Consider the following 70214-nt stretch of genomic DNA (forward strand, 5'->3'; position numbering starts at 1 on the left):
AGCCGTGTCTGTCAGTGCCATCTGGTCTTGGAAGGGGGTTTGTAACTCCACTTGACTCAGGGAACACACAGCAGTGGGAGCCAAGGCTGTCAGCGATCGAGGACAACAGGTGAACAACTCTGCGCCGCCGTGGTATCACCTCTAGGTGGATGTTCTGCCTTCAGGAAGGAGACAAAAGAGTGCAGAACCCTGGGTCAGATCAGCTCAGGATTGACCCCTCCATGATCTCTCAGGACTCAGATCCCACCTCTCTCTCAGGGAGAGATCAGCCGCTATTGTTCACATCCTGCCTCTCTGTCATCTAGTTTATGATTGTTCACTTTCCGTTACTTCATCATTAGTTAGACCCAGACCCCAGCAGAGATTTTAGGGGTTCAGAGCCGAGGAAGGCAAAGTATCAGTGGGAACACAGTGGGAAAGCCCACAGCAGGGGCAAGAGTCTTCCAGCTGTGGGCAAGGGTATCCCCGCGGCAGGTCCAGAGCACTGAGGGTGGGGCTTGGCACGACGCCATTTGCCAGGATTCCTGTGTCAGGGGTGAACCAGAAACCCAGGTGTCAAAGGAATCCCACCTTCTAGTCCTTGCTGTCCTCACAGAGTGTCTAGGGTTCCCTTTCAGCCTTCCCTTCTGCTCACAATCCCCTCTCCCACGGTCTGTGTGGCCCGGCCTCCAGCCTGCTTTGTTGGAGCCCAGGCAGCCTTCTTAATTATGTCCTCCTAGGAATTAAACCTAGAGACCCCTCAACCTTTGGCATGTGATATACTTTCCCATGGTCAGATGGTCAGATCATCAAGCTGCTGCCCCACCCAAAATTGTGTCTTGCCCACCCTCTGTGTTTCTGTCCATCAGACCACCCATCACATAGGCAACCCCTGGAGAGTGACCCTGGTTTAAGGCCTGACTTTGCCAAACTGCTGTGGATGCATTAATTTGGAAAGGTCCCTGTTCACCTCAGGGCCCACTTGCAAAGCAGAGACAGTCCCCGAGACTCATTCAGCCTTTGCCTTTCTCCTGTTGGCCAGGGACAGAGAGGGCTCAACTTGACCCAGAGCTAAGCCTCTCAGGTCATGAATGCCCAGGCGATAAATGAAATTCACCTCATCTTATGTCTATGGTGAGATTTGGCAGGGGTCTTGGGGAGACTTAGCAACCTCATTTCTCCCTGTCCTCATACAGGACAAGCCCTGCCCCTAATCCAGAGGCCAGTTGGCCCCATCTCATACTCTGTTTTGCTCACGGTATACCTGATGCCCTCCCTCCTGACCTGTGATTGGGATTGAGCTGAAGATAGTCACTGACGTGATTCAAGGGATTAGCACTTGGTACAGGTAGGATGGTGGAGATGTGGTTGGGGACATGGATGGTTGAGGTGAAATGGAACAGAAGAGTGCAGGTTCTTGTCCAAGCTCCATACCCAGGAGATGACCCTTACCTCTGCTGCCACTCAAGTCCTCACATGTCCTGAGCTTCTACTATATAGCAGCCACGATAGATTCTCAGGTTACAAAAGTAATGTCCTCAAGTAACCGCATCAGTTTACTGACATACACCCAATCATAAAACAATGTGATAATTTTTCTGTGGTCAGAGTTTCTGAGCTACGAGTGGGGGTAGTTAATACTATCCAGGAAGAATGGTGACTTCTTAGAGGAGGTGACAGTTAAACTGGACTTGGATAGCTGTCTGGAATTCAGTCAGGTAGGAAAGAAAATTTCAGGCAGAGATATGAGCGTGAGCAAAAAATTTGGCAGCAATGATGCACGGTGATTTAGAGATCAGAAAGTTCAGTGTGGATGCCTCTAGACATTTTCTTATCTGTGTCTGATAGATTTTGATATTTTGTATTATCATTTTCATTCATTTCAAAATACTTTCTAGTTTTCCTTGTACTTTTTAATTTGATATATAGTTATTTGGAAGCATATTATTTGATATCCAAACATTTGAGGATTTTTCCAGATAGCTTCCTGCTGTTGATTTCTAGTTTATTTCCATTGTGCTTGGACAAGATGCTTCGCATGATTTTAACCCTTTACATATGTTGAGATTTATTTATTTATTTATTTATTTATTGAGATGGAATCTCACTCTGTCACCCAGGCTGGAGTGCAATGGTGCAATATCAGCTCACTGCAAACTCCGCCTCCTGAGTTCAAGCGATTCTCCTGTCTCAGCCTCCCGAGTAGCTGGGATTACAGGCCCATGCCACCACACCCGGCTAATTTTTGTATTTTTAGTAGAGACAGGGTTTCGCCATGTTGGCCAGGCTGGTCTCGAACTCCTGACCTCAAATGATCCACCCAACTTGGCCTCCCAAAGTGCTGGGATTACAGGAGTGAGCTATCACGCCCTGATGAGATTTATTTTATGATCCAAAAATGGCCCTTCTTGGTGAATGTCCCTGTGTATTTGAAAAGACACTCCCTATCAACCCCTTTGCTCTGTCATTTAGTTTTGATCAGCTTTTTCTCTCTTCTGTCACTTCAGCAGAAACAATGCCCAGAAATGCCAGAGACAACAAAATAGTAATGTGTCATGGGCACACAAAGCTCTTTTTCCCTGGGTGCTGCTCCTCCCCGTGACAGAGAAATCCATGCGACACAATGGGGAGGCCCTCCCCAAAGGGTGGCAGATACATTTTTTTCCCCTTGATTTGTAACACACCTTTCCCCAGGCCCACTCTGCCTCCCACTTTTGTTCAGCTCAGCTGTGGGCACTGACCTCCACCGGCGCTTGATCCCTGCCTTCTCCTGCCCAGACAGGAAGCCCTTCGGCAGCCGACTCGGTTGCCAGGATGAGGCTGGAGGCCAGGAACTCCCAGGTGTCTATGGAGGTCCCACCTCCTTTAAATCCGTACTGTTCAGACCCAGCTTCTAAAACTGTTCTTTTGCCTCCCTTCCTACTCACCAATCCCCTTCACTATTGTCAATGGCACTGAAGTCCCAGCATGCCTGGTTGGGGCAGTTAAGTCCTTCTCAGTCACCTTCCACCAGGGATTAAGGTGGGACCGCTTTGCCTGCAGCTCTGTGGGTGGGACCCCTTCCCATCTCAGCATATTCACTCCCTGGGTTCCTGCTGCCATCACACCACCCACCACACAAGCCCCTTCTGGACCAGTGGCCCTTATCTGACTCAAGCCATATCTTGCCAAGCCTGTTGTGACACCGATCTTGGCAAACTCACTTTTCATGTCAGGGCCCCTGCAAAACAGACACATATCTGAGTCATGGTATTCGTTTAAGCAATGAAAAGGGTAGAATCATTTCTTACATCAGAAACATTGATCCTCAGTGAGTCAGATGGAGTAGCCTATTTTTCTCGTTAGAGGGAATCCTAACTTTGAACTCCACAGAGAGAGCCCCAGGAACTGTGACTTGAACCCTAGAGCTCTACTTAACTTTTCCAAATTGCTGTACTTGAAAATGTTGAGGTCTGCCTGGGTCAATTTAGAGAAGACACTATGAGGACAAAGACAGCAATGGAAGAAAGAAATGAATTCTTCATGTCAGAGCAGTGGCGGAGAAACAGGACCAAAGAGCAGAAGATGTCTGGCAATGTGTCTGGCATTTAATAGTTCTCTCAGCCAGGTGTGTTGGCTCCCCCTGTAATCCCAGCGCTTTGGGAGGCCGAGGCGGGAGCATCACCTGAGGTCGGGAGTTCAAGACGAGCCTGACCAACATGGAGAAACCCCATCTCTACTAAAAATGTAGGATGTAGCTCGGCACTGTAATGTTTAGAGGGTGGTGAAAGGATTTCTTATACCACATCTTGTATGTTATCTGGGAGTAAATGCTGCAGCCACAAGCGCCACCAGCAAGTCTTCTCAGGGTGAACGGGAAAAGGGGATGGGACCTGCTGAGCTAAATCACGGTAAACGCAGACAGCAAACAAACTTTCCGTCAAAGAGCTGGATGAAACCTGGGCCGGATGGCAAGGAGACAACACCCCAGGCAGGCGTTCCAGATCTTAGACCTTGCCCCTCCTCGAGAGGAGATGATTGCTTCATCCCTCCTCTCACTGCACATTGTGCTCCCAGCCCTGCTGTGTAGTGTGGGGGCTCAAGACTAAGGCAGTGCACCATTTCTGTGGAGAGAGATGGATCAGGGAGCGGGGGCTTGGATGAGACCCATGATTCACCTCTCTTGAGTCCTTACCAGACTAAGACGTCCTCAAGGGCCAGAGACCAGCCTGCCACTCACCATTTTGCCACCAGACACAGATGAGAACAATTCCCATTAAAACTAACAGGATGAATGCCCCCAGGATGGTCCATCTATCTGGTACACTAGAAGAAGACCAGTGGATATCTGAAGCATTTACTGGTGACACTAAAAAAAAAAAAAAAAAAAAAGAAAGAAAGCACAAGCCCTGTCACATAAAAAAAAAAAAAGCATAAAAATATGCTTTCCTTAGCCCCTGCTTTCCCCAGGAACACATGGTGCCCCACATAATCACTGGCTCATGTGACAGCCACTCTACCAGGCCCTGGGCCATGAAGATGAATAGGGGTTGTGCCTTGTCCTTATGGAGCTCAGATTTCTACTGAGAGAGGTAGCAAATATCCATCTGATTACCACACAGTTTCACATGATTACTGTGGTTAGAACTGTTTGGAGGATGACACAATGGGTGGTGCTTAATTCTGTGTGGGGAAGGTGGGGAAGGCTTCCTAAGAAGTGGCATTAGAGCTGGTGGAAGGGTAATTATAATAGAGGAAGAGAAGGCCTGGATGTTTGCAATGACACAGATAGACTTGGGACCATTTAGCAGTGGGTCATTGTGACTGGATCATTGGTTAATGGGAAGGGGTTTCTACACTGAGGAAGAAAGAGTGGGAGGTGGGATGGGAAAGGGAGGATGGTGGGAAATCCTTATGGCCATCACTGACTCTCCAGACAGGAAGCCCACGGAGAAGTCAATCAAATTTTCTGTCGCACACACACACTGACACCCACACAGGGAAGGCTTTTGACCTTTAAAGGGAGCTGCCACATTCTCCCACCCAGCTCAGTTACCTGTCGGTTCTGGCATTGCCTCCCAGTGCCCTAAGAATTCCCTGAGCCAGTGATCGCAGTCTCCCTTTGAGAGCTTCCTGAAATACTTTTCCAGCCCTCTGTCTTTCTTCCATGTCTCCTTGATCTTACTGGCTTCATGATTAATTACTGTCCAGGTCATGTTCATTGCGTCAAAGAGGAGGGATTTCTCTCCATTGATGGCGAACTGCCAGGATGCACCAGTGCATTGTTCTGCTTCACGTTGACAAAACATCTCGACTTGCAGAGTGGAAGGACTTGCAATCCAAACACAAAGCCATCATCCTCCACTCTTTGAGAGGTCCATCATCTTCCAATAGGTCAAGTGTTTCTCTGCACATTTAGGGGTCTGTATTCTTTCTGCCCAGACTTGTCCTTTCCTGCCCATTGGGTCCCATGTGCCTCTATGGTTGGGCCAATGATCAATACACAAATATACCTAAAGCCCTCCCCATCTGTGTTCTTCCCTCCCCTCTCTTACTGCCTGCCTCCGTTTCCCCACCCCATTCCACACTTACCACTGGTCTTTATCTGGGGTTTGATGTCAAGAAGGAGCATCCTGAGGTCTCGCCCCACTTCTCCCAGCGTTTGGGTCAATTCTCCCCAAGTGCTGGTGGCATTTACCTTCTTCCCCAGGAGGCCCAGAGGTTTGACCATGTTGTTGTCACTGTTGTACTGAAGGAAAAGATTTTTATTCAAGAAGACCTGCGCTTCACACCAGGGCTGTCCAGGTCTGGACAATAATTTTATAGTGAAGTTGAAGCAAAGAGAGTGACCACCTGTGAGAGAAAGATGCAGGTGAGGTCCAGGACAGGGGAAGAGGACCATTAGAACCTGCACTTCTGTGACCCAAGACTCCCTGGACTGGGCCAGGCTAGCAGAGGCGGGGCAGCTCCATCCCAGACTCCCTCAACCTTCTGGATCCCTGCTCCCATCTCCCCCTGACTGTCTGGGGTGAGATACTTGATGGTACCAGGGACCCCTGGGGTGCACTTAGTGTTAATGGTGTTAACAGGAGGATTCATGTCACAAGTACTTTTAGCAACATCTACCAAGTTCTGAGGCACAAAACAGACAAGCCAGTGTATGACCTCCTGACACTTAAACTCTAGCTGAACACACATGACATTCAGTAGAAAGGAAAAAGAGGCATTTATCACAGGACACACGCTGAATTCCTGCGGGGTCCCAGATGTTCAGGAAAGTGTCCTGGAGTAGAAGGTGGGGGGTAGCATTGTAGAACTGCCCTCTGTGAGCCAGTGCCTGGCCTAGGGCCTCAGGCTGTGGTCTCCCATGAACTGGGTGTAACATCCCAGGGATCCTCTCCCTCACCTCATCCTTAAGAGCAGGCACCCACTTGTCTGAAGCCTGCATGAAGCCCCATTCGCCTACCCCCTACCTTTCTCCCTCCTCCTTGTCCTCAGCCAGTTCTTGTGATCTCAGGACACTCACCAACCATGATCTCCAAGGCTATTAGTAGCAACAGTAGAAGCAAAAGAAGGCGCACAGGGCTAGAAGTCAGGGATATTCTTCGCATACTGTGGAGAGTAACAGGCAGGAAGCTGGGCGTGTACACATTCACCCTCACTGGTATGGTGAAGAAATGTTATCCAACAGCGTGGGTGTGGGCACTGCCCAAATTCTTTACCCTGGAACAACTGAGGTCAGGCCTGTAGAGACTCAATTAAAGAACAGTTTTGTGAAGAGAGTGTTTTCCAAGTATTCAGAATATAATTATTTATTGAAAAATAAAATAAGACATTTAAAAACAAAATTAACTTTGAATAAACTCTCTCTCCTCTCCTGTCCCTGCTGCCTCTGCAAAAAAAAAAACCCCTCTGGTGTGAGCGGGATGGTTGGAGGTTATGTGAGCTCCTTCTCCTTTCCTCCAGTTTCCTCTTCCCTCCTCCTCCCTGCCTCTTTTGCTTTTCCCTTTCTTCCTGGTACCCCCTCCCCATTCCTGTATTTTCTCCCATCTCCATTCTCCCCTCTCCCACTATCCCTAACCCGTTCAAACTCTTTCCTCTTAAATGGTTGAGATTTTCTCTCACCAAGCACACCCCAATATTAATTAAACTAGCTGCAAACAGGCAGCAACTGGTCTACCATGACAGATGGGTTTTGTGTGTGTGTGTGTGTGTAATTGTAATAAAACATATTGAGTCACTCAATAAACACTTACAGAGTGTCTACTACATGTATCAGGCACTATCATAGATGCTAATTAACGAAACTGAAATGGCCAGGCCCTCACAGTGGCTCATGCCTATAATCCCAGCACTTTGGGAGGATGAGGCCGGAGGATCACTTGAGGCCGGGAGTTCAAGACCAGCCTGGGAAACATAGTAAGACTCCATCTGTACAAAAAAAAAATTTTTTTTAAATTATACTTTAAGTTTTGGGTTACATGTGCAGAACGTGTAGTTTTGTTACATAGGTATATACGTGCCCTGGTAGTTTGCTGCACCCATCAACCCATCACCTACATTAGGTATTTCTCCTAATGTTACCCCTCTCCTAGCCCCCCACCCCGTGACAGGCCCTGGTGTGTGATGTTCCCCTCCCTGTGTCCATGTGTTCTCATTGGTCAACTCTCACCTATGAGTGAGAACATGTGGTGTTTGGTTTTCTGATCTTGTGATAGCTTGCTGAGAATGATGGTTTCCAGCTTTATCCACGTCCCTGCAAAGGGCATAAACTCATCCCTTTTTATGGCTGCATAGTATTCCATGGTGTATACATGCCACATTTTCTTAATCTATCATTGATGGACAAGTTTTGCTATTGTGAATAGTGCCACAATAAACATACGTGTGCGTGTGTCTTTATAGCAGCATGATTTATAATCCTCTGGGTATATACCCAGTAATGGGATCACTGAGTCAAATGGTATTTCTCATTCTAGATCCGTGAGGAATTGCCACACTGTCTTCCACAATGTTTGAACTAATCTACACTCCCACCAACAGTGTAAAAGCGTTTCTATTTTTCCACAACCTCTCCAGAATCTGTTGTTTCCTGACTTTTTAATGAACGTCATTCTAACTGGCGTGAGATTGTATCTCATTGTGGTTTTGATTTGCATTTCTCTAATGACCAGTGATGATGAGTATTTTTTCATATGTTTGTTGGCTGCATAAATATCTTCTTTGGAGAAGGGTCTGTTCATATACTTTGCCCATTTTTTGATGGGGTTGTTTTTTTTCTAGTAAATTTGTTTAAGTTCTTTGTAGATTCTGGATATTAGCCCCTTGTCAGATGCATAGATTGCAAAAATCTTCTCCCATTCTGTAGGTGGCCTGTTCACTCTGATGATAGTTTCTTTTGCTGTGCAGAAGCTCTTTAGTTTAGTTAGATCCCATTTGCCAATTTTGGCTTTTGTTGCCAGTGCTTTTGGTGTTTTAGAAAGGAAGTCTTTGCCCATGCCTATATCCCGAATGGTATTGCCCAGGTTTTCTTCTAGGATTTTTATGGTCCTAGGTCTTATAAGTCTTTGATCCATCTTGAGTTGATTTTTGTATAAGGTGTAAGGAAGGAGTCCAGTTTCAGTTTTCTGCATATGGCTAGCCAGTTTTCCCAACACCATTTATTAAACAGGGAATCTTTTCCCCATTGCTTGTGTGTGTCAGGTTTGTCAAAGATCAGATGGTTGTAGCTGCGTGGTGTTATTTCTGAGGCCTCCATTCTGTTCCATTGGTCTATATATTTGGTACCAGCACCATGCTATTTTGGTTACTGTAGACTTGTAGTATAGCTTGAAGTCAGGTAGCGCGATGCCTCCAACTTTGCTCTTCTTGCCCAGCCAGGATTGTCTTGGATATGCGGCCTCCTTTTTGGTTCCATATGAAGTTTAAAGTAGTTTTTTCCAGTTCTGTGAAGAAAGTCAGTGGTAGCTTGATGGGGATAGCATTGAATCTATAAATTACTTTGGGCAGTATGGCCATTTTCGTGATATTAGTGCTTCCTATCCATGAGCATGGAATGTTTTTCCATTCGTTTATGTCCTCTCTTATTTCCTTGAGCAGTGGTTTGTAGATCTCCTTGAAGAGGTCCTTTACATCCCTTGTAAGTTGTATTCCTAGGTATTTTATTCTCTTTGTAGCAATTGTGAATGGGACTTCACTCATGATTTGGCTGTCTGTTTGCCTGTTATTGTTGCATAGGAATGCTTGTGATTTTTGCACATTGATTTTGTATCCTGAGACTTTGCTGAAGTTGCTTGTCAGCTTAAGGAGATTTTGGGCTGAGATGATGGAGTTTTCTAAATATACAATCATGTCATCTGCAAACAGAGACAATTTGACTTCCTCTCCTCTTGTTTGAATGTACTTTATTGCTTTCTCTTGCCTGATTGCCCTGGCCAGAAGTTCCAATACTATGTTGAATAGGAGTGGTGAGAGAGGGCATCCTTGTCTTGTGCTGATTTTCAAAGGAAACGCTTCCAGTTTTTGCCCATTCAGTATGATATTGGCTGTGGGTTTGTCATAAATAGCTCTCATTATTTTCGGATATGTTCCATCAATACCTAGTTTATTGAGAGTTTTTAGCATGAAGTGGTGTTGAATTTTATCAAAGGCCTTTTCTGCATCTATTGAGATAATCATGTGGTTTTTGTCATCGGTTCTGTTTATGTGATGGATTACGTTTATTGATTTGTGTATGTTGAACCAGCCTTGCATCCCAGGTATGAAGCCAACTTGATCGTGGTGGATAAGATTTTTGATGTAATGCTGGGTTCCGTTTGCCAGGATTTTCGCATCAATGTTCATTAGGGATATTGGCCTGAAATTTTCTTTTTTTGTTGTGTCTCTGCCAGGTTTTGGTATCAGGATGATGCTGGCCTCATAAAATGAGTTAGGGAGGATTTCCTCTTTTTCTATTGTTTGGAATAGTTTCAGAACTCCTCTTCTTGAGGAGTATCTTTGTGATGTTCTCTGTAATTCCTGAATTTGAATGTTGGCCTGCCTTGCTAGGTTGGGGAAGTTTTCCTGGATAATAACCTGAAGAGTGTTTTCCAACTTGGTTCTATTCTCACTGTCACTTTCAGGTACACCAATCAAATGTAGATTTGGTCTTTTCACATAGTACCACATTTCTTGAAGGCTTTGTTCATTCCTTTTTATTCTTTTTTCTCTAATCTTGTCTTCTCTCTTTATTTCATTAAGTTGATCTTCAATCACTGATATCCTTTCTTCCGCTTGATTGATTCAGCTATTGATACTTGAATATTCTTCACAAAGTTCTCATGCTGTTTTTTAGCTCCATCAGGTCATTTATGTTCCTCTCTACATTGGTTATTCTAATTAGCAATTCGACTAACCTTTTTTCAAGGTTCTTATCTTCCTAGCATTTGTTAGAACATGCTCCTTTAGCTCGGAGTTGTTTGTTATTATTCACCTTCCGAAGGCTACTTCTGTTAGTTCGTGAAACTCATTTTCTGTCCAGTTTTGTTCCATTGCTGGCTAGGAGTTGTGATCATTTGGAGGAGGAGAGGAGTTCTTGTTTTTGGAATTTTCAGGCTTTGCGCGCTGGTGTTTTCCTATCTTTGTGGATTTATCCACCTTTGGTCTTTAATGTTGGTGACCTTCAGATGGGGTCTTTGAGGGGACGTGCTAATCCTTTCTGTTTGTTTCTTTTCCTTCTAACCGTCAGGCCCCTCTGCTGCCAGTCTGCTGGAGTTTGCCGGTGGTCCACTCCCAACCCTGTTTGCCTGGGTATCACCAGCGGAGGCTGCAGAGCAGCTAAGATTGCTGCCTGTTCCTTCCTCTGGAAGCTTTGACCCAGTGGGGCACCTGCCAGATGCCAGCCAGAGCTCTCCTGTATGAGGTGTCTGTCGGCCCCTACTGGGAGGTGTCTCCCAGTCAGTATACGTGGGGGTCAGGCACCCACTTGAGGAGGCAGTCTGACCCTTAGCAGAGCTCGAATGCTGTGCTGGGAGGTCTGCTGCCCTCTTCAGAGCCATCAGGCAGGGACATTTAAGTCTGCTATAAGCCCCTGATTGGGGCTGCTGCCTTGTTTACCAACATGCCCTGACCAGAGAGGAGAAATCTGGCAGTCTGGCCATAGCAGCCTTGCTGAGCTGCAGTGGGCTCCGCCCAGTTCCAACTACCCAGCAGTTTTGTTTACACTGTGACCTTAAAACCATTTACTGAAGCCTCAGCAACGGCAGAGGTCCTTCCAGATGAGTTTTATAATAGACTCCAGCAGTCCTACTGGGGCCAAGACCTCAAGGAAAGCCAAGTCTATCATTGGGAAAAGTCTTAGGGCTCTAAGTTTTGAATTCTGAAAATTTTTCTTCGAACAAAATTTTGTGTCATTTTCAAATAAAGCACAAGTTTTCCTCATAAAACTTAGTATCTGTAGACCCCCTTCCCACCTCACTTTTACAGCTGTCCCATTTGATCATCAGACCCTGCTACCTTAGCCAGTTCAGACTGCTACAACAGAATAGACAAGGTGGCTGAAACACCAAGCATTTATTTCTTACAGTCCTGGAAGATGGGAAGTCCAAGATCAAGGTGTCAGCAGGTCCGGTATCTGGCGAGGGCCCTCTCTTCCTCACCAGATGGCTGTCTTCCTGTTGTATCCTCACACAGTGGAGAGCAGAGACTGACAGCAAGCTCTCCTATCACTTCTTAATCCCACATGGCTCCACTCACATGAGTTATGACTTCCTAAATAGCATCACCTTGAGAATTAGGATTTCCACATATGAATTTGGAAGGCAGGCAAACATGCGGCCTGTAACACCACCCATATCCGTTCCACATCTAGGTTCCCTCTGTGTGCCAGGCAGTATGCCAGTTAACTCAAGTGCATGTCAGACCCAGAGGGTGACATCCTGTGACTCAGATGCTGGAGCCCTCATGATGCCTGGTAAGGTAAGTGGGTCTGTACCACTGTCCTTTCTTAACTAGATGGAACAGACTTCAAAGAAAGTAACCATGGACTATCGGCAGGGCTCTATCTCTGGGGCTGGGGGATAAGGGGTTGTCTGCTCAGAGGACAGTGGGTCAAGCGTTTGAAGGAGCCGAGGAATGCACATTTTTTACATGTCCCCTGTGTGGTTCTCTGGCTGCTAAGGTTAAAGAACCTCAATTTTGAGGGTGCACTTCCACCTCTTGGTCTGGAGAAGGGGTCTCAAATCTGTCCTGAGTGGAGCCTGTTCTGTACACATCCAGGCCCTGAGAGTACACGGAGAGGAACTCACTGCTACCACCCTGCCAATGCTGCTGCTGTGGGGACACCAGCGGGGGTGGGCCAAGAACAGAGTGTATGTGTGTGTTTGTGTGTGTGTGTGCACGTGCATGGGTGCGTGTGTGTGTGTGTGTGCGTGCATATGTGTGATATGACCACTGAGTAGCTCCTTAGCAGGGCCAATATTTTCTACAAGTCTGATGACTCACAGGAAGGAGCACACCAGGCCTATACTTGGGTTCTGACATCTGGGATGCCGACCTAACACTGAAGAAAAAGAAAGAGCTGCAGACAGGCTGGGAAAAATATGCAGAAAGGGGAAAGGGGCCCTTCCACCTTTGTTGCCCTCTGTGGTCCTGAATCTCAGCTTGGCCTGAGCCAACCTGAAGATGGGAAGGAATAGCCATTTTCCAACTGCAAAATGTCAGCTTCAGGCAATGGTTTCAAAACCGAAGTAATGGTTACATATGAAGTAGATTTTTGTTTGTTTTGTTTTTTGAGACCAGGTCTTGCTCTGTCACCCAGGTGGAATGCAGTGGCATGAGCATGGCTCACTGCAGCCTTGAACTCCCAGGCTCAATCAGTCCTCCCACTTCAGCCTCCAGAATAGCCGGGACTACAGGTGTGAGCCGGGACTACAGGCTCACACCCAGCTAATTTTTAAATTTTTGGTGTAGAGATGGGGTCTCGTCACGTTGCCCAGGCTGATCTCGAACTCCTGGGCTCAAACAATCCTCCCCCCTCAGCCTCCCAAAGTGTTGGGATTATAGGAGTGAGCCACCACACCCGGCTGAAGTGGAATTTTAATTGAAGTAAGAAGCAGGTGATAAGGAAAGTGAAACCAATAATTTCACGTAGTCCCTGGAAGCCCGTTGCTATAAAGAACTTTCAGCCTGAAGTCCAAAGAGAGACGAAAATTTTAAAATGAATTGGACTGTAGTTTTCAATCCCTGAAAATGAGTCACAGCCTTTTTGTGGCAGTGTGCCCTGGGCTTCTAACCGTCCTCTCCCTGCCCCAGCTGCCTTGAGGTCCCGGCCAATGGTTTCAACACTCAGGCTGGGAATGCCAAGGCCCGGCAGAGCGAGGCTGTGGAAGCATTGGCATAAGCGGAAGGGAGGATCTGAGGGAGAATGTGACAAGAGAAGTCGGAAAGAAGGAGTTAGGGCAGGAGAACAAGGAGAAATCCCTGTCCCCCAAATTGGAGACAGGGGCGATTGGGACTCCAGACTGGAGGGAGGCACGGATCCCTGAGTGCTTGGTGTGGAGGCAGAGGACCCGCAGAGCCACCCCGTCCTCCCTGCCTTATCCAGCGTCCCCGCCGCCACACCCCCAGCATCTCCCCCAACCCCACTTTTACTTCATTATCTGCCCCTGGTTCTCTCACCACTCGAGCCCCTGCTTTCCTCCTTCACTCCCAAACATGCACACGTTCCCTCTGCACTGGTGTTTGGAACACCAGCCATCCCCCACCCCCTACCTTGTGCCAGCAGGAGATGTTTGTCCTTCTGCCGTCTCTAGGATGGAGAGGCCTGAGGTGACTGCTTCCTCAGAGTCTCTGTGCAAACTCTCTGAGGAGCAGAAACCAGTTCAGTCTCTCTGGGCGTGGAGAGGCCGGCCTAGCAGAACACCTGTCCACCATGCAAACCCGGTGGGGCCACCTGTCAACTGTCACGTGTGAGTGATTCTAGGACAGGGTACCTCGTCCAGAATTGCATCCAATTCAGTACTGGATTCACCATCAGTAGAAGGACCAAGACCAGACTCAAGTCCCAGCCACGAAATTCTAGAAAGGATTTAATGTAATTTTAGCAGTTGTTGGAGACCAGCATGTAATGGCATACATATGTTTTCCTTAATATGTAGGTTGGGGCCCCCACCTTTTTTCAGGGTTTAGGCTTCTGCAGGTCCTGGCATAGCTGTGACAGCGGCCCTACCTCATTTCTGGTGGGTGCTGGCTCCCTCTATTGCTTGGTTTCTGTGCAAACACTGCATTATCGTCCTGCCCTCTTGAGACCTGGAGCTCCTGCCCCCTGAGCTCGTGTTCGCACTGTGCGTCGCTGAACCTCGCTGTTTTCTTCTTGCAACTCCATTCCCCTCTGCAACTGGAAGACCAGCCCTTCTCCTGAGTCTTCCTTAAAAGACACCCTGCCCACTTCCTTACAAAGCCCCCACCAAAGTGACACCAGCTACTTGTGAATGTAGCCAACTTTACTGAAGATTTAGAGGTTACGTTGTAAGGCTGTGAAGAATTAAAAAAACCTACCTATTTGCTTCACCTCTTTCTTATCTCTTCTTTGGACTAGAAATAAAATATCTATGATTTGACCACACCATCATCTAGTACTCGACCCTGGTTCTAGGCCACCGTCCTCCTGGCCAGGGTGATTGCAGTGCTGCCCTACTTGGTTCTCCGTGCCTGTCCCCACCTCCCAAATGGCTACAGAGCAGCCAGAGTGATGCTTCAGAACCTCATCACTCACGCCCCCCTCTGCTCCAATCCTCCAAAAGTGCTCCTTTTCTCTCAGTAAAACCAAAGTCACTGCAGATGCCTAGAGAGTCCTGCGCAGTCTGGCCAGCTGTCCATTATGCCCCCTCACTCGCTCAGTTCCGACCTCCACCCTCGGCCTCCTTGCTGGTCTTCAGAGCCCTGCAGATGTCCCCGTGCCTTGGGACTTTGCATTGCCCTTCCTTCAGCATGGACTGCCCTTCAGGCATCTGCCCGGCTCACTCCCACTCCTGCTCCCAGGTGGCACACCCTTCCACGCCTGGTTCTCCCTGCCCCTCCCATTTGGAATCCTTGTATTTCTTTCTTTCTTTCTTTCTTTCTTTTTTTAAAATTGTGGTATGATTCATGTAACGTGATTTTTCATCTTAACCACTGTTAAATGTAAAGGCCTCTATTTCATAATGGGAGACCTCTGCCTGCCCGGGCCATCCTGGACCTTCTTCACCTGAACTTGTTCCCCTAAAGCAATGACCACTTTAAAACATACCTCAGTAAGCCGGGCACAGTGGCTCACACCTGTAATCCCAGTGTTTTGGGAGGCCAGGGCGGCTGGATCACCTGAGGTTGAGTTTGAGACCAGCCTGGCCGACATGTTGAAACCCCATCTCTACTAAAAATACGAATATTAGCCAGGTGTGGTGGCCAGTGCCTGTAATCCCACCTACTCAGGTTATTGAGTCAGGAGAATCACTTGAAACCAGGAGGCGGAGGTTGCAGTGAGCTGAGATCACGCCACTGCTTTGCAGCCTGGGCAACAGAATGAGACTCTATCCCAATAAACAAAAAATCAAACAAACCTTATTAACTTTTAATTGTGGTTGCAACAAATTACTGCAAATTTAGTGCCTTAAAACAACATACATTCATTCTCTTAACATTCTGGAGCTCAGAAGTCTGAATAGTCTCACGGGGCTATCATCACTGTGCTGTGTTCCTTTGGGAGGCTCTCGGGGAGAACCTGTCTCCTCCTCGCCTTTTCCAGCTGCTCAACTGCCCACGTCCATGGCTCAGGGCCCCATTTCCTCATCTTCAAAGGCAGCTCCACCAGGCTGAGTCCTGGTTCACATGAGAACGCTACCCCTCCATGGCTGGTTCTCCCAGGGCAGCTGATTAGCCACCTCAGCTCCATCCGCAGCTTTCACTGCCCTTTCCATGTACCCCAACACAGAGGTTCCAGGGATTGGATCTGCCATCCTGAGGGTTGGAGAGGGAATTCTTCTGCCCAACACACATACCATATAATTTACATATCTATCCATTTAAAATTTCTATCTCTTACTAGAATGCCATTTCTGTGAAGACACAAACCTCATACAAGGCAGAGAAAACAGCTCCCCAGGGGTGAAGGGGCTTAGATGGGCCCCCTGGCTCAGGGAACAAGGAGAGGTGTCAGGGCAGCCTCCCTGGGTCTCCAGCCTTTACAGCCGGTGCCTCCCAGGCAGGTTCCAGCCGCAGCAGCAGCAAAAGAGATGTGGTGGGCAGCATCAGGCATTGGTGAGATTCCTGACACAGTTCAGTCGAAAAGAAACTTCCTAAACTGAGCTCACCTCAAGGAAGCTGGAGATATATGCCACCTTACCCAATGGGTACATGAAATACAAATACAAATCCTTTTCCAGGTTGTGCAGGTTACAACTGGCCCAATTCTATGCCTGGTCCCCTGCCCTGTCCTGCTGTGACTTGCCAGGGTGGGGTGCTCATTGGCCTCCAGGCTCCACTCACTTTTCTGACCGCATCCAGTTTCCACCTCCAAGTCACCCCCCAGACTGCTTCTCTTTTTGCTGTTGTTTTCTCAGCCCAGCAGAAATTCTAATATTCGCCAGGCTCGGCCCTGCTCAGGGCACCGGAGAAGGAGCCTCTGAGGAAAATCTTGGCACAAGGAGCAGCTCTCCCACCTGGATTTCCAGCACCCTCTGTTTTCTGGGAACTCCTGAATTTCTCTGGCCATTGTCACAGGGGCTCTGCCACGCAGTTCCCCTGGCGGCTGGCCCCTGACATCTGGCAAAGAGTTAGGAATGCAGGTGGTTTCTGGCAAATATGTAGGGCCTATGAGATAAGAAAGTGGGGGAAGCAAGATCACGTAGGTTCTCTGTGAGACAGGCCCCATGCCCAGCAGGACAGAACATCCCTGGCTGACAAGGGCCATCTTCCCCTGTCCTCATCTCTGCCTGGGCTCCAGCTCCGTCCTGCCTGACAGAGGCCGTGGAGCAGAGCACTGGGCTGCTGGTCAATGCCCTGGTCTTTAGATAGACCAGTCTCCGGATGGGGTCACAGTGGGAGAGCAGTGGGCCTGGGAGGTGCAGGGTTAGTGCAGGGCAGGGCTGCCTTGAATCTGCAGGTGCGGGGCCACCAGGCTGGACCTATCTGTATGCTCAGCACAGGAGGTTGCAGTATTGCCTGCCCTCAACCTCCTTTTCCTATTTCTGCTGCTAGAGGGCACTGGGGACTGGGGTCAGGCTGCGGGTCTTGCCATCCCCTCCTGATCTCCTCCACTCCCTGTCCACAGCTCCTGATTTCCCTGCCTGGGCTGCCCCCACCAGAAGTCTCCAGGCCTAAAATCCAGTAGGAACAGGCAGCCTAGCCTGTCCCCAGGGGTTTCTTTAGCACTTGCAGGAGTCAATAAGGCTTCAGGTAGGAAGGCCTGATGCCTTCCTCACCCACAGACGCCTAACAGGTGTTTCTGGAAATGTATCCTGTGGCAGCCAAAGAGGCCGGGCTCCTCAGTGTGTTTCCAAACAGAGCCAAGCACAGAGTTCATCGGTTGGAGGAGTCAGATCAGCTGCTCATTAGTGTGCATTTGACAAGCCTTTGTACTGCGGGGAGGAAAAATGATTTTCATGAAAAAAAAAAATAAACAGGAGTTTATCTATCTATCTATCTATCTATCTATCTATCTATCTATCTATCTATCTATCTATCTATCTATCATCTCTTGTATATACACAGGAAACACCTGGAGAAAACAAGTAATCCTTAAAGTGCTGGCTTAGAACTCCAGCATCTTCAACAGAAAACAATAAACGTCTAGAGAAGTGGCAGATCATGGGAAGGCCAATCTATGGCATCAGAGAAGCTTGTGGTGCCTCTGCTGCTATCCCTAGGCCTGACAAGAGTCTGAAATTGTCTTTGGTGATCAACCTTTGTCCTTTCTGGTAGAGAGGGGAGGATACAATCAAAAGTGGCTCAATAATAACTGGAAAATAAATGGAAAAGAAAGATTTCATTTCATCCAGGTTCTCGAATTCATTGACATACAGTTGTACATAGTATTCCCTTATAATCCTTTTTGTTTCTGTAAAGTTGGTAGGGATGTTACTTCTTTCATTCCTGGTATTAGTCATTTGAGTTTTATCCCTCCACCATTTACCTAGTCATTCTAGGTTAAGGTTTGACAATTTGGTTGATCTTTTCAAAGAACCAACTTTTGGCTTTATTGAGTTCGCCAATGTTTTTCTATTCTTTATTTCATTTATTTACACTCCGATTTTTATTTCCTTCCATTTGTTATTTGGGGCTTAGGTCGCTTTGCTCTTTGAGTTACTTAAAGTGAAATATCAAGTTATTAATTTGACATAATCCTTTCTTTGTCCTGTTCTTTCTCAGTATACTGGCATTTACAGCAGTAAGTTTTCCTTTAAGTGCTGCTTTATCTGCTTCTTATAAATCATAGTATGCTGTGTATTTGTTTCCATTCATCTCAAAGTATTTTCTAATTTTCCTTGTGAGTTTCCCTTTCGTTGATTGGTTCTTAGAGTGTTTATAAAATTGTTTGTCTTGAAGATGATTCTGCCTGATATTATTAATAGCAATTTCAGTTGTCTTTGTTTACTATGGATGTGTTTTATCTTTTCCATATGTCTACTTTCAAACTACTTGTATCTTTGGATATACATTGTATCTTTAAATCATTTTTAAAATGCATTCTGAGAATCTTTGCTTTTTCTTTTGAATGTTTATCACTTTGACATGTAAGGGAATTACTGCTAAGGTGGAACAGAATTTACGTCTGCCGCCCTTTTCTTAGTTTTCCATATGCACTATGTCATTTTCTTCATCTATTCCACCACTATTGCTTTGTTTTGTGTTAAACAGATATTTTCTACTGCATCTTTTTACTTCGTTTATTGTCTCTTTTTCATATTTTATTTAAAAAGTTATTTTGTTAGTCATTTCAGGGGATTCCAATTAATATCTTAATTTACCACAACCTAGATCATATTAAAACCAACTTAATTTTAACAGGATGCAAAATCTCTGCTCCAATATTGCTCTGCTTCTTCCCCCATCTTTGTGGTATAAAAATGATATATACATAAATTATATGGCACGTGTTTTGCAAAGAATAATCGCCTGCCACCCCCACCCACTCCCGCCAATCCCAGAGGATGCTGGTGTGAATCCCTGGAACCCTCCACTGGGTTACATGGAAAGGGGAGTGAAGGCTACAGATGGAGTTGAGGTTGCTCATCATCTGCCCCGCAAACGGGGTGATTTTCTGGATTTCCCTGGGGTTCCAGTGTAATCACAGGATCTTTATAGAGGAAGAGGCAGACGGAAGAGGGAGAACCAGATGAGGGGCACAGTGAGGACTTAATCTGATGGAACTGCCTTTGAAGATGGGGAAATGGGCCCTGAGCCATGGATGTGGGCAGTTGGAGAAGCTGGAAAAGGGGAGAAGGAGACATGTTCTCCCCGAGAGTCTCCTGAAATAACAGCCCTGACAACACAGTGATGTTAGCTCATTGAGATCCATTCCAACTTCAGATCTCTAGAATGGTAAGAGAACAAATTTGTGTTATTTTAAGCCACTAAATTTGTAATTTCTTACAATAGCAATCAAAAGCTAACGCTGTCTCTTTTAAAGTGGTCATTGCTTTAGGAGGAAAAAGTTCAGGTTAAGAAGGTTCAGGATTGCCTGAGCAGGCACAGATACTGCCATTTTAAATAGATGCCTGTACATTTGAAAACGGTTGAAATGGCTCCTGGCTGTGGCAGGGCAGCAGGCTGGGGCCATGGCAGGCCAAGTGCAGGCCCAAATCAAACTGCAGGAGCTTCACATTCACTCTGGGCAGGCACCTGCCTCTCAGTAGCTCACTGAGAGATGAGGGCACCCAGCAGGGGTCCCCAAGGGAAGGCACAAAGAGGGAGCCAGCCTGAGATTAAGGGGCTGTGAAAACAAGGCTTTTCCAGAAGTCCTAGCTGGTTACCTTCACAGCTGCTTGCAAAACAGAGAAATTCTACATCCACTCACAGCAGCCATGTCCACAGGGTGCTCCAGACGGCCAGGAAGTTAAAGTCACGCCACCTGGCTGTGGAGATCAATGAGGCTGAAGTGCAACAGGAGCAGCAGGAATCCCTCCTGGGAGATCTCCAGGATGACATTCCCCCAGGTGACAGCCTACCAGGCCCGTGGAAAGCCCTGGCTAGTAACCTCACAGCTGCAGTGTGGCAAATCAAACAGAGCTGGAGTTGTCTGGTAGATCCTTGGAGCGGGTGCTGCTGCCCCACATGGACACCTTCCTGCAAGTGCATTTTGGCCCCATCTGAAAGAGCTTAAAGGAAAGCCTGCATGGCTTTTCCCCGGACATAACAAATCTGTTTCTTGATGTGGAGGCCAACCACCAGGCCATCACGATGGTCCAGGATAGTGCTGTGGCCAGGGCTGACTGCCAGGAGCTTGGTGGTAAATTTGAAGCCAAGATCCAGGAAAATGCTCAGAGAGTGGGCCAGCTGCGAAAGGATGTGGAGGACTGACGGCATGCTTGGCGCTCTTCCCTGTACACTCCCTCTCTGAGGTCCAGGCTGATGTGGACACCAAATTGAAGAGGCCAAACCCAGGAGGCCTTGCTTGTTCTTGCTTGTTGAGTTGTTTAAGTTCCTTGTAGATTCTGGATATTAGAGCTTTGCCAGATGCATAGTTTTCGGCTGTTTCTCCCATTCTATAGGCTGTTTGCTGTGTTGCTAGTTTCCTTTGCTCTGCAGAAGCTCTTTAGGTTAATGAAGTCCCATTTGGCAATTTTCAGTTTTGGTTGCAATTGCTTTGGGTGTCTTCATCATGAAATCTTCGCCAGGCCCTATGTCCAGAGTGGTATTTCCAAGGTTATCTTCCAGGATTTTTGTAGTTTTAGGACTTACATTTAAATCTTTAGTCCATGTCGAGTTATTTTACTTATATGGTGAAAGGCAGGGCTTCAGTTTCATTCTTCCACACATGGCTAGCCAGTTATCCCAGCACTATTTGTTGATTTTGTTGAAGGTTAGACGGCTGTAGGTGTGAAGGATTCTTTCCGAGTTCTCTATTGTGTTCCACTGATCTAAGTGTCTATTTTTGTACCAGTACCATTCTGTTTTGATCACTGTAGCCTTATATTATAGTTTGAAATCTGGCAGTGAGATGCCCCTGGCTTTTTTTTTTTTTTTTTTTTTTTGCATATGATTGTTTTGGCTATTTGGGCTCTGTTTTAATTCCAAATAACTTTTAGATTAGATTTTTCTAATTTTGTGAAAAATGATGTTGGTTCGATAGGGATAGTGTTGCATCTATAAATTGCTTTTGGAAGTATGGCCATTTTAGCTATATTGTATCTCCTAACCCATGAGCATAAGTTATTTTTCCATGTATTTGTATTGTCCCTGATTTTTTTCAGCCACGTTTTGTAGATTCTCTGTTTCCACACAAAATCTAGCAGAATCACTCATTTATTACTCACATCATGGAGGAAAAATGAAATAACATTAATTCTCTACTGGGTAATACAAGAAAATTCTAAACTCAGTAGGTTTTTGGGAAATAGAACTCTTTGTTGAAATATTAGTACAGAGCAATAAATTACTGAGGAAATAATCATTAATATAATTTTTTCCTATTAAATAAAGAATTATCCTTCAGGACACGGAAAGAAACCCTGGGGGTCTGAAGTCTAACATGATTGTTTTACTGACTGTATCATTTGGAAGAAAGAGGTCATCATTCAAAAAGTACTTGATTTTTCAAACAAAAGCAGAAGAAAGAAAATGTTGACATATCTTGTTTAGTCAGCCAGAACTTTAATTGCAGGAATTCCATCAGGTAGCACCAATAAAAAATAACATAAGATATTAGGAATAACCGCTGGTAAAATTATTGACAAAAGGAATCAAGGCAGTGAATGAGCTATTGGGTCCATGGTGTCATCATGATCTGCTGGAGGCCACTGGACATACACAGTAGGTGGTGGGCAGGTGGCCAGACAGAAGGGCGAGTTTGATCAAGACTCTGCTCATAGGGGCTTTTTGGTATCATCTTTAACTTTCAAAAAGGACACAAATGTTGGTTTAAGAGATGAAGGAGAACCTGGATCACTTTTCCAGGGCAATCTTTCCCTAGGCACTCCATGTCTCAGAGCCCACTGCACTAAAGGACCCGTTTTTCCCTTGAGCCCCAACCCTGGCACCTGCAGCTTGGAGCAACCTCTTTCCTCCTTCGTCAAATCACAGTGTCAGCCCAGGCCCTGCACCTGACCAGGGGATGGAGTGGAGGGGCCTGCAGGACTGAAGCTGGTAGTGATAGGCCTGCTCCCTCACTCAAGGCCCTCTCTACCATCTGATGAGAAGGCCTAAAACATGGCAAGGGGTAGGGGGAGCCCATCCAAAGAGAGGGCTCTGTATTCCTGTGTCCTTGGCATTGGGTGGGCCTGCAGGCAAATATTCCTCCTTCCCCTTCTTCCTCAGCCTCTCCTCACACTGCAATCAGCACCCATAGCTCTGAAGGTGACTGTCCCTGTTCCACCTTATTCATTCCTGGTCCAGCCCAGTGGTGCCCATGGACTTAAGCAGCAGCTCAGGTCCCCCATGTCTGAGTCCACTCTGCTCCTGGCAGGGCCATCAGCGGGCTCAGGATCTGGGGTGTGCAGGAGGGTGATGGCAAGGGAGCTGCCTCAAGGTCTGGACTCGAACCCCATGGGTCCACGGGACTGACTTTTTAAAAATTTTTTTCATGTGCAGCCTCTACTCTTCGCCTTCCACCTTAATTCCTGGAACCCAAGCCACTTTCTGTGGGAAGGCAGCCCTGCACCCCCTCCTTTTCAATTAGGTGTACCAAGGCTCTCCCAGCCCCCTCCTTCTGGGATTACACTCATAGTTGTAGGGACCAGCCCTACAGGGCCTGTGGGTTTTTCTCTTCGTGTGCGGAGATGAGAGATCGTAGAAATAAAGACACAAGACAAAGAGACGGAAGAAAAGACAGCTGGGCCCAGGGAACCATCAAGATATGGAGACTGTAGTGGCTCCGAATACCTGGCTGCGCTGTTATTTATTGTATACAAGGCAAGAGGACAGGGTAAGGAGTGTGAGTCGTCTCCAATGATAGGTAAAGTCACGCGGGTCACGTGTCCACCAGACAAGGGGTGCTTCGCTATTTGGTAGCTGAGGCGGAGAGAGAGAGGACAGCTTACGTCATTGTTTCTTCTATGTATTTCTCGGACTTCAATACTTTCACTAATTCTGCTACCACTATCTAGAAGGCGGAGCCAGGTGTACAGGGCGGAACATGAAAGTGGACCAGGAGCGTGACCCTGAAGCACAGCATCACAGGGAGACGTTTAGGCCTCCGGATGGCTGCGGGCAGGCTTGACTGATGTCAGGCCTTCCACAAGAGGTGGTGGAGCAGAGTCTTCTCTAACTCACCTGGGGAAAGGGAAACTCCTTTTCCCGGTCTGCTAAGTAACAGGTGCCTTCCCAGGCACTGGCGCTACCGCTAGACCGAGGAGCCCACTACTGGCCCTGTCTGGGCATGACAGAGGGCTCACACTCTTGTCTTCTGGTCACTTCTCACCATGTCCCTTCAGCTCCTGTCTCTGCATGGCCTGGTTTTTCCTAGGTTATAATTGTGGAACAGAGATTACTATAACATTGGAAAAAAGAGTAACACTACAGACTAATGATTGATAATATTCATAGATAATCATGTCTATATTCTATGTCTAATACAACTATTCTTATTTTAAGTATTTTCTTTATTATACTGGAACAGCTTGTGCCTTCAGTCTCTTGCCTTGGCACCTGGGTGGCTTGCCGCCCACACATATCTCTCTCTTAGCCTCAGAGATGGAATCCCCCTTCCCCTGTCACACCTCATGTAAAGCTACCATGATGCACCTAAGCCAATTAAGAGGACTGTCCATGTCTGAATTCCTGCTGCCTGCAGGCCACACACCCTTCCTGAACAGAAACCTGCTCTGAATCAGGCCTGAACTTGCTAAACCTTCTCAAGCTCAACAGACCCTGAACCTTGGTATGGCACCACTGCGCCTTTCCCCCTGGCCTTTGATGGTGAGAATCCATCAGAACTCAGGGCAGAGCTGCCCAGGTCATTTCCAACAAGCAACACAAGGTCTCATTCACTTGTCTCATGTCAGGATGAGAAGGTCCCAGCCATAGCGAGGGGTGGGACTCTGGGAATTCTCCATCCCTGTCCTCCCTCCTCACCCACCTGCCCTTTGCTCCACTCCCAATTCTGCCCCCATACCTGTCACTCCAAAGGACTCTCCTCAGCAGCCAGGTAGGATGAAGCAGGGGAGGATGAGGAGGAGGCTGCAGGGACTGAGGGTGGTGGCCATGGCTTTGGGTCAGACTGTGCCTGGGGCACATGAGGAGACACATGATGAGGAGGCAGCAAAGGATGAGGGTGGTGGCCGTGGCCCTGGGTTGGGCTGTGCCTGAGGACATGGTGGGTGGTGCTGAAATGGAAGCACAAGAGTGACAACCCTTGTTCAGGCCTCAAATCTGAGGAGATGCCTCCTCAGCTCCTGCTGACCCAGGTCATTCTGGAAGGCAGAGGTTTTGTCCCCTCTGCTATGGGGCAGCCCCTGGGACAGTTCCTGGGGTAGGAAGGGAGAGGGGGTGTCCCTTGGCCTCAGGGAGCTCACAGAGCTGCTGAGGGAAGCAAGGTGACAGCAAAGCCCACCCTCCTGCTGTGGCGGAAGAGGAGGTGACGCTCCAGGGTGGGGGAGGGGAGGGTCTCGAGGCTGGCCTTGGAGGAGGTTTTGATGGATTTCCAGAAACAGACCAGAGGAGGAAAGGAAAAGTGATTCTCAAGAGGGAACACTAAGGAGAAAGGCCTGAAAATAGTGACACCTGCAGGTTCGAGGCTGGTGAGAAATCCACAGTGTGGGGAACAGAAGCAAGTGCAGTGAGGAAGAGGAGTCAGGAGGGAGAAGGAAGAGGAGGGTGGGAGAGCACAGGCACGCCAGCACCCCCAGGAGGAGCACCCCACGAGGAGGTCATTTTAACATAAATGTGTACACTGGGATGATTGAAGTTGAACTCAAGAATTAGTTTCTTGAGATCCCCATTTCTGATCTCATTTGAGATCCCCGTTTCTTTTTCTCCTGTTACCTCCTGCACTTGGCTCCAGGGTGCTGTCCATGCCCATCAAGAAGTCCTCAAGCCATCCTGTGCAGTCTCCCATTGAGATGTAATGGAAGGACATGGCCACATCCTTGTCATTCTCCCACATTTCTTTCATCTTTCTGGCTCCAGGATGAACCGTTGTCCACATTCTCTTCTCTGAGTCAAAGAGGAGGAAGATCTGTCCATCGAAACTGAACTGCCAAGATCCGCTGCTGTGTCCTTCGGCTTTCTGCTCACAAGACATCCTGGCCTGCAGGGTGAGGGGTTCTGCCCCCATCAGAGAGAGATCAGCTCTGGCCTTGACAGATATTGAGCCCCCATCCTCTTCCACTTGCAATTTCCTGGTCTTACTTGCTCTGCCACATCCTGGCCTTGCCTCTAGACGTCTTGCAGGGTGAGATGACCTTCCTATTTGTATTTTTACATGAAAACTATAAATGCCTCTAACCTACCACTGTATCTGCTCCCTCCTGTCCTGGGCCATCTATAACTTACCTCTGGGTATGTAATTCTCCAGCTGAATGTCAAGTAGTTGCTCTGTGAGCATGTCTACCACCTCTCTCAGTACTGGGTTCTGTGCTTTCCAGGCCTTTGTGACATTTAGTTTCTTCCCCAGGTGACTGATGGGTATGACTCTCTTGTTGCCACAATCATAGTGAAGAAAAGTCTTTTTATCCACCTGGCCTTGAACCGCACACCACCGTGGTCCAGGTCTGAACTCAGGGATGACGGTGATGTCATAGCAAAGAGAGTGAGGGTCTGTGGAGAAAGGCAGGTGAGAGTTGGGTGGGGAGGGGCCCCTCCTCCACACTGTGACAATAAGAGGAAGCCTCTGGAGGGCTGGCCTGGCCCAGCAAAGAGTGCCCCCTCCAGAACTGTGGTGTCCACAAGATTAAGGCAAGTGCTCCCCACTTCCATGAGGGCAAAGAGGAGGAAGAGGAGGTCTCTGCCTGCTGAGAAACCACACGTCCCCAGACATGTCCCACTGCCCCTCTGTCCACATCGGTCAACACATGACCTTGCTAGAGAGGTGCCAGGACTGCTAGAGGAGGAAGGGCCTGGATGGCAGAAGATCTTCAGCAGTAGCCCACGTGGACTGTGGGAGGTGGGACAGGGTGTGGGGGCTGCACCTGAGGATACTGGTGCATGGTGGGATGGAGTGAGGATGGAACCCAGTTGGATAAAGAAGAGTTAATTGTCATGGTCACAGGATTTAACACGTTGGCAAAGCCCCTGGTGGTGGTGCTCATGTACTATGAGGATGCCTTCCTGAAACCTTGGACAAAGGGATGGTCCACACAGCAAGAAATAGAAAAATCTGAAAATCTAAGGCAGGCAGTAGATGGAGGGATCACAGGCTCAGAGAAGTGCCCAGGCTGGAGGGGTCTGAGTGTGAAAATCCAGAACAATGTCCATCTGCTGTGCTCATGGGAAGCCTGGAGGACTCCTGTTTACCTGGCATATAAAGAAGGCCCCATGAGAAGGCACCAGAATGGGATGAAGCTCAGGGATGCCTATTGCTGAAGGCCAGGGTTGGGGGTAGGAGACGCTCTTCTTGAAGTGGGCGGTGGTCCTGGTCTGAATTTGGGGATGACGGTGATGTCATAGCAGCAAGTGCAATGATTCTTTGTGGGCTTCTCCAAACGTATTTATGGCCACTAGAGTTTGCTATGAAGGGCAATTTTGTAAACATGTAAAGGCGTGCAGGGAATATATTCTGCATTGTAACTACTCAGCTCTGCTGTTGAAGCTCAAAGGCAGCCACAGGCAATCCATGAATGAGCGAGGCTGGACCTGCCTTAAGTGCCCAATGACCCAAGACCCCCTAAGATCCTAGAGGTACATGTGGTTCCCATGTCTAATTGGGGAATCACAACATAGATTCCATGTGAATGTTCAGAGGCAAGGCAATGCCACTCACAGCAAGGAAATCTCAACATTAAAAAGTATCTCCTGTAGAGTACTGGGCCTTGGCAGAGATGGGGCCTTTAGCCATGGAAGGGCCGTGACCATCCAGACTCAGAGCTGCCCATTACGGGTGGGCTCCTCACCCTCTAGGTCATTAGGAAGAGAGGCCTGGCAGTGAGAAGACACAGGTGGTTCTCCTGGGATGGGCAGGAGTAGGGCCACAGGGAACCGGGAAGCTGCACAAGCAGTTGGCCCCGATTCCCAGGACACCACGTGGCTGCACCCCCTTACCCTCAGCTTACACCTCAGGTTTCAGGGAAGGTCACTGATGGCCCCCGTGGACCATAGATGCCACTCAGCAGCAAAGGAGGGGAGAGTAGACCCTGAACCATGGGACCCCCACTCCCATCACATCCACACCACCCAGAAGCCACAGGCAAGGTAGGACCACCTTCTACTCTCCAACTGACACCTGAGACACCACTTGGAGATGACACCATAGGGGATGGGGTACTATTTGCTGGTACACTGTAATCCCCTCATCTGGGGTCAGCAACCTAGGACAGGGTCCAAATCTGGTCCCCCCTCATTTGCAGGTTGCCATTGCCTGCTGTTGCTCTACAAAGGGACAGGACTGGACACTGAGACGGAGAACCCAAGGCCTGCAAAGATCACAGGGCATCCTTCCTCCCTTTCTAGAAAGGTTTTGCTGACCCCTGTCTACACACTGACTATTCTCTATGATGCTGGCGCCCCAGTAGGAAGAACAGGCAGGTCTGGGCCCCAAGGGCAGAAGTGGGTGCCTCTACTCACCAGAGTTCCCAGGGTCATCCTGGAGGAAATGGTGCTTCCCATGCCCCCTGCACAGGTTCTGTGGGGAGCTTGGGGTGTGTTTGCTGGGGTGTGTCCTCAGGCAAGAGGCAGAAGGTGTCACGTGGTGTAAGAGGTCGCGAGGGCCCCTTCATGGATGGGGAGACCTCTGGGGTGACCAGCTGGGCTGAGGTGGGGAGTAAGAGGATGTTACCTGGGTGGTGGCAGTGGATGGTGAGGGGAGGGTGGGAAGTGTCTGCTGAGCCCCTGGGTGCAGGTGAGTGTCTACAGGAAAGTGCAGGGAAAAATTAAAGGGCACGCAGCCCTGGGGGTGCTGGAGGGTTTGTGTGGTTGAGAGCGGGTGAGAACAGAGCAGGCTGGTGGCTGGTGGGAGTGTCTGTGATTGTGTCCCTGTGCAACCCCACTTCACCCCTGTCCTGACCCCAGCTCGGGTTCTGGGGGCTCTGGTTTCTCCTTCCCGAGGGCGGGTGGGACTGCCGGGCTGCACTAGGGATCCCCGCTCCACGTCGCCCTCTGCAGCCCTCTGGCCCCTCCACTCTCCGGGGGTTCCTTTCCAGCCTCCTCTCTGACCAGCTCCTCCTCCGGGAGCGGATCCGGGGGGAAGGAGACGCGGAGGGAAACTGAGCGGGGGCGCAGTCCGGGGTGATCGCACGGGTCCTTCCAGAAGCCTCCCCTCCTCTGAAGCCCGCAGTCCACAGCCCCCCACGGTTGGCCTCCGCCCCGCTTAGGCTCCATCCCCGAACTCACCGGCCAGCCAGGTCCTGCACCAGCTGGACAGCAGGAGCAGAAGCGGGAGGCGTAGAAGGAACGCGGGGCTGGCGGCCGCTGCCACTGGGGAGTTGGATCGCAGGGGACAGCAGAAGCGAAGCCCAGCCCGTGGATCACCTGGCGGCTGGCAGGCTGTCTGAATGCAGCCCTAAACTCCAGTAAGCCCTAAACTCTAGCACTCCTTCTGCCCCGCCCCTCGGAGGAAACACACCCCCTTTGCTGAGCCGCTAGCCAATCAGGTGTCTCTCAGCCAAGTTGCTCAACCAAGTCTACCCCACTTTCTATTGCAGCGCTCGCGCACTTCCCCCTGCTTCAGCCAGTCAGACTTTGCTGGCTGTCTGCCCGGGACCAGTCGTGCCAAAGGCTTCTTTCCATGACCCCCTCATGTAATCATCACCGCAATTTTTTCATTTTGTATTAATCCAATGTGGATACCGATGCACAGAAAGGTGAAGAAAATGCACAGAAGTGTTCAGCCGCGACAGGGTCTCCCTGTCCTCGTCTGTACCTGCGACACCCGCCTTCCCTCTCCCTGCGTTGCAGAGTGCCCCCCACCCACCGTCCTGTGCGCAGACCCAAGCCTAGTCCCATCCCCGCGGCCTCATCCCAAATCCCGAGAGGACGTGGTTATAGCCTGGGCTAGGTTTGTTTGTTTGGTTGGTTGGTTTTTCTTTCTTTTCTTTTTTTTCTTCGTGACAGAGTCTCGCTCTGCCGCCCAGGCTGGAGTGCAGCGGCGCGATCTGGGTTCGCTGCAACCTCTGCCTCGCGAATTCAAACGACTCTCCTGCTTCAGCCTCCTAAGTAGCTGGGACCACAGGTGCGCGCCACCAAGCCCGGTTAAGTTTTGTATTTTAGTGGAGACGGGGTTTCACCATGTTGCCCAGGCTGGCTTTGGACTCCTGGGCTCAAGTGATCAGCCCGACACGGCCTCTCAAAGTGCTGAGATCACAAGGGTGAGCCACCACGCCTGGCCCGGGGCTAGATTTTATTACAGAAGCACCAGGTTTTCAGAGGCTTCAAAGAAGATATTGTACACTAAACAATTGGTTAAGATAGTAAATTTTATGTTCTACTTTTTTACCAAAATTAAACAGCTTTAAAAATTATCTTAAAAATATATGTCTTGCTGGGATCTGCCCAATGCGGATTGGCAAAAAGACTCTGCTCATTAAAATCTTTGCATTTTAATGCAAAGCATTGAAAACCTTGTCTCTAAAATCACAACCTGTGAGACACCTTGCTGATTTAGAAAGCACATCAGAGATTGGCCCTGAGCTCCCCTTAGAACAGTGCCCCACCAGGTGTGGGGATGGCCCAGGGGACTCAGCAGAGCAGGTTCAAATGAAAGCTCCCCATAGCTACTAACTGCCAGCGCTTGCTTTGGGCCTGTTCCCCCTGGGCAAGGACCAGCCATCCTTCCAAGCCGCGCACAAATACTCCCTCCCATGTGTGTCCCTCATCTTCCCACACGAAGGAACACCCTCCTGCTCCCTGAGGCCTGGATCCACAGTGATGTTGCATATCCGGATCTCCCTGTATGACAAATGCTCACACATTTCTTTGCTTCTCTACTAGAAGCATGAGGTCTTTGAGACTATACTAGATCTGTTTACAGCTTTTGAGGGAAAAAAAGCCGTAGTGGCCTCCTGTTGCTCAATTAGAATGTGATCAATTGTGTTTCCCATGGGAGCAGGAGGCAAGGGAGGGGTCTATGCATGCGTGGAGCTCACTTTGCAGCACACCCATCTGTGGCCAACCATTGATGCCTGGATCCATGGCTGCACCCACACCTCTGCTCAGTCCCTGGATGGTCCCTGCAGCCATCCTCAAAAGGAAACCCCAATTGTATCCTTGTCTTAATTATCATGAGGGCTTCTGGAAGTGGTGGCAGAAGCCAGAGACAGGTGAGGGTCCCAGTGGTTCCTGGCAGCTGTGGAGGGCTTAGCTTAGGGTGAGGACTGGACAGAGCCCCTGGGTCCCATTCTGACCCCAGCCACTCAGGCAATATCCTCTTTTCCCCTTCTCTCTCAGCCTCTTCTCACCCTAGGAGCTGTACCCAAAGCTCTGAATGAGACTGTCCCTGCCCCGCCCCATCCACTCCTGGTCCAGCTCAGCAGTGACCTTGGAACTCCAGGAGCAGCTCAGTACCCCTGTCTCCGAGTCAGCTCTGCTCCAGGCAGGGCCAGAATCTGGAATGTGCAGGAGGCCGGATGGCAGGGGCATTGCCCCAGGACTGAGCCGTATTCTGAGGGTTCCCAGAGACCTGACCTCCTACTTGTATACAGTCTCTTCAGTCAACGTCTGCCTTAAAGGCTGTGACCCAGGCACCTTCCCTGGGAATTAACTCCAGTATTGTCCTCTGGGTCGTCACAGTCCTTGGCAGCCTCTCCTTCCTGGGGTTACACCCAGTTCCTCTGCTCTTCTCCAGTGGATGGAATCTCCTTCTCCTTGACACACAGCATCTGGAGCCACCAATCTGCTGCCCCACTCAAATGTGAGGACCGCACATGCCTGAGCTCCTGCTGTCTGCACACCACGCACCGTGGGGGTTCCTTATGACCAGAGACACAGTCTGAAACAGACCTGAATTTGCTAAACCCTCTAGAGCTCGACAGGACCTAAGCCTTGATATGGTTCTGTGTGCTCCTCCCAGGGCGCCCGCTGTCCCCGAGCTCCGGGCCTGAGTGCTGGCTGGCGGAGACCGCACAGTGGGTGCCCCGCTGCCGGACGATGCCCCTGGGCTTCCAGATCCGGAGCCTCGGGACGAAACTGTTTTAGGAAGACCCGGAAGGACTCGCCGGTCGCGGCAAGGGACAGGCGGTTCCTGAGACAGGAGGAGCCAGGAAATGCTGGGCCTGGTGGGGTGAGGAGCACGGGGTTCCTCCTTCATCCTCGCGGGGACTTTGCCACCGGCTCAGTGTGGAGGCCTCACCGTCCCGCTCGGATCCGTGGGGCTCCGACAGTGTGGCCCCTGCGAGGACACCCCCCATCCTCCTTGCCCTGGGGCTGCTGCGGGAGGGCGCCCGGGCAGCACTAAGTCCTGAGTGTCCAGGGTCCGGCAGGGGCTTCCCGTTGTCGCCTCCCTGACCCCGCCGCTTGCGGTCCAGGGCTGCTGGTTTCTCCGCTGGTCTGGGAGGCCCTAGCATGGACGTCGTGAGGCGGAGAAAACCTTGGGATAGGTGGAAAAGAAGGACTGGAGGGAGGGCGGCAGAAAGGGAGAGGAAGGAAACAGGGCCGGAGAACAATGAGAAACCCCCACCACGAAAATGGGGAGAGGGGGACACGCGCACAGCCCCCACACTCCACCGACTCTCCGTCTCCTGCTCTCTGCCCAGTAAGGAACACAGGCCCCACCCCCTCCACCCTCACTGTGTTCGGGATCAGCCATTTCAGCGGGGTGAGGCGTCCCCTTGTGGGTGCGATTGGCATTTCCCTGAGGGTTGTGAACACTGAACACCTTTTCCTGGGCTCACTGCCATTTGCATTCTTCTTCTGATGCCAGCGGGCAAGGGGAGGTCCCCAGACGCCGGTGGGACCTCGACTCCAGCCAGTGTCCAGACTCTTGATATTGCCGGGGAAATGAATTCAAGGACCAGTAGGAAATAGAGAAAGGACGGAGATTTATTGTAAAAGGCAAAGTACACAGTCAAGTAAAGGGAGTGCAGGGGAACTCAAGAGAGAAGCAGGTGCAAGTTTGGGGCTGCCACCTTTCTGGGTTTCTTTAACCAAGGAGTGGAATATTCATGAAAATTCCTGGAAGAAGGTAGAGATTTCTCAGAACTGCGGTGCCCCGCATTTTAACACTAAATATAAGTGTTCTCAGAACTGCTCAGGAGCTGGCTGGTGTGTGTTTAGTATGTTAATCAGCATGTAATGAGGTCCTAGGTGAAACCTAGGTCAAATGCAGGGCCTTGTTGGGTCCAGTCATTCTTAGCCAGCTTGGTCCACACGCTGTTTTTCAGCATCTTATCAGCCCAGAGCCTCTGCAGATATTTCAACAGATTTCTTGTGCTAGTCACCTGAAACTGCTGCCTGAAATTTTCTGCTTTTGCGACCACCGTGTAGTATACCTGTCTTACTTTGGAGAAATGTCTATTCAAATTCCTTGCATATATTTAAATTGGGTTATTTCACTTTATAATGTTGAGTTGCAACATTATATATTATATATAATATATAATTGTAATTATATTTTGTTGCAATATTATATATTCAGAATACCAGTACCTTACCTGATATATGATTTTTATTTTATTTTTTAAAATTTATTTATTTTTTAATTTTTAAATAATTTTTTAAAATTATACTTTAAGTTCTAGGGTACATGTGCACAACGTGCAGGTTTGTTACATAGGTATACATGTGCCATGTTCGGTTGCTGCACCCATCAACTCGCCATTTACATGAGGTATTTCTCCTAATGCTATCCCTCCCCCAGCCCCTCACCTCCCAATAGGGCCCAGTGTGTGATATTCCCCGCCCTGTGTCCTTGTGTTCTCATTGTTCAACTCCCACCTGTGAGTGAGAACATGTGGTGTTTGGTTTTCTGTCCTTGTGATAGTTTGCTTAGAATGATCGTTTCCAGCTTAATCCATGTCCCTGCAAAGACATGAACTCATCCTTTTTTATGGCTGCATAGTATTCTGTGTTGTATATGTGCCACATTTTCTTAATCCAGTCTGTCATTGATGGACAACTCTTTGCTATTGTGAATAGTGCCACAATAAACATATATGTGCATGTGTCTTTACAGTAGCATGATTTATAATCCTTTGGGTATATACCCAGTAATGGGATTGCTGGGTCAAATGGTATTTCTAATTCTAGATCCTTGAGGAATTACCACACTGTCTTCCACAATGGTTTAACTAATTTATACTCCCACCAACAGTGTGAAAGCGTTCCTCTTTCTCCACATCCTCTCCAGCATCTGTTGTTTCCTGACTTTTTAATGATTACCATTCTAACTGGTGTGAGATGGTATCTCATTGTGGTTTTCATATGCATTTCTCTGATGGCCAGTGATGATGAGCATTTTTTTGTATGTCTGTTGGCTGCATAAATGTCTTCTTTTGAGAAGTGTCTGTTCATATCCTTTGCCCACTTTTTGATGGGGTTGTTTTTTTTTTCTTGTAAATTTGTTTAAGTTCTCTGTAGATTCTGGATGTTAGCCCTTTGTCAGATGGGTAGATTGCAAAGATTTTCTCCCATTCTGTAGGTTGCCTGTTCACTCTGATGATAGTTTCTTTTGCTGTGCAGAAGCTCTTCAGTTTAATCAGATCCCATTTGTGTACTTTGGCTTTTACTGCCATTGCTTTTAGTGTTTTAGTCATGAAGTCTTTGCCCATGTCTATGTCCTGAATGGTATTGCCTAGGTTTTCTTCTAGGGTTTTTATGGTGTTAGGTCTAACATTTAAGTCTTTAATCCATCTTGAGTTAATTTTTGTATAAGGTATAAGGAAGGCATCCAGTTTCAGCTTTCTACATATGACCAGCCTGTTTTCTCAGCACCATTTATTAAATAGGGAATCCTTTCCCCATTGCTTGTTTTTGTCAGATCAAAGACCAGATGGTTGTAGTTGTGTAGTGTTATTTCTGAGGCCTCTGTTCTGTTCCATTGGTCTATATATCTGTTTTGGTACCAGTACCATGCTGTTTTGGTTACTGTAGCCTTGTGGTATAGTTTGAAGTCAGGTAGAGTGATGCCTCCAGCTTTGTTCTTTTGACTTATGATTGTCTTGGCTCTGCAGGCTTTCTTTTGGTTCCATATGAAGTTTAAAGTAGTTTTTCCAATTCTGTGAAGAAAGTCAGTGGTAGCTTGATGGGGATAGCATTGAATCTATAAATTACCTTGGGGAGTATGGCCATTTTCACAATTTCCTATCTATGAGTATGGAATGTTCTTCCATTTGTTTGTGTCCTCTTTTATTTAGTTGAGCAGTGGTTCATAGTTCTCCTTGAAGAGGTCCTTCACATCCCTTGTAAGTTGGATTCCTAGGTATTTTATTCTCTTTGTAGCAATTGTGAATGGGAGTTCACTCATGATTTGGCTCTCTGTTTGTCTATTATTGGTGTATAGGAATGCTTGTGATTTTTGCACGTTTATTTTGTATCCTGAGACTTTGCTGAAGTTGCTTGTCAACTTTCCGCCAACAACCACACAGTCTGCTCCCACACACTCTCTACCACACAAGCCCTCCAGCACCGCCAGGGTTCTCTGCCCTTGATCTTTCCCCTGCACTTTGCTGCAGACACTCACTTGCACCCAGGGGCTCACCAGACATTTTTCACCCCTCTCCTCACCATTCACTGCCACCACCCAAGTCACATCCTTTAGTTCCCCATCTCAGCCTGGCACTTTTACCCACACAAACCTCACTCACCTCTCCATCCATGAAGGGTCCTCACCACTTTCTCCAGCAACCAGGGGGACCCAGGACCCACTTACCAGGAATCCAGAGTCTTTTTCAGACCCACAGAGGATGATTCTTCTGTGTAGCACTAGGTGAGCCTGACATAATTTAAGTGGTGGTTGGAGGCTGAGGGAACGATGGAATGAATGAGAGTTGTGGGAGTGAATGGGCTCAGAAGAAAACCCCAGGTGCAGAAGGGGAGCTGCAGTGGATGCTGTAGCCCCCAGAGGCCTGAAGGTGGCAGTACCATGGTTGGAGACCTCCAGGTTGGGCAGAATTTGGAAATATGTGTAGTCACCTGGGTGCCCACAGAGTTTTTCCAAAGAGGAGAAATTTTGGCTTACAACAGGTATAGAGCTCCATCAGCATAGAATCTTTTAATAAACTTGTTGATCACAGGACAGGAAATTGCTGTCTTCAGCCCATTTGATTGAGACCAGAGTGTACTCGGGACAGAAAAATCCTAACCAGAGCCATTGGCAAGTGAAGGAAAGAAAAGGCGTTCAAATAGGAAAAGAAAAAGTCAAACATGTCTCTTTGCCAGTGATGTGATTCCATACATAGTAAACCCTAAAGACCCTGTCGGAAGGCTCCTGGAACTGACATATCAATTCAGTAAAGTTTCAGGATACAAAATCAATGTACACAATCAAGAGCATTCTTATACACCAATAACATTCTAGCTGAGAATGAAAGCAAGAACACAATCGCATTTACAAAACCAACAAAGAAAAGTAAATGCCTAATAGTTAATCTAACCAAAGAGATGAAAGATCTTTCCAAGAAAACTATAAAACGTGGCTGAAAAAAAATCAGAGACAACACAAATAAGTGGAAAAAATATTTCATGCTCATGTGTTGGAAGAATCGATATAGGCAAAATGGCAATACTTCCAAAAGCAATTTATAGATGCAACGCTATCCCTATCAAAATACCAATGTCATTTTTCACAGAAAAATCTAACCTAAAAATTATTGGGAATTTAAAAAGAGCCCAAATAGCCAAAACAATCATAAGCAAAAAGAACAAAGCCAGAGACATCACATTGCCCGACTTTATAATATAAGGCTACAGTGATCAAAACAGAATGGTACTGGTACAAAAATAGACACTTAGATCAGTGGAACAGAATAGAGAACTCAGAAAGAAACCTTCACACCTACAGCCATCTAACCTTCAACAAAATCAACAAAAACAAGCAATGGGGAAAGACTCCCCATTCAACAAATGGTACTGGGATATCCATATGCAGAAGAATGAAACTGAACCTCTACATTTCACCATATATGTAAAATAACTTGATATGGATTAAAGATTTAAATGTAAGTCCTAAAACAATAAAAATTCTGGAAAATAACCTAGGAAATACCACTCTGGACGTAGGGCCTGGCGAAGATTTCATGATGAAGACACCCAAAGCAATTGCAACCAAAACTGAAAATTGCCAAATGGGACTTCATTAAACTGAAGAGCTTCTGCACAGCAAAAGAAACTAGGAACACAGTCAACAGTCTATAAAATGGGAGAAATGTCTGCAAACTATGCATCTGACAAGCGTCGAATATGCACAATCTACAAGGAAATTAAACAACTAAACAAGCAAGAACAAAAAACCCAGTTAAAAAATAAGCAAAGAACGTGAACAGACACTTTTCAAAAGAAGACCTACAAGTGGCCAAGAAACATGAAATAATGCTCAATATGAGCAATCATCAGAGAAATGCAGATCAAAACCACAGTGAGGTACCATCCCATACCCATCAAAATGGCAATCCTTAAAATTTCAAAAAAACCACAGATATTGGTGAGGCTGAGAAGAAAAGGGAACACTTAGACACTTTTGCTGAAAAGGCAAAGTAGTACTAGTTCAGCCACTATGGAAAGCAGTTTGGAGATTTCTGAAAGAACCAAAAATAGAACTACCATTTGACCCAGCAATTCCACTGCTGGGGATATACTTAAAGGAGAATAATTTATTCAGTCCAATAGACCCGTATGTTCATTGCAGTGCTATTCTCACTAGCAAGGACACAGAATCAATCTAAGTGCCCAGGAGCAGTGGACTGAATGAAGAAAACCTGGTACATATGGACCATGAAAATCCATGCAGCCATGAAACACAACAAAGTCAAGTTCTTTTCAGCAACATGGTTGGAGTTGGAGGCCATTATCCTAGGTGACCTAACACAAGAACAGGCAACTGCACACCGCAGGTTCCCGTTTATAAGTGGGAGCTAAACATTAAATACACATGAATGTAAAGATGGGAACCACAGACACTGGAGATCACTAGACAGGGGAGTGGGGAGGGGCACGTGGGCTGAAGAACCACCCACTGGGTATGATGCTTACTGTCTGGGATTATTGGGACCCCAAGCCGCAGCCTCCCACAATTGACCCATGTAACAAACCTGCACGTGTACTCTTTATAATAAAAGTTGAAAATAAAAATGAATAAATATGATGGCGAGGATGTGGAGAAATAAGAGCTCTTCTACACTGTTGGTGGGAGTGTAAATTAGTTCAACCATTGTGGAAGACAGTGTGGTGATTCGTCAAGGATCTAGAACCAGTAATACCGTTTGACACAGCAATCCCATTACTGGGTGTATACCCAAAGGATCATAAATCATTCTACTATAAAAACACATACACAGGTATGTTTATTGCAGCACTATTTACAATAGCAAAGACTTGGAACCAACCCAAATGCCCATCAATAATAGACTGGATAAAGAAAACGTGGCACATATATACCAGGCAATAGTATGCAGCCATAAAAAAGAATGAATTCAGGCTGGGAGCGGTGGCTCACGCCTGTACTACCAGCACCTTGGGAGGCCAAGGCAGGCAGATCACGAGGTCAGGAGATCAAGACCATCCTGGATAACACGGCAAAACCCCGTCTCTACTAAAAATACAAAAAATAGACGGGTTTGGTGGCAGGCACCTATAGTCCCAGTTACTCGGGAGGCTGAGGCAGGAGAATGGCGTGAACCTAGGAGGCAGAGAACTTGCAGTGAGCCGAGATTGCGCCACTGCATTCCAGCCTGGGTGACAGAGTGGTGAGACTCCATCTCAAAAAAAAAAAAAAAAAAAAAAAAGAATGAGTTCATGTCCTTTGCAGGGACATGAATGAAGCTGGAAACCATCATTCTCAGCAAACTAACACAGGAACAGAAAACCGAATGTTCTCACTCATAAGTGGGAGTTGACCAATGAGAACACATGGACACAGGGAGGAGAACATCACACACCGGGGCCTGTCAGGGGGTGGGGGGCAAGGGGAGAGAGAGCATTAGGACAAATACCTAATGCATGTGGGGCTTAAAACCTAGGTGATGGATTGATAGGTGCAGTAAACCACCATGGCAGATGTATACCTATGTAACAAACCTGCGCGTTCTGCACATGTATGCAATAACTTAAAGTAAAATTTAAAAATAAAAATGAATAAACAAATTGACATGAGGCAAAAAAAAGTGGGTTTAACTGACACAGGTAAGAGAGAACTCTGCACTATAAACTCTAACCCTGCCCTAGAAAAATAAACTCTAGTCATTTAAAATAATTATAAGGTGTATGATCATAATTTTATAAAAATTGAAGATGATTCTACTAAAACCCTAACATTAAACTGTGCATAATGGAATTTCAGATGATTTCCACCTTGTTCTTTATTCCTTTTTTGTTCCATTTTCAAGTGACCTTTTTTGTTTATCCTCAGGAACTCATTGCTCCCAGCTGTCCCCTTCTGTACCCACCCTCTCCTTTTCCAGGGTCCACCCCAGCCCTTCCTCTGACCTGAAACTATGGCTTCCTTGGCACTGAAGGCACAGGAGGTGCATTCAGCCTCGGGAGAGAGGAGGACAGGGGCAGGTAGTGGAGGTGGTCTCGGCGCAAACGAATCTAACAGCGCCCAGTCTCCATTGCAGATGGCTGCATTTCTCCACATGTTATCTACAAGCAAACCAAACTTACCCCTTTCCTGATTGGTTTCTCACTCTGCCCAACTCCTACTTGAAAATTCATATTCTTCCACCTAACATTTCTTTCTACTTCTTGTCTTCACAATATATTCTGATTTATTGTGCCCAGGAAACACTGGTCTACACCACTTCCTAAGTTACCATCTAAAGTGTAGTGAACAAATGGACAGGAAAGAGGCCCCTGCCCCAATCACTGCCTCTCATTTATTCACTCACAGGGTAAGTACAGCCTCAGAACCAACAGTGAGCTGTGCTGTGGATACTTCTCTGAGGAAAACAGACAAAATCCCTGCTCCACTGGGGACAGCAGGTGAATGTAATGAGCAGGTGCATTGCATCGGGTGTAGGAAAGTGACAGATGATTCAGGCGGTGGGGAGCAAGGTAATGGAGAGGAAGAGTGGGAAGGGAGTCTCCAGGTCCTCAATAGGCTAAACAGGAAGGACTCCCAAAAAAGTAACATGTGTGTCCTGGCTTCATGGAGGTGAGCATTCCTGCAGGAGGCAGAGCCCATGAAATGTACTGGAGTGGTCCAGGGAAAATCCAGAAGGTGCCTTTGTAACATTTTCAAGACAACCCTATAAAAAAAGAATACCCAAGAATGTATTAATTAAGTAGTCAGGAGCAAACAATAAATATTTATGACCTAGCAATTTTATTGCCATTTAAGAAAATATTTCACATAAATTGAAAAAGTAGTATGTTTATTTCTTTCTTAAATAAGCACAAATGTTTACTAATGGGCACTGAACAATTTCTCAAACTTTGGAAGCAGATTGGACACAGCCACCCTGATTTCCTATTTCATACCTATTTTTGCAGGGATTCTTGGTTTTTTATCACAGCAACTGTTGAAATCACAGATTGTAAAACTACAGTCATCTAAAGCAATGGTGCATAGTCTGATGTTGAAACTATAAAATACTTTGGATCAGTACTTCCTGTGGTGTCCAGCAGATGGCACCACTAATCTTTCAAATATTTCAATAAGCCCAGAGGGTTTGCTCACAGTGAGTTTGTGACATCATGGTGGATGAGACAATTGTGACATCATGGTGGATGAGAGATCAATAAAGAGTTTATTTCAGGGGATTGGGGCAGTTCCTCTCACCCTGCAGATCAAGATGCCCTGAGGGCAAAGAGCAGAGGGGTGCTCTCTGGTGGCCCAGCAGTTCTGCCCCAGGGGAGAGTTTTCTCTTCTACTACAGCGAAAACCCACAGGACGCTGCTTCATCCCAGAACCAAGGATACCAGGAAGGAAGGTCAGAGTGAGGAGGTGTCTGAGTGTTTCAGATCACACAGTGACATACTGCTTGACGGCTTCAGAAATCCTTCATGAGCTGGGAGACAGCCCCAGAGGTGACAGGTGAGTGGGCGGGATGGGACAGACACAAGAACTCTCGAGATGACACCCACTTTCTCCCGTGTGTTTATGTATGTCTGTGTGTGCACGTGCGTGTGTGTGTGTCTGTATTTGTGCATGAACGTTTGTATGTGTCTATGTGTGTGTCTGTGTGCCTGTGTGTGTGCATATGTGTGTGTGCCTGTGTAGTGTGTGTGTGAGACTGTGCATGCGACTGTGTGTGTTTGTGTGAGACTATGCATGCATGTCTCTCTGCGTGTGTGAGACCACATGTGCATATCTCTGTGTGTGTGTCTGTGTGTGTGTGGGAGTGTATGCTATATGTATATGTATGAATGGTGAATTGATTTCCTGGTTGATTTGCTGTGAAGGGAGACAGGGACCCCAGGACAGGTTCCTGCCCACCCGTCCTTCCCTACCTTCCTTCCAGACATTCCCTCCTCCCTGTGGAAAGAGTCTACCCCAGTAACTAAGGGTTCATTACTGCAGACTTCTCATAGCTCCCCAAAGTTCTATGATATTTGCACCCCAGGCCTCCTCCTCATGCTTGTCCCTCTGCTGGGTGCCCTGTCTTCTCCTCCCACCTGGCCACACTGTATTCTTCCAGTTTCTACAAGAGCAGTCTGAAATGCCACCTCCCAAGAAACCTCCATGCAACTTCCCAAGCAGAATGAGTCACCCCCTCTTCTGCCCTTTCATAGCCCCAACCATCTCAAGGACAACACATCAGCAGCAGCAGCCATGTGGATGTTTGTTTCTGTACCTGGATTCTAAGTGCCTGGAGGACTGGACATATCTGGTTTCTAAGTTCCAGGAGGACTGGACACATCCATCACCCACGTGTAAACCCAGCACCTAGCACAGTGCCTGCCATATGATAGGGTTTAAGACGCATGGGAGGAATCTAATCATCAGACTACCAAAGGGCTGCTAGAACTCAGAAAGGGATCCCCATCATTTGGAGGATGGGATAAAGGTCTTCATTTCTGTTCTTTCCAGCACCAACCTCCATGGCTCCACTCATCCCTGCTCCTTCCTCCTATTAAAATTGGCTGGTCAGGAGAGGGGTAGGGGCAGGAGCAGCTATACCTGGTCTCTTCCACCACCCATGGTGGGACCTGGTGAGCATGACAGCACCTGGGCCTAGGGGACCTGGAGCCTCCACAGCCCCACAGAGAGCAAGAGGAGCTGTTCAGCCACTTGCAGAGACAGTCAGAGAGTGCTTCGAGGACTGCGTGGAGCTCTGGAGAAGCAGGGAATTTAGGGCCCTCTTTTGTGGGGCATGAGAAATTTAGGCAGGATCATGTCTACAAAAGAGGCTGTCACTTTGGCTTATCAATATTTTCACCTCGTTACCCCTTCCAGATCAGAGAGGGTGCTTTATTTGTTTTTATGGATTATTGTGTCAACCAAAACGAGAATTCAGAATCACTCTAAAGATCTGAAACTCCTTCAAGATTTGATGAATGCGCATTTTGATGCCACATCTATTTTTAGAAAGCTGTGGCTGAATAAAGCATTTTATTGTATAGCATTACCCAAGTTACTTATATGGAATTTTAATCTACATAATGTCATACAACCATGTGAAAAGTAAAAACTAAAAAGCCATAACTTTTTGGACCAGAAGTGGTGACTCATGCCTGTAATCCCAGAACTTTGGAAGGCCAATGTTGGAGGAACACTTGAGGCTAGGAGTTGGAGATCAGCCATGGCAAGTAACATGGTGAGACCCTGTCTCTACAGAAAATTTAAAAATTGACCAGGTGTAGTAGCATGTGACTGTAGTCCCAGCTCCTCAGGAGGCTAAGGTAGGAGGATCACTTGAGCCTGCGTGACAGTGTGAGAGCCTGTCTCAAAGAAAACAACAACAATTGCAGCAGAAACAACAACAAAAAAATATAAACCCAAGTAAACTAAATTGACAGAAGAATTGTGGGACCCAAATGACCAAATAATGTGATTTTTCACTTTTGATGAATTAAAGGGTATGCTGAGTGTCAGTATTCCCAGAATGTTCCATCTCATGAAATATGATTTCCTCTGGCGAACCCACTCCCTAGTCCAGGTCCTCTGAGAAGCAGGTGCCTACATGGGATTCACATGAGGGGATTTCACTGGTGCAAACCCTGGGAGAACCGTTCAGTAGGAGGCAATTCTGACCCCAAGTGCAGGAGGCAGGGACAGGAGGTTGGGCAGGTGCCTCCTACACTACAGTGAATGGTGCTGGGACAACTGGATGCTGCATGCAGAAGAATGAGGCTGACCCCTTCCTTACAGCACACACAAAAACTAGTTCTAGATGAATGGCAGATGTTCACCTAAGACATGAAACTATGAAAGTCTCAGAAGAAAGCAGAGCAGTAAATTTTTGTGACCCCAGATTTGGCTAATGTTTCTTAAGTGCTGTATGCCAGTAGCATAAATGACAAAATAAAAGGTAGTTTAATTTCATTTCATGTAAATGTAAAACTTTTGTGCTTCAAAAAGGACTCCATTTAGGTTAAAAAAAATCCTTATAGAATGAGAGAAAGCATTTGAAAATCGTATATCTAGTAAGGGACTGGTATCCTGAATACATAAAGAACTCTTGCAACCCAACATTATAAAGCAAAATAACCCAATTTAAATATATGCAAAGAATTCAAAAAGATGTTTCTCCAAAGTGAGACAGGTATAATACAGTGTGGTCACAAAAGAAGAAAAAACTTTAGGCAGCAGTTTCAGGTGACTAGCAAAAGGAATCTGTTGAAATATCTGCAGAGGCTATGGGCTGATAAGACCCTAAAAGACAGGGTATGGACCAGGCTGGCTAAGAATGAGTGGACCCAACATGGCCCTGGGTTTGGCCTCGGTTTCACCTAGGACCCTATTATACACTAACTGACATACTAAACGCACACACACCAGCGTCTTGGCAATTCTGGGAACACCAATATTTGGTGTGAAAATGGGTGGCACCACAGTTCTGAGCAGTCTCCACCTTCTTTTAGGAATTTTCATGAATATTCCACCCCTTGTTAAAGAAACCCAGAAAGGTGGCAGCCCTAAACCCCCTTGCACCTGCCTCTCTCTTGAGTTCCCCTGCATTCCCTTTACATGAGTGTGTACTTTTCCTTTTACAAAAAAAATCTCCGTCCTTTCTCTATTTTCCCACTGGTCCTAGAATTCATTTCCCCAGGCGGTGTCAAGAGCCCGACACCGGCTGGGGTCGAGGTCTCATCAGAGTTTGGGGACCACCGGTTGCCCACTGGCATCAGAAGAAGAATGCAAATGGCAGTGAGCCCAGGAAAAGGTGCTCAGTGTCCACAGACCTCAGGGAAATGCCAACGGCACCCACAAGGCGACGCCTCACCCCGCTGGAATGGGTGACCCCAAACACTGTGAGGCTGGAGGGGGTGGGGCCTGCGTTCCTTACAAGGCAGAGAGCAGGAGACGGAGAGTTGGTGGAGTGTAGGGCTGTTCCTGTGTCATCCTCTTCCCGTTTTCCTGGCGGAGGTTTCTCTTTGTTCTCTGGCCCTACCTGCTTCCTTCCTCTCCCTTTCTCTGGTTCTCCCTCCCATCCTTCATTTCCAACCATCCCAAGGTTTTCTCTGCCTCACGACGTCCATGCTCGGGGCCCCCAGACCAATGGAGAAAGCAGCAGCCCTGGACAGCGAGCGGCGGGGTCGGGGAGGCGACAACGGGAAGCCCCTGTTGGATCCTGGGCACTCAGGACCTAGTGCGCCACGGGCGCCCTCCCGCAGCAGCCCCAGGGCAAGGAGGATGGGGGTCCTCGTGGGGGCCACACTGTCGGATCCCCAGGGATCCGAGCGGGACTGTGACGTCTCCACACTGAGCCGGTGGCAAAGTCGCCGCGAGGATGAAGGAGGAACCTCGTGCTCTTCACCCCACCAGGCCCCGCATTTCCTGTCTCCTGCCACGGTTCCTTGTCGCGACCGGCGAGTCCTCCCAGGTCTTCGAAAGGCCGTTTTGTCCGGAGGCTGTGGACCCGGAGGCCCGGGAGCATCGGCGGGCAGCGTGGCACCCACTCCGCGGTCTCAACCGGGCAGGACCCGGGTCCGGAGCTCGGGCGAAGCGGGCGTCCTGGGAGGAGCGCGCAGAACCCGGAGAGGAAGCAGCAGGGTGAAAACTGAAACCGCATATGCGAACTGTCTCCGAAAGTCATCTGTGGTTGAAATCAGAAATCACCTATAATATCCCCTTTGTGACAAAACCGTTGGGTAAATATCTAGAACCAGTGCCTCGTCGCTGCAGCAGACCCGCACGCAGCTGCCCGGGTTCTCCTCCCCGGACCCTAGTGGCCCCCAACAGATCAGGCGAGCCCAACGTGTGACCGTCCCTGGGACTCTCGGCCCCACTCTTCCTTACTACTTCACCTCCACATTTTCACCTGTTTCAGAATCAAAACCCTGAAAAATCATGTGTGAAAGGCTCCCCCGCCCCTGCCTGCGTCCACTCTCATTGGCCACACGCCAGGGAGGAAAGTTTATTTGATTCTTCTCATCTTTCCAGGGAGTCTTTATGCCGTTTCAAACGAATATAAATACATATTCTCAATTCAGACGCGGATATTTTTGACCCTTGATGAACCCTGTCACCCTGTCCTTCAGGAAGCCTGTACCAGTTTCCCCTCCCTCTACGGTGGATGTTTCACCATCCTCTGCCCAAGCTGGGTCATCACAATCACAGACAAGAGTGTCGCCAGCATTGCCATCCTATGACATGAGACGCTTTAAAGGTGCATTACTTTGCACAGCAATTCTGTCTGGAAATCTATTCTACACAATGAAATTGTGATTCATGCAAGCACACTTTCTGCAGCATTTCGCTTCTCTAAAAGTCACTGGAGACCATCTGGATCTTCAGACACAGATACTGGTTACTTTTGTTGTGATGCAGTCATTCTGTGTAATGTGCAGAGATAAAAAGGAAAAAATCTGTATGTGCGGGTATTGCAAGATCTTCAAAGTGTGTTATTTTGAGATAGAATCTGCTTTCAGCAGAGTGCCTATGGGTTTATATTTGTTTTAAAAACCAGAACTGATACATAAACACATATCTACTGTTAGTAAGGAAAGCAGTATTTCCATAACTTATTGCCAGTCTGTTTATCCATTTTAGGAAAAATCGATATACTTGAAAAGCCATGGTGGCAGGAATTGGTCATCACCCGCCAGGATTCTACACTGCCCTACAGGTGATCCCAACTGAGGTTGCCAGAGGAACAGGATGTGGAATGCAGTCGCGTTTCAGAGAGGAACCTAAAGTCAGAATGGACCAGGGGTCTTGCCCTGACCTCTGCCTCTTCACCCAACCCCCACCTGGTCAGGCAGTGACCCTGAAGGGGCTGGGATGATGCTGGGAGGGCAGTGAAATGGGGAGCCAATGGTGGGAGCATGGTGAACATGGAGAGCTCAGACCCCACACCATCTGGGGAGGAGCTCATGTGATTCTGAGAGCAGTGGGAAAGCAGGGAGCCTGGACACAGCACTCACTGCTCCTCCCATCTGGGACAGGATTGGGGTGGGTGATGAGAAAAGTTTCCTGAGTAACACAGTTCCCAATCCTGGCAGAATGACTCACCCCAGTTGCACTCACAGCCGAGACCCACTCAGCCCCTGGACCAATCTAACACAGGGCATGGTAAATCCAGGAGTGAATACTACTGAGGCATCTGCCAGGGCATAGGAAACAGTAACAAGAGGACGGCTCAGCTAGTGGCTCAGACTATCTTGCCCCACACTCTCCAATATTGAGTGGGGAGTAAGCCTTGAGCCCAGGAGGTTGAGGATTCAGTGAATTATGATCGTGCCACTGCACTCCAGACTGGTGACAGAGTAAGAGTCTGTCACACATGCTCACACACACAAATTAAATTGTGTGAGCAGTTGTCACACAGGGAGATCTGGATGCACTCACTGTGGACCCAGGTCTCAGGGAGCAGGAGGGTGTTCTGTATTGTGGGAACACGAGGGACACACACGGGATGGGGCATTTGTGCCTAGCTTTGAAGGGTGGCTGGCCCTTTGCCCAGGGGGAAGAGGCCAGCAGAATGCACTAACAGTGGGGAATCACCAGGAACTTTCACTTGAACCTGCTCTGCTGAGCCCCCTGTGCCGTCCGTGGACCTGGGCGAGGGAGGCTGCTGAACTGGGAGCTCAGGGCCCATCTCTCTGAGGAGCTTTCTAAATCAGCAAGTGTGTCACAGGTTGAGATTTTAGGAACGGGGTCCTCAATGTTGTCCTCGATTTTAATAAGTAGACTCTTTTGGCCAATCTGCATTGGGCAGAGCAGGAACAAGACATAATTTTTTAATCTATATTTTTAAAGCTGTTTAATTTTGATAGAAACATGGAAGATAAAATTTACCATCTTGACAAATTGTTTAGTGTACAATATGTTGTTTTAAACCTCTGGAACCCTGCCTGCTGCTCCTGTAATAAAACCTAGCCCGGGCCAGGCGCGGTGGCTCACGCCTGTAATCCCAGCACTTTGGGAGGCCGAGACGGGTGGATCATCTAAGGTCATGAGTTTGAGACCAGCCTGGCCAACAAGATGAAACCCCATCTCTACCAAAAATACAAACAATTCGCCGGGCGTGGTGGAGGGCGTCTGTAATCCCAGCTACTCCGGAAGCTGAGGCCAGAGAATCCCTTGAACCGGGGAAGCGGCGATTGCGGTGAGCCGAGATCACGCCACTGCACTCCTCCAGCCTGGGCAACAAGAGCGAAACTCCGTCTCTAAATAAATAAATGAATAATAAAACCTAGCCCGGACTGTAATCACGTCCACTGGGAACTGGGGAAGTAGTGGAGGGGACGCGATCAGGCCCGTGGCTGCGCCCAGAACATGATGAGTCAGGGACCTCGCGGCGCAAGCAGAGGGAGGGAGAGTGTCGCGGACCCAGGCGGGGACAGGGAGACGCCGCCGCCGCTGAATATTCCTCTGCAAGTTTCTTCACCTTCAGTAAAAAACTGTTGTGATGATTAAACGAGTCTGTCGTGGAAGGAACCGTGTCCTGGCAGGAGCCGGGCGGACACCCAGACACCAACCCGAAGGGGGCTGGGACAAAGGGGAGGGACGCCCGGAAAGGGGAGGGACACCGTCAGGGCAGCCAGTCATATTTCTAACCGCGTGACGCTATGACAGCGGGAAACGTGGGGCGCGCCCATACATAGGGAGGCTTTAAAACCTCGAGGTGATTCATCTTCCAGGCTCTCCTTCCATCAAGTCTCTCGTCCCTAGCGCTCTGGGTCCCCAATGGCAGCAGCCGCCGCTACCAAGATCCTTCTGTGCCTCCCGCTTCTGCTCCTGCTGTCCGGCTGGTCCCGGGCTGGGCGAGCCGGTGAGTTCGTGGATGGAGCCTAAGCCGGGCGGGGACCAAACCTGGGGGGCTGTGAACTGCCGCGGGTTTCAGAGGAGGGGAGGCTTCTAGAAGGACGGGGGAGATCTCCCCGAACTGTGCCCCCGTTCAGTTCCGGTCGGCGGCTCCTTCCTGCTGGGTCCACTCCCCGAGGCTGCTTCTTGCCCTGGAAGAGGCGAAAAGGAGCGGGGTGGAAAGGAGGCTGGCAGGAGGGTGGAGGGGCCGGAGGGCTGCAGAGAGCGAGGTGGGGCGGGATCCCTGGTGCAGCCTGGCAGTCCCACCCGCCCTCGGGAAGGAAAAACCAGAGCCCCCGGAACCGGAGCTGGGGACAGGACAGGGGTGAAGCGGGATTCCACAGGGACGCGATCACAGACACCCCCAACAGCCACAGGCCTGCTCTGCTCTCACCCGCTCTCCACCACACAAACCCTCCAGCGCCCCCAGGGCTGCGTGCCCTTTAATTTTTCCCTGCACTTTCCTGTAGAAACTCACCTGCACCCAGGGGCTCAGCAGACAACCGCCACCCCTCCCCTCACCATCCACTGCCACCGCCCAGGTCACGTCCTCTTACTCCCCACCTCAGCCCAGCTGGTCACCCCAGAGGTCTCCCCATCCATGAAGGGGACCTCACCACCTCCTACACCACGTCACACCTTCTGCCTCTTGCCTGAGGACACACCCCAGCAAACACACCCCAAGCTCCCCTCAGAACCTGTGCAGGGGGGATGGGAAGCACCATTTCCTCCAGGATGACCCTGGGAACTCTGGTGAGTAGAGGCACCCACTTCTGCCCTTGGGGCCCAGACCGCCTGTTCTTCCTACGGGGGTGCTAGCGTCATAGAGAATAGTCAGTGTGTAGACAGGGGTCAGCAAACCCTTTCTAGAAAGGGAGGAAGGATGCCCTGTGATCTTTGCAGGCCGTGGGTTCTCCGTCTCTGTGTCCAGTCCTGTCCCTTTGCAGAGCAACAGCAGGCAATGGCAACCTTCAAATAGGGGGAACCAGATTTGGACCCTGTCCTAGGTTGCTGATCCCAGATCAGGGGATTACAATGTCCCAGTGAATAGTGCCCCATCCCCTAGGGTGTCATCTCCAAGTGATGTCTCGGGTGTCAGTTGGAGAGTAGAAGGTGGTCCAACCTTGCCTGTGGCTTCTGGGTGGTGTGGATGTGATGGGAGTGGGGGTCCCATAGTTGGGGGCTTATTCTCCCCTCCTTTGTGCTGAGTGGCATCCACGGGGACCATCAGGTACCCTCCCTGAAGCCTCAGATGTGAGCTGAGGGTGAGGGAGTGCAGCCACGTGGTGTCCTGGGGATCGGGTCCAACTGCCTGTGCAGCTTCTTGGTTCCCGGTGGCCCTGTTCCTGCCCATCCCAGAAGAACCACCCGCGTCTTCTCACTGCTGGGCCTATCTTCCTAATGACCTAGAGGGTGAGGAGCCCACCAGTAATGGGCAGCTCTGAGGCCTTCAGCAATAGGCATCCCTAAGCTTCATTCCATTCTGGTGCCTTGTCATGGGGCCTTCTTTATATGCATGGCAAAAGGCCCCATCTCTGCCAAGGCGCAGTACTCTACAGGAGCCACTGCTTAATGTTGCAGTTTCCTTGCTGTGAGTGGCATTGCCTTGTCTCTGAACATTCACATGGAATCTCTGTTGTGATTCCAATTAGACATTGTGACCACATGTACCTCTAGGATCTTAGGGGGTCTTGGGTCATTGGGCACTTAAGGTAGGTCCAGCCTCGCTCATCATTCATGGATTGTCTATGGCTGCTTTTGAGCTTCAACAGCAGAGTTGAGTAGTTACAATGGAGAATATATTCCCTGCACACCTTTACATGTTTACAAAATTGCCCTTCACAGCAAACTCTATTGGCCATAAATATCTTTGGAGAAGGCCACAAGGACTCACTGTCCTGGCTGCAGGGTTAAAGGGTCCTTCCTCACTAGAAACTGGTGTCTTCTTCTAGTCATGGGTTCAGGGTCTGAGAAGTGGCTTTATTCTGCAAATTAGGCAAAGCAGCCTCGTTCTTGATGGACTGGCTACTTTCAGCCTCCTGATTTGGTTTATCTCTGTTTCTTGTAATTATTTAAATCCAGTAGTATCCGGGGTGGGTTTCCATCTCTTTTGGACCTTGGACCCCTTTGTTCTATGAGCCATGGGCATAACTTTGTATAACTGAGGTCCCCAGCTGGCATTGTGACTTCTCTAATCATTTCCATCATTGCACCCTCCTTGCTCCTGACAGTTGACAGCCTCCACCTGGAATTTGTAATTTCAGAATTTTTCATCCCATTACTCTGGGAGCAGATTTCAGGAACAGCATCTCCTACCCCCAACCCTGGCCTTCAGCAATAGGCATCCCTAAGCTTCATTCCATTCTGATGCCTTCTCATGGGGCCTTCTTTATATGCTGGGTAAACAGGAGTCCTCCAGGTTTCCCATAAGCACAGTGGATGGACATTGTTCTGGATTTTCACACTTAGACGCCTCTGGCATGGGCACTTCTCTGAGCCTGTGATCTCTCCCTCCACTACCTGCCTTAGACTTTCAGATTTTCCATTTCTTGCTGTGTGGACCATCTCTTTGTCCAAGGTTTCAGGAAGGCCTCCTCATAGCAGATGCATGCCATCACCAGGGGCTTTGCCAACATGTTAAATCCTGTGACCATGATAATTAACTCTTCTTTATCCAACGGGGTTCCATCCTCACTCTGTTCAACCACGCACCAGCACCCACAGGGGTGGACCCACACCCTCTCCCACCTCCTGCAGTCCACGTGGGCTACTGCTGAAGATCCTCTGCCAACCAGGCCCTTCCTCCTCTCTTGCTAGAGAGGCCTGGCACCTCTCTAGCAAGGTCATGTGTTGACTGATGTGGGCAGAGGGGCAGTGGGACATGTCTGGGGACATGTGGTTTCTCAGCAGACAGAGACTTCCTCCTCCTCCTCCTCCTTGTCCTAATGCAAGGGGCGAGCACTCGCCTTAAACTTGTAGACACCACAGTTCTGGAGGGGGCACGCCTTCCTGGGCCAGCCCAGCCCGCCAGAGGCATCCTCTTATTGACACAGCGTGGAGGGGGGCTAACTAGGGGTCTTTTTCTCCCCACCCACCCCTCACCTGCCTTTCTCCACAGACCCTCACTCTCTTTGCTATGACATCACCATCATCCCTAAATTCAGACCAGGACCACGGTGGTGTGCGGTTCAAGGCCAGGTGGATAAAAAGACTTTTCTTCACTATGACTGTGGCAACAAGACAGTCACACCCGTCAGTCCCCTGGGGAATAAACTAAATGTCACAAAGTCCTGGAAAGCACAGAACCCAGTACTGAGAAAGGTGGTGGACATACTTACAGAGCAACTGCTTGACATTCAGCAGGAGAATTACACACACAAGGGTAAGTTTCAGATGGCCCAGGACAGCAGGGAGCAGATACAGTGGTAGGTTAGAGGCATTTATAGTTTTCATGTAAAAATACAAAAGGGTTCTGGGCACGGTGGCTCACGCCTGTAGTCCCAGCACTTTGTGAGGTAGAGGTGGGCCGATCACAAGGTCAGGAATTCGAGACCAGCCTGACCAACATGGTGAAACACTGTCTCCACCAAAAATGCAAAAATTAGCCAGGCATGGTGGCGCATGCCTGTAATCCCAGCAACTTGGGAGGCTGAGGCAGGAGGATCCTTTGAACCCGGCAGGCAGACGCTGCAGTGAGCCAAGGTGGTGCCACTGCACTCCAGCCTGGGCAACAGAGTGAGACTTTGTCTCAAAAAAAAAAAAAAAAAAAAAAAGAAAGCCAGGTGCAGTGGCTCAAGCCTGTAATCCCAGCATTTTGGGAGGCTGAGGCAGGCGGATCACGAGGTCAAGAGATCGAGACCATCCTGGTTAACACAGTGAAACGCTGTCTGTACTAAAAATACAAAAAATTAGCCGGGTATGGTGGCGGGCGCCTGTACTCCCAGCTACTTAGGAGGCTGAGTGAGCCGAGATCGCGCCACTGCACTCCATCCAGCCTGGGTGACAGAGCAAGACCCTTTCTCAAAAAAAAAAAAAAAATACAAATGGGAAGGTCATCTTACCCCTCAAGAGTCTAGAGGCAAGGCCAAGATGTAGCAGAGAGAGTAAGGCCAGGAAATTGTAAGGGGAACAGGATGGGGGTGCAAAATTTGTCAAGACCAGAGCTGATCTCTCTCTGGTGGGGGCAGAACCCCTCACCCTGCAGGCCAGGATGTCTTGTGAGCAGAAAGCCGAAGGACACAGCAGCGGATCTTGGCAGTTCAGTTTCGATGGACAGATCTTCCTCCTCTTTGACTCAGAGAAGAGAATGTGGACAATGGTTCATCCTGAAGCCAGAAAGATGAAAGAAATGTGGGAGAATGACAAGGATGTGGCCATGTCCTTCCATTACATCTCAATGGGAGACTGCGCAGGATGGCTTGAGGACTTCTTGATGGGCATGGACAGCACCCTGGAGCCAAGTGCAGGAGGTAACAGGAGAAAAAGAAACGGGGATCTCAAATGAGATCAGAAATGGGGATCTCAAGAAACTAATTCTTGAGTTCAACTTCAATCATCCCAGTGTACACGTTTATGTTAAAATGACCTCCTCGTGGGGTGCTCCTCCTGGGGGTGCTGGCGTGCCTGTGCTCTCCCACCCTCCTCTTCCTTCTCCCTCCTGACTCCTATTCCTCACTGCACTTGCTCCTGCTCCCCGCACTGTGGATTTCTCACCAGCCTTGAAACTGCAGGTGTCGCTGTTTTCAGACCTTTTTCCTTAGTGTTCCCTCTTTTGAGAATCACTTTTCCTTTCCTTTCACTGGTCTGGTTCTGGAAATCCATCAGAACCACTTCCAACGCCAGCCCAGAGATCCTCCCCTCCCCAACTCTGGGGCATCACCTCCTCTTCCCCCACAGCGGAAGGGTGGGGTGTGTTGTCACCTTGCTTCCCTCAGCAGCTGTGTGAACTCCCTGAGGACAAGACACACCCCGTCTCCCTTCCTAAGCCAGGACCTGTCATACTGGCTGCCCCACACCAGGGGGGAGGGGACAAAACTTTTGCCTTCCAGGATGACCTAGGGTGGCAGGAACTGAGGAGGTGTCTCCTCAGATCTGGGGCCTGGACAAGGGTTGTCACTTTTGTGTTTCCATTTCAGCACCACTTGCCATGTCCTCAGGCACAACCCAACTCAGGGCCACAGCCACCACCCTCATCCTTTGCTGCCTCCTCATCATCCTCCCCTGCTTCATCTTCCCTGGCATCTGAGGAGAGTCCTTTAGAGTGACAGGTACTGTGGGCAGAATTGGAAGTGGAGCAAGGAGCAGGTGGGTGAGGAGGCAGGATGGGAGTCCCACCCCTCCCTGTGGCTGGGACCTTCTCATCCTAACATGAGACAGGTGAATGAGACCTTGTGTCACCTGTTGGCAATGTTGGCAATGACCTGGGCAGCTCAGCCCTGAGTTCTGATGGATTCTCACCTTCAGAGTCCAGAGGGAAAGGGAGGGGCCCATACCAAGGCTCAGGGTCTGTTGAGCTTGAGAAGGCTTAGCAAGTTCAGGCCTGATTCAGAGCAGGTTCCTATTCAGGAAGGGTATGTGGCCTGCAGGCAGCAGGAATTCAGACATGGGCAGTCCTCTTAATTGGCTTAGGTGCATCATGGTAGCTTTACATGAGGTGTGACAGGGGAAGGGGGATTCCATCTCTGAGGCTAAGAGAGAGATCTGGGTGTAATCCCAGGAGGAGGGGCCTGGGAGAGCCTTGGTACACCTAATTGAAAAGGAGGGAGTGTAGGGCTGCCTTCCCACAGAAAGTGGCTTAGGTTCCAAGAATTAAGGTGGAAGGTGAAGAGTAGAGGCTGTTCAAGAGAAGGATTTTTAAAAAGTCAGTCCCATGGACATGTGCAGCTCGAGTCTGGGCCCTGAGGCAGCTCCCCTGCCATCATCCTCCTGCACATCCCGGATCCTGAGCCCACTGATGGCCCTGCCTGGAGCAGAGTGGACTCAGAGGAAGGGGCATCTGAGCTGCTGCTGGGGTTCCACGGGCACCACTGGGCTGGATAAGGAATTGATAAGGTGGAACAGGGACAGTCACCTTCAGAACTATGGGTGCTGCTCCCAGTGTGAGGAGATGCTCAAGAAGAAGAGGAAAGAAGGATGTTTGTCTGCAGGCCCACCAAAGGCCAAGGGCACAGGAATACAGAGCCCTCTCTTTGGAAGTCTGCCCCACCCCTTGCCATGTTTTAGACCCTGTCATCAGATGATAGAGAGGGCCTTGAGTGAGGCCGCGGACCCATCACTACCAGCTTCAGACCTGTGGGCCCCTCCACTCCATCCCCTGGTCAGGTGCAGGGCCTGGGCTGACTCTGTGATGTGACAGAGGAGGAAAGAGGTAGGTCCAAGCTGCAGTCACCAGGGTTGAGGCTCAAGGGAAAAATAGGACCCTTAGTGCAGGGGGCTCTGAGACATAGAGTGACTAGGGAAAGATTACCGTGGAAAAGTGATCCGGGTTCTCTGCCTCTTAAACCAACATTTGTGTCCTTTCTGAAGGTTAAAGATGATACCAAAAAGCCCCTGTGAGCACGGTTCGATCAAACTCACCCTTCTGGCTGGCCACCTGCCCACCACCTATGGTGTACGTCCAGCGGCCTCCAGCAGATCATGATGACACCATGGACCCAATAGCTCATTCACTGCCTTGATTCCTTTTGCCAACAATTTTACCAGCAGTTATACCTAACATATTATGCAATTTTCTCTTGGTGCTACCTGATGGAATTCCTGCACTTAAAGTTCTGGCTGACTAAGCAAGATATATCATTTTCTTTCTTCTCTTTTTGTTTGGAAAATCAAGTACTTCTTTGAATGATGATCTCTTTCTTGCAAATGATATTGTCAGTAAAATAATCACATTAGACTTCAGACCTCTGGGGATTCTTTCCATGTCCTGAAAGAGAATTTTTAAATTATTTAATAAGAAAAAATTTATATTAATGATTGTTTCCTTTAGTAATTTATTGTTCTGTACTGATATTTAAATAAAGAGTTATATTTCCCAAAAATCTACTGAGTTTAGAATTTTGTTGTATTACTCAGTAGAGAATTAATGTTATTTCATTTTTCCTCCATGATATCGAGTAATAAATGAGTGATTCTACTAGATTTTGTGTGGAAAAAGAGAATCTACAAAACATGGCTGAGAAAAATCAGAGACAACACAAATACATAGAAAAATATTTCATGCTCATGGGTTAGAGAATCAATATAGCTAAAATGGTCATACTTCCAAAAGCAATTTATAGATGCAACACTAGCTCTATGAACACCAATGTCATTTTTCACAAAATTAGAAAAATCTAATCTAAAAGGTATTTGGAATTAAAAAAGAGCCCAAATAGCCAAAACAATCATAAGCAAAAAGAACAAAGCCAGAGGCATCACATTGCCTGACTTCAAACTATAATATAAGGCTACAGTGATCGAAACAGAATGGTACTGGTACCAAAATAGACACTTAGATCAGTGGAACAGAATAGAGAGCTCAGAAAGAAACCTTCACACCTTCTAACCTTCAACAAAATCAACAAAAATAAGCAATGGGGAAAGAGTCCCAATTCAACAAATGGTGCTGGGATAACTGGCTAGCCATGTGCAGAAGAATGAAACTGAACCTGTACATTTCACCATATATGTAAAATAACTCGACATGAATTAAAGATTTAACTGTAAGTCCTAAAACTATAAAAATCCTGGAAGATAACCTAGGAAATGCCACTTTGGACATAGGGCCTGGCAAAGATATCATAATGAAGACACCAAAAGTATTTGCAACCAAAAACAAAAACTGACAAATGTGATCTCATTAAACTAAAGAGATTCTCCACAGTAAAAGAAATTAGCAACACAGTAAACAGCCTATAGAATGGGAGCAATATCTGCAATCTATGCATCTGGCAAAGCTCTAATATCCAGAATCTACATGGAACTTAACAAGCAAGAACAAAATTCCAATTAAAAAATAAGCAAAGAATGTGAACAGACGCTTTTCAAAAGAAGACCTGCAAGTGGCCAACAAACATGAAAAAATGCTCTTTGGGAAGCCGCAGTGGGCAGGTCACAAGGTCAGGAGTTTGAGACCAGCCTGACCAACATAGTGAAACTCCGTCTCTACTAAAAATACAAAAATTAGCCAGATGTGGTGGTGCATACCTGTAACCTGTAATGGTGCATAGTCTGATGTTGGAACTATGAAATACCTTGGACTGGTACTTTCTAGTGTTTTCCAGCAGACAGCACTGCTTATTTTTCAAATATTTCAATAAGCCGGGAGGGTTTGCTGACAGCGAGTTTGTGCCCTGAGCTCTTTGGCACTGAGGGCAAAGAGCAGAGGGGTGTGGTCTGGTGGCCCAGCAGTTCTGCCCCGGGGGAGGATTCTCTTCTGCTGCAGTGAAAACCGACAGGACGCTGCTTCATCCCAAGGGGACCAGGAAGATAGGTCAGAGTGCGGAGCTTTCTGAGTGTTTCAGATCACACGGTGACATACTGCTTGATGGCTTCAGAACTCCTTCATTAGCTGGGAGACAGTCCCCGAGGTAAAAGGTGCATGGGCACGATGGGCTCGACATGACAGCTTTCAAGATGACAGGCAGTTTCTCCCGTGTGTTTCTATGTGTCTTTGTGTGTGCCCGTGTATGTGCATGGCTGTGTCTGTATTTCTGCATGCATTTATGTATGTGTGTTTGTGTGTGTGTGTGCCTGTGTGGTGTGAGTGTGTGTGTGTGACTGTGCCTGCATGTCTCTGTGTGTGTGCATGTGTGTCTGTGTGTGTGTGTGATAACATGCATATATGAATGGTGAATTGATTTTCTGCTTGATTTGCTATGGAGGGAGACAGGGACTCCAGGGGGGTTCCTGCCCCCCCTTTTTTCCCTGTCTTCTGACATTCCCTCCTCCCTGTGGAAAGAGTCTACCCCAGTAACTGAGGGTTCGTTAGTGCAGACGTCTCACAGCTCTCCAAAGTTCTGTGATATTTGTATCCCCAGGCCTCCTCCTCATGCTTGTCCATCTGCTGGATGCCCTGTCTTCTTGAGGCCACCTGGCCACGCCGTATTCTTCCTGTGCCTACAAGAACAGTCTGAAATGCCATCTCCTGAGAAGCCTCCATGCAACTCTCCAGGCAGAATGAGTTACACCCTCTTCTGCCCCCGATAGCCCCAATGGCGGCGAGGACATCACATCAGCAGCAGCAGCCACGTGGGGGTTTGTTTCGGTCCCTCGATTCTAAGTGACTTGAGGACCGCACACATCCATCACCCACATGTAAACCCAGCACCTAGCACAATGGTTGCCATACTATGGGGTTTAAAATGCATGGGAGGAATCCAATCATCGGACTACCCCAGGGCTGCTAGTACTCAGACAGGGATCCACATAATTTAAGGGATTGGACAAAGGTCTTCATTTCTGTTCTTTCCAGCACCAACCTCCATGGCTCCACTCATCACTACTCCTTCATCCTATTAAGATTGGCTGGTCAGGAGAGGAGTAGGGGCAGGAGCAGCTATACCTGGTCTCCTCCACCTCCCATGGTGGTGGGTGCACCCTTGGTGGGACCAGGTGCGCAAGACAACCCCTGGGCCTAGGGGACCTGCAGCCTCCGCGGCCCCACAGAAAGCAGGAGGAGCTGTTCAGCAACTTGCAGAGACAGCCAGGGAGTGCTTCAAGGATTGCATGGAGCTCTGGAGAAGTGGCAAATTCAGGACCCTCTTTTGTGGGGCATGAGATATATAGGCAGGATCATTTCTACCAAAGAGGCTGTCACTTTGGCTTATCAATACTTTCATCTCCCTACCCCTTCCAGATCACAGTGGGTGCTTTACTTGTTTTTATGGATTATTGTGTCAACCAAGATGAGAGGCCAGAATCACCCTAAAGATTTGAAACTTCTTCAAGATTTGACAAATGTGCAACATTTTAATGCCCCTCCTATTTTCAGGAAGCTGTGGCTAAAGAAAACATTTTATTATATAGCATTGCCCAAATTACTTATACAGAATTCTAAAAATCTACATAATGTCACACAACCATGTGAAAAGTAAAACTAAAATGCCATAACTTTTTGGGCCAGTAGTGGTGGCTCATGCCTGTGATCTCAGAACCTTGGGAGGCCAATGCTGGAGGATAGCTTGAAGCTAGGAGTTGGAGATCAGCCGTGGCAACATGGTGAGACCCTGTCTCTACAGAAAACTTTAAAAATTAACCAAGTGTAGTAGCATGTGACTGTAGTCCCAGCCCCTCAGGAGGCTAAGGTGGGAGGATGACTTGAGCCTGAGAGTTTGAGGTTGCAGGGAGTTGAGATGGTGCCACGGCACTCCAGACTGGATGGCAGAGTGAGAGCCTGTCTCAAAGAAAACAACAACAAAACAACAACAGAAGAAGAAATAACAAAACAAATTAAACACAAATAAGCTAAGTTGACAGACTTGTGGGACCCAAATGACCATATCATGCAATGTCCTTCTTTTGATGTAGAAAGGGGTATGCTAAATGCCAGTATTCCCAGAATGTTCCATCTCATGAAATATGATTTCCTCTGGCGAACCCACTCCCTAGTCCAGGTCCTCTGAGAAGCAGGTTCCTACATGGGATTCACATGAGGGGATTTCATTGGTGGAAACCCTGGGAGAACCATTCAGCAGGACGCACTTCTGACCCCAAGTGCAGGAGGAGGGACAGAAGGTTGGGCAGGTGCATCCTACACTACAGTGAATGGTGCTGGGACAACTGGATGCCACATGCAGAAGAATGAGACGGGCCCCTTCCTTACAGCACACACAAAACCTAGCTCTAGATGAATGGCAGATGTCCAGCTAAGACAGGAAACTATGATAGTCTCAGAAGAAAATAGAGTAGTAAATTTTTGTGACCCTGGATTTGGCAAACGCTTAACTACTGTAGGCCAGTAGCAAAAATGGCAAAATAAAAGGTAGTTTGATTTCATTTTATGCAAATGTAAAACTTTTGTGCTTCAAAAAGGACTCCATTTAGAAGGTAAAAAGAAAACTTGCAGAATGAGAGAAAATAATTGAAAATCATGTATCTGGTAAGGGACTGTTATTCTGAATATATAAAGAACTCTTGCAACTCAATATTATAAAATGAAGTAACCCAATTTAAATATATGCAAGGAATTTGAATAGACATTTCTCCAAAGTGAGACAGGTATACTACACGGTGGTCTCAAAAGAATAGGAAATTTTAGGCAGCAGTTTCAGGTGACTAGCAAAAGGAATCTGTTGAAATATCTGCAGCGGCTCTGGGCTGATAAGTTGCTGAGAAACAGCATGTGGACCAAGCTGACTAAGAATGAGTGGATCCAACATGGCCCTGGATTTGACCTAGGTTTCACCTGGGACCTCATTACATGCTGATAAACACACTAAATACACACTAGCCAGCTTCCTAGCAGTTCTGAGAATACCCATATTTGGTGTAAAAATTCGAGGCACCAGAGTTCTGAGAATCCCTGTCCTTCTTTCAGGAATTTTCATGAATATTCCATCCCTTGGTTGAAGAAACCAGGAAAGGTGGCAGCCCCAAACCCCCTTGCACTTGCCTCTCTCTTGAGTTCCCCTGCATTCCCTTTACATGAGTGTGTACTTTCCCTTTTACAAAAAAATCTCCGTCCTTTCTCTATTTTCCTACTGGTCCTAGAATTCATTTCCCCAGGCGGTGTCAAGAGCCCGACACCGGCTGGGGTCGAGGTCTCATCAGAGTTTGGAGACCACCGGTTGCCCACTGGCATCAAAAGAAGAATGCAAATGGCAGTGAGCCCAGGAAAAGGTGCTCAGTGTCCACAGACCTCAGGGAAATGCCAACCGCACCCACAAGGCGACGCCTCACCCCGCTGGAATGGGTGACCCCAAACACTGTGAGGCTGGAGGGGGTGGGGCCTGCCTTCCTTACAAGGCAGAGAGCAGGAGACTGAGAGTTGGTGGAGTGTAGGGCTGTGCCTGTGTCATCCTCTTCCCATTTTCCTGGCGGAGGTTTCTCTTTGTTCTCTGGCCCTCCCTGCTTCCTTCCTCTCCCTTTCTCTGGTTCTCCCTCCCATCCTTCATTTCCAACCATCCCAAGGTTTTCTCCGCCCCACGACATGCATGCTCGGGGCCCCCAGCCCAGCGTAGAAACCAGGAGCCCTGGACCGCGAGCGGCGGGATCCGGGGGGCGACAACCTGACGCCCCTGCCGGACCCTGGACACTCAGGACCTAGTGCGTCCCGGCGCCCTCCTGTAGCGGCCCCAGGGCAAGGAGGATGGGGGTCCTCGCGGGGCCCACACTGTCGGAGCCCAAAGGATTCGAGCGGGACGGTGAGGTCTCCACACTGAGCCGGTGACAAAGTCCCCGCGAGGATGAAGGAGGGACCTCGTGCTCTTCACCCCACCAGGCCCCGCATTTCCTTGATCCTTCTGACACGGGAACCGCGGGTCCCTTGCCGCGACCAGCGAGTCATCCCAGGTCTTCGAAAGGCCGTTTTTTTCCGGACGCTGTGGACCCGGAGGCCCGGGGGTATCGGCCGGCAGCGGGGCACCCACTCCGGGGTCTCCACAGGGCAGGACCTGGGTCCGGAGCTCGGGCGAAGCGGACGCCCTGGGCGGAGCCCGCAGAAGCCAGAGTGGACGCGGAGGGGTCGAACCTGAAACCCCCAGGAGCGGAACTTTCCCCCAAAGTCATCTGTGGTTGAAATCAGCAATCGCCTATAACATCCCCCGTGGGACAACACCGTTTGGTAAATATCTAGAACCAGTGCCTCATCACTGAGGCAGCCCCGCGCGCCCCTGCTCGGGGTCCGCGTCCCAGGACCCTCGGGGCCCACAACAGATGAGGCGAGCCCATCCGGTGACCCTCCCTGGGGCTCTGGCCCCACTCTTTCTTACTTTTTCACCTACATATTTTCACGTGTTTCAGGATCGAAACCATGAAAAGTCATGTGCGAAAGGCTCCCCCGCCCCTGCCTGCATCCAATCTCATTGGCCACAGCCCGGAATGAGACATGATTGGATTCTTTGAATCTTTCCAGGGAGTCTTTATGACATTTCAAACGCATATGTATAGATATTCTTCATTCAGACTTGGATATTTTTTGCTCTTGATGAAACCTATCTCCCTGTTCTTCAGTTTCCCCTCCCGCTATAGTGGGTGTTTCACCATCCTCTGCCCAAGCTGGGTCATCACAATCACAGACAAGAGTGTCGCCAGCATTGCCATTCGTGACATGAGACGCTTTAAAGGTGCATTAATTTGCACAACAATTCTGTGTCTGGAAATCTAGTCTACACAATTAAGTTGAGATTCATGCAAGCACAGTTTCTGCAGCATTTCGTTTTTCTAAAAGTAACTGACTGGAGACCGTCTGGATCTTCAGACACAGACACTGGTAACATTTGTTGTGATGCAGTCATTCTATGTAATGTGCAGAGATAAAAAGGAAAAGAATCTGTATGTGCAGGTATTGGAAGATCTTGAAAGTGTGTTATTTTGAGATAGAATTTGCGTTCAGCAGAGCGCCTATGGGTTTATATTTGTTTTAAAGACCAGCACTGATACATGTACACATCTCTACTGTTAGTAAGGAAAACAGTATTTCCATAACTTATTGCCAGTCTGTTTATCCGTTTTAGGAAAAATCAATATAGCTGAAAAGCCATGGTGGCAGATATTGGTCATCACCCGCCAAGATTCTACACTGCCCTACACATGGTCCCAGCTGAGGTTGCAGGAGGAACAGGATGTGGAATGCAGTCACGTTTCAGTGAAGAACCTGAAGTCAAAGTGGACCAGGTGTCTTGTCTTGATTTCTGCCTCTTCACCCAACCCCCACCTGGTCAGGCAGTGACCCTGGAGGAGCTGGGATGATGCTTGGTGGGCAGTGAAGATGGGGAGCCAATTTTGGGAGCATGGTGAACATGGAGAGTCGGGACCCCACAGCAACTGGGGAGGAGCTCATGTGATGCTGGGAGCACTGGGAAGACAGGGAGCCTAGGCACAGCACTCACTGCTCCTCCAATCTGGGACAGGATTGGGGTGGTGATGAGAAAAGTTTCCTGAGTAGCACAATTCCCAAGCATGGCAGAATGGCTCGCCCTGGTTGCCACTATGCCCAGCCCATCCTACACTTTATATTCTGTCAAGAGCAATTTTTTAAAACACTGTATTCAGAACATACACAAAGATAACCAACCACATGGGGAGATAAGATAGCAACAACAGGAACCAGCTGAAATGTGCAACAGAGACAGAAAATACATGGAACCTCTAGATCAGTCCTCTGATAGAAATATAATGCAAGCCACAAGTGTGAGCCACACAGGGAATTTTAAATATTCTAGTGAACACGTTGAAAAAATAAAAAGAAACAGGTGAAATATATTTTTACAACATTTTTAACTCAATATGTTTTAACTAAATTTTTTTAACCAAAATTATTATTTCAACGTGTCATCAATGGAAAAATGAATAATGAGACATTTGACATGTTTATACTAAACCTTTGGAATTTGGTGTGCACCATATACTGACAGTACTTCTCAATTTAAACTAGTTGTATTGCAAGCTCTTAATAGCCTCATGTAGCTAGTAACTGCTGGGTTAGACTTTGCAGCTTTAGATTTTAGAATTATCTTGCCGGGCGCGGTAGCTCACCCCTGTAATCCCAGCACTTTGGGAGGCCAAGGTGGGTGGATCACCTGAGGTTGGGAGTTCGAGACCATGCTGACCAACCTTGTGAAACCCCTTCTCTACTAAAAATATGAAAATTAGCTTGGTATGGTAGTGCATGCCTATAGTCCCAGCTACTCAGGAGGCTGAGGCACGAGAATCAATTGAACCCAGGAAGTGGAGGTTGCAGTGAGCCGAGATCATGCCACTACACTTCAGCCCTGGCCAGCGAGTGAGACTCTGTCTCAAAAAATAAAATAAAATAAAATAAAACATATCAGAGTTATCAGGCAGGGATTTACAAATAACTATGCTTACTATGTTTCAATAGCTTTAAAATAATGAAAAAAATCATTGAGCAAAAAATTTTCCTGGTTTTCTTGCTCTGTTGTTGCTATGGCACATGGGACCTGCCAGTTAGAGCTAAACAGTCAGTTTTGCTGTTTCTAGGCAGGAAAACGCTCACATCACAAGTAAATGTCTAGGCATCCCAGGAGGTTTCCCTGGTAATGTATATTTTCATTAGTCAATTCCACTCTTAAAGGTACTATTCTCCTGACTTTTTAACGTTTTCCTAGGGTGCCATCCTGTATGTGAAATCCAAAATTGATGATTTCTTCTCAAAGGCAGTGTTACCATAATTCACACCATTTAGATATATTATAAAAAAGTGTTTAAATCTGTTCAACATTGTTCATTAAGCTTCTGTCAGAATCATAAAAATATCTTGTTATGCCTGATTAATTCAACTGAGTTCAGTTTTGAAACAGCACTGCTGTTCTACAATGTGCTATTTATTGTTTAAGCCTAGAATTCATTAGTGTTTCCAATAACTGAAAGGGATGGAGTATTTTACTAAGATATCTATCAAAATTATAATAAATTTAAGACTGTGAGCTGATTTTATGAAACCTATAAAATATAGAAAGAATAGGAAGTAAAAATGAGTTTAATATAGTCCTAGAATTCATTTTGTCTAAAAGTCAATGTTCAGTGAAAACATTGTTGTTTTTCTCTCCTGCAAACCTGAAGCAAGTAATGCTAGAAATGTGATTTTCTACAGAACTGACAGGTTGGTAAGATGATACATGACTGGAGTAGTATCATTCATCTGTTTAACATTTATAGCCTGGGAACATGCCTTATAATATGGCCAAATGCCTACAAGTTTCAATATACTCCCAAAGATAAGAGACTTTAAGCTCCTATGTTCACAAAGGAGTATTGTCTGTAAATTATATCTCAGTAAGTTTAATATTTATGAAAGGCGATAGGAGAGAAGACTAACAGTAGCTGAATAAGAGAAAAACAATAAGCTTGTCCGATCTACAAGTGCATCTATGAAAAGATAGGTTAAGCTAGAAACCATTCTCTGCCTCCTTGAGACTGTGACTAACAGCCTAGAACAGTACAAATCCACTGGATGAAGACAGGAAATAAGGTCAGGCTTCTGGCTGCCTCACCCAAATTACCCCAGAGAAACAATGGAAGGAAGAAGGAAACACTTGGTCAACAGACTACACAACAGCAACCCTGGTTGCAAGATAACAATGGAGTATTCTTTCTAAAATATGAAGGAAAAGAACTTGAGCCTAGAATTTTTTATCCAGTCAAATTCTCATTTAAACAGGAAGGTATCTTTTCTGTTGCAGCCATAACAAATTGCCACATACTTACCTGCTTAAATCAGTACATCTTTATTATTTTACGGTCCTCTGGGTTGCAAGTCTGAGATGGCTTGATTGGTTTCTCTGCTCCCAGTTCCTCAAGGTCAAGGTCAAGGTGTCCACCTGCTGGGCTCTGATTGGTAGGCTCTGGGAAGCATCTGCTTCCAAGTGCACTCAGGTTGATGGCAGAATCCAGTCCTTGGACCTGTGGGACTGAGGTCCCAGCTTCCCTGCAGGCTGTCAGCTGCAGCCCTTCCCTAACTCCCAGAGGCCCCTCTCCAGTCTTGCTCATGGCCCCCACATCTCAGAGCCAGCAACAGTGCATGGAATCGTTCTCATGCTTAGAATCTCTCTGACATTGGACGCATCTTTCTTGGCTCCAGCCTAAGAAAATTCTCTGCTTTTTAGAGCTCATGTGATGGCACTGGGCCCACTCAGAGAATCCAGGAAAATCTCTCTATTTTAAGGTCAACTGATTAGTAACTTTAATGATGACTGTGCAGAGCCTAGACTAGCGGTACCTAGACTCTCAGTGCCTAGACTAGCAGTACCTATACTCACAGTACCTAGACTAGCGGTACCTAGACTCTCAGTACCTAGACTGGCGGTGCCTAGACTAGGAGCAGCTGGTTTCTCTAGGCCCCTCACCCCTTATTCTTTCCATCCCCTTCTTCCTGGCCCCCCTTCCTTTCCCATTTCCATTCCCATTTTCATAATCATTTCTTCTTTGCTTAAAACACTGGATTTTCCTACCGCTGGTATGCACCAGGCTCAAACAAACAGGCTAAGACAGCCGTTAGTAGTCCTATCATCAGTGTTTTCTAGAACATATCGTTCTAGAAAAGGTACACAAAACTTGAAGGGGCAGCTGCCGAATCCTGCCCACCACGGTGTATTAGAAATATTCAAAACATAGAAAACTTGAAGGATATTTGCCTCCTAAAGATCCAAGTTGGAAATAGTTTAGAGGAATGTGCCTCAATAGCAAGAGAAACACAGGTGATGCGACAAGAGAACCGAGGAGGACAAGTGACCAAGGAATCTATTCCAGATTACTGTTATCCCACAACAAGGGGAAATGTGAAGTTAGGATCACAGAAACAAAGAAGTGTAGCTAAGAATAACCGAGAATTACAGCTAGGAAAGATATCAGGAAAATGGGGGCTGGAAGTGGCACACGAAAGGGATATGAAAACATGCTGAGACTTCTAAAATTAGGAATAAAACAAAACCAATAATACCAATAAATGTGACACATATTGGTATGAGTCATAGGTTAACGGTGGCCACCCTGAGAAGAAAACTAGAATGTATAACTTTTAAACCAACAGAAAAAAACCCTCAGTATACTAAATGGAACACAGGTACGGAGGGGAAATGCCAGCATTAAAAAACACAATAAATACATGTGGACCAGGCACAGTGGCTCATGCCTGTAATCCTTGCACTTTGGGAGGCTGAGGTGGGAGGATCGCTTGAGCTCAGGAGTTCAAGACCAGCCTGGGCAATATAGGCTGACCCCATCTCTACAGACAAATATAGAAAATTAGCGCAGTGGGTGGCGCATGCTTGTAGTCCTGGCTACTCGGAGGCTGAGGCAGTAAGATGGCCTGAGCCCAGGAGTTAGAGGCTGCAGTGAGCTCTGACCACGCTGCTGCACTCTAGCCTGGGCAACAGAGGGAGATCCCATATCTTAAAACAAACAAGCAAAAAAGATGGCATAGCTAAATCCTAAACAGTAATAATTACAATAAAGGTGAATTGCTAAACTCATCACATAAATCAGTGAAACTCCCAGGTTGGATTTTAAAATATCAAATAATATACACTATTTTCAAAAGGCAATGTTAAATGTAAAGCTTAAAAATGGAAGGTATCTACCAAGAAAGGCTACTTTATTTGTTCGTTCATTTCTTTTAGCGACTGCAATATGCTTTATTGTTCTTGGAAAGGGCTCAGGGTTTGGCTTTAAATCAGGCTGCATGCTTTTCATCAGTCCCACATCTCTCTCCCCATGCCAAGCTGGCTCCAGCTAGCAATGCCACAGTAAATTCCAGGGAGACCTTTAGAAACTTCCAGAAGCCTCCCCTCCTCCTGACCCCCCACCCCTGCAGTCCAAGATCTCCCATGTTGGCCCACGACCCCTGCTTAGGGTCCAGCCTGGAACTCACTGATCCGACCCACTCCGGACCAGCCTGGTAGCAGGAGTAGAGGCTGGAGGCAAACACCCAACTCTGCGCCAGCACCTGTGCCGCTGGAGACCTGGAGCCCAGGGTGTGATATGCTTGGAGGAAGCAGAGGGTCCCTGTGTGAGTCACCCCGGCCCTCAAGGCTGTCACAGCTCCAGTGGCCCCACCCCACCCACTTGCAACTCCAGGCCATGGGTCCGGAAATGCCTGGATTCTTGCTCCCTTTCAGACCCCAACCTTTCTTTTCTCCTTCTCTTTCCTCCTGGCCCCCTTATCTTTTCCCATTTCCATTCCCACTTTCAGACTCGTTCCTTATTTGTTTAAAGCACAGATTTTCGGCTGGGTACTGTGGCTCATGCCTGTAATCCCAGCACTTTGGGAGTCTGAGGCAGGCAGATCACGAAGTCAGGAGTTCAAGACCAGCCTGGCCAACATAGTGAAACCCCGTCCCTACTAAAAATACAAAAAAATTAGCCGGGTGTGTTGGCTGGCACCTGTAATCCTAGCTACTGGGGAGGCTGAGGCAGGAGGATCTCTTGAACCTGGGAGGCAGAGGTTGCAGCGAGCCGACATTGCACAACTGCACACCAGCCCCTGCGACAGTGAGAGACTCTGTCTAAAAAAAAAAAAAAGGCAAGATTCGTTTGGCCCTGGTGCAGTCTAGGCTCAGTCAAACCAGCTGAAGTCTATCATTATGCTGTCCATCATTATGCTATGTTTTTCTAGAAGATTCTATCCTGTTGAAGCACCCCCAGACTGGTTGAAAACCAAGTTACTCTTCCTTGGAAAATCTTTGTGGACACCCAGGTGGGCATACAAATTTCCAAGTCTTGGCCAGTTTCAGTGGCTCACACCTGTAATCCCAGCACTATGGGAGGCCGAGGCAGGTGGATCACCTGAGGCCAGGAGTTTAAGACCAGCCTAGCCAACATGGTGAGACCTGTCTCTACTAAAATTGCAAAAATTAGTTGGGCACAGTGGCACGCCCTGTAATCCTAGCTACTTGGGAGGCTGAGTTAAAAGAATCGCTTCAACCCAGGAGGAGGCGGTTACACTGAACTGAGATCATCCCACTTCACTCCAGCCTGGGCAACAGAGTAAGACTCAGTCTCAAGAAAAAAAAAAAAAAAAAGACAAAAAAGTATTACCAACTTGTGCCAGCCATGAGGTCTACAACCTCGATGCTGCCACCCTCAGGACCCTGGGGGTTACAACCTCCACTCCAGCTCCCCTCTGAACCTGTGCTTTTCCTCTGAGCCCCATTCACTCCCACAACTATCTCATTCATTCACTGGTTCACTCAGCCTCCAACCACCCTTAAATCATGTCAGGCTCACCAGCTGATGGAGAGAAAAATCATCCTTTGTGGGTCTGAAAAACGTGTCTGAATCCTGATGGTGGGTCTTGCTTTCATTTCCACCCCCTCACTGCACAGTCAGGGCCATGAAGAGGCCATGGCCTGGGCTCAGAGCTCCAGCTCTCCTCAGGGTGGGCCTGGCATTTGCTGACTTCAGGGAGGGTGGCAGCGCTCACAACTGAAATAGGAGACCTGCCCTGGGTCCTTAGCATGTGCAAGGATAGGGTTCTTTGTAGAATCTGCTTATTTCATCTGTGTTCATAGCATCTGTCATTTTCCACATACGGACATCCACACACAGAAAGCTGAAGAACCTTGCACAGGAATATTCAGCCACAATATCAGCTGACTTCCATGGCTGAATGCATGATCTCTAGATCCCGGCCATTGCAATAACCTTTGGGCCACTTCTATGCCCATCCTGGGCAGGCCTGAGTCTAGTGGCCAGATGCCTGCAGCAGAGGTGAGGCAGGAGGGCCCAGGTGTGCACACAGGCCCCTCCTCCTGTCACCTGGCTGTCCTGCTTGGGGCTCTCCTGCCAGCCTCCTTCTGCCTTCCTCCTGTTCTCCCAGTCACTGGCCCAGGTCACCCGGCCTCAGGGGTGGTGCTGCCAGGGACTTCCCAGTGGCCTCCTCCCAGGACTAACCTGAGCTCCTGCCCCTAGCCCTGTATGTGGGAGGCTTTTCTCACACACAGATCCCTGGGCCCAAGCTATTCCCCTCCCAAATCTGAGAACTGCCCACCCCCGTGTGACTGTTGTCCTGCCGACCACCTTTCATGTGACCCCTCCGGGACAGAGGCTCTAGTGCATCAGGCCAGAACCATTTGGCTCCTGTGTCCCTGCTCAGTCACAGAGATGGCTGCCGTCCCATGTCCCTGTTCTGAAGCATAGTCAGGCCCTGGGCTTGGTCCAGGCCTCCTCCCCTTTCCCACAGCCTCAGGACCCTGGGGATTGATGGTCACCAGGCGAAGGTCTCCCCACATGAAGACTGTGTGGAGTGGGAGGTCTGTGCCTATTTTTCTCATTCATTGGGGAACGGGCTGAGTGGCTGGGGGCAGAGTGGGACTCAGGGGCTCTGCCCAGTCCTTACTCCAGGCTAAGCCCTCCCTTGCGGCCAAGGGCCACTGGGCCCCCCACCTCCCTCTGGCTTCTACCCGCAGATCTAGATGGTTTCATGGTGACCGAGAGGAGGATGCACTCGGGTGTCCCCTTTGAGGATGGCTGCAGGGACCATCCAGGGACTGAGCCGAGGTGCGGATACAGCCACGGATTTGGGTGTTGTTAGACGTAGAAGGGTGTGTAGCAAAGTGAGCCCCACGCATGCGTAGACTCTTCCCTCGGCTTCTGCTCTCCATGGAAACACAATTGATCACATCATGATTGATCACGGTAGCCCTCTAGGGCTTTCTTTCTTTTCTTTTTTTCCAGAAGTCATAAAGGGATATAGAATATACTCAAAGACCACCTCATGATTTTAGTGGAGAGGCAAAGAAGGTCCGCTCCGGACTGGGGAAGCGGCTGCGCCCTGGACGGAGAGGGGCGGGGACTTCGCGACTGCAGGCGGAGGGAGGGCGGGTGTCGCTGGCGCAGGCGGTGACAGGCAGACACCGCCGCCACTGAGTATTCCTATGCAAGTTTCTTCACCTTTCTGTGCATCAGTGTTTACACTGGGGTAATGATAAATGCTGTGTTGAAAAATTATTTGATGGGGCCATGGAAGGAACGGAAGGAACGGCGTCCTGGCCCGCTCGGGGCCCGCGCACGCCGCCACCAAGCCGCGGGGGCGGGTTGGAGGGGAGAGTTGCGTCAGCCAGGCCGCTGTCAGATGACGAGCCCGGGGCGTGACGGGGTGGAGCATCCCCAAAAAAGTGCATGCCTAGGATCCCGCCCAGTGTATCTCTGCAGGGCAGCTATATAAACAGCCGTGGTGTGAGCCTCGAAGCGATTCATCAGCCAGTCTCCGCGTCTACCGCGCCTCCTGTCCACGGAGCTCCAGGTCTACAATGGCAGCGGCCGCCAGCCCCGCGTTCCTTCTGTGCCTCCCGCTTCTGCATCTGCTGTCTGGCTGGTCCCGGGCAGGATGGGTCGGTGAGTTCGGGGATGTAGCCTAAGCAGGGCGGGGGCCAAACCTGGGAGGTTGTGGACTGCAGCGGGTTTCAGAGGAGGGGAGGCTTCTGGAAGGACCGGCGCGATCTCCCTGAACATCGCGGTCTCCCCAAACGTCGCGGTCCCTCCGAACGTCGCGGTGTCCCCGAACATCGCGGTGCCCCCGAACATCGCTGTCTCCCCGAACATCGCGATCTCCCCGAACATCGTGATCTCCCCAGACATGCCCAGCTGAAGGCACTCAGTTCCCCTCAGTGGCTCCTTTCCGCCGGGTCCGCTTCCTGTGGCTGCTGCTTGCCCCGCAGGCCAGGAGGTTTCTGGAAGGACCGGTGCTGTCTCCCCGAACATCGTGGTCTCCCCGAACATCGCGGCCTCTCCGAACATCGCCCTCTCTCCGAGCAACGCGATCTCCCCGAAAATCGCGATCTCC

General features: G+C 48.4%; 4 protein-coding genes across 4 annotated transcripts in view; 2 read left to right on the forward strand and 2 right to left on the reverse strand.

The window, feature by feature from the left end:
• Positions 1–4057: 4057 nt before the first annotated feature.
• On the reverse strand, positions 4058–11700 carry RAET1E (retinoic acid early transcript 1E). Its single transcript, XM_055390835.2, has 5 exons — positions 11520–11700; positions 6485–6702; positions 5547–5811; positions 5015–5289; positions 4058–4327 (listed from the first exon to the last, which is right to left on the reverse strand). The coding sequence occupies exons 2-5, from the start codon at positions 6567–6569 to the stop codon at positions 4158–4160; spliced, it is 795 nt and encodes a 264-aa protein (XP_055246810.1). The 5' UTR covers positions 6570–6702; positions 11520–11700; the 3' UTR covers positions 4058–4157.
• An 11245-nt stretch (positions 11701–22945) lies between these two features.
• On the reverse strand, positions 22946–29223 carry RAET1G (retinoic acid early transcript 1G). Its single transcript, XM_063707353.1, has 6 exons — positions 29068–29223; positions 28612–28780; positions 25621–25884; positions 25111–25392; positions 24242–24452; positions 22946–23589 (listed from the first exon to the last, which is right to left on the reverse strand). Exons 1-6 carry the CDS (start codon positions 29221–29223, stop codon positions 23538–23540), a joined length of 1134 nt encoding a protein of 377 aa, XP_063563423.1. The 3' UTR covers positions 22946–23537.
• Positions 29224–40135: 10912 nt separating this feature from the next.
• Positions 40136–54813, forward strand: LOC115934969 (UL16-binding protein 2). The gene is made up of 6 exons (XM_031012318.2): positions 40136–40399; positions 47614–47744; positions 50895–51158; positions 51964–52245; positions 52912–53043; positions 54302–54813. The coding sequence occupies exons 2-5, from the start codon at positions 47660–47662 to the stop codon at positions 53019–53021; spliced, it is 741 nt and encodes a 246-aa protein (XP_030868178.1). The 5' UTR covers positions 40136–40399; positions 47614–47659; the 3' UTR covers positions 53022–53043; positions 54302–54813.
• Positions 54814–69261: 14448 nt separating this feature from the next.
• The window catches only part of ULBP1 (UL16 binding protein 1), a 9945-nt gene continuing 8992 nt past the window's right edge, over positions 69262–70214 (forward strand). The window contains exon 1 of the mRNA XM_063707950.1: positions 69262–69766. Coding sequence (XP_063564020.1) covers positions 69682–69766 — 85 coding nt within the window. The 5' untranslated portion in view covers positions 69262–69681. The remainder of the gene's footprint in view (positions 69767–70214) is intronic.

The sequence above is a fragment of the Gorilla gorilla genome, chromosome 5, assembly GCF_029281585.2.
Source record: "Gorilla gorilla gorilla isolate KB3781 chromosome 5, NHGRI_mGorGor1-v2.1_pri, whole genome shotgun sequence".
Taxonomy (NCBI): Eukaryota; Metazoa; Chordata; class Mammalia; order Primates; family Hominidae; genus Gorilla; species Gorilla gorilla.

Excerpts from the sequence above, each read along its gene's own strand:
- RAET1E (XM_055390835.2), bottom strand. The coding sequence starts at position 6,569 with ATGCGAAGAATATCCCTGACTTCTAGCCCTGTGCGCCTTCTTTTGCTT. Across the intron at positions 5,812-6,484 it reads AGCCTTGGAGATCATGGTTG|GTGGTCACTCTCTTTGCTTC; the intron begins GTGAGTGTCCTG and ends TTTCTCTCACAG. Across the intron at positions 5,290-5,546 it reads CAGATAAAGACCAGTGGTAA|TCCTTCCACTCTGCAAGTCG; the intron begins GTGTGGAATGGG and ends TTGGATTGCAAG.
- RAET1G (XM_063707353.1), bottom strand. The coding sequence starts at position 29,223 with ATGGGACTAGGCTTGGGTCTGCGCACAGGACGGTGGGTGGGGGGCACT. Across the intron at positions 28,781-29,067 it reads CTTCACCTTTCTGTGCATCG|GGCTGCATTCAGACAGCCTG; the intron begins GTATCCACATTG and ends ACTGGAGTTTAG. Across the intron at positions 23,590-24,241 it reads AGAGTCCTTTGGAGTGACAG|GAAAAACCAGGCCATGCAGA; the intron begins GTATGGGGGCAG and ends ATTATAACCTAG.
- LOC115934969 (XM_031012318.2), top strand. The coding sequence starts at position 47,660 with ATGGCAGCAGCCGCCGCTACCAAGATCCTTCTGTGCCTCCCGCTTCTG. Across the intron at positions 47,745-50,894 it reads GTCCCGGGCTGGGCGAGCCG|ACCCTCACTCTCTTTGCTAT; the intron begins GTGAGTTCGTGG and ends CTTTCTCCACAG. Across the intron at positions 52,246-52,911 it reads CCTGGAGCCAAGTGCAGGAG|CACCACTTGCCATGTCCTCA; the intron begins GTAACAGGAGAA and ends TTTCCATTTCAG.